The 72089-nt window shown below is 47.0% G+C and overlaps 2 non-coding genes across 2 annotated transcripts; both read left to right on the plus strand.

The window, feature by feature from the left end:
• Positions 1-8693: 8693 nt before the first annotated feature.
• On the plus strand, positions 8694-8812 carry LOC123117977 (U5 spliceosomal RNA). The gene has a single exon (XR_006457606.1). It is a non-coding gene; the product is annotated as a U5 spliceosomal RNA (small nuclear RNA).
• A 1606-nt stretch (positions 8813-10418) lies between these two features.
• On the plus strand, positions 10419-10536 carry LOC123117975 (U5 spliceosomal RNA). The gene has a single exon (XR_006457603.1). It is a non-coding gene; the product is annotated as a U5 spliceosomal RNA (small nuclear RNA).
• Positions 10537-72089: the final 61553 nt, after the last annotated feature.

The following is a 72089-nucleotide window of genomic DNA, read 5'->3' on the forward strand; positions in this document are numbered from 1 at the left end:
CCAAGATGTATATGACATAGAAGAGTAACCCATGAGCATAATTCCTTGTGCATTTGCAGTCCAAAGCAAATCTTAAACTATGCACAAATTTAGGGGGAGCTCTTGCTTATCACATACTTCTCAAAGCGACGATGTTTTTCAATCTTATTATCATTTGTCGAAGCTTTGATCTATATATTGTCATCAATTACCAAAAAGGGGAGATTGAAAGTGCAACTATCCCTAGGTGGTTTTGGTAATTCATAACAACATATAGCTCATTGAGCTAATGCTATTCCAAGACTATTATTTCAGAAAAGCTCAATGAATGGCATGGCATGGATGATGAAAGTGGATCCCTCAAAATACTAATGACAAAGGATTGGCTCAAGCTCAAAAGCTCAAGACTCTTCATTTTACATTTTAGCGATCCAAGATCACATTGAGTCTATAGAAGAGCCAATACTATCAAGGAGGGATGAGGTGTTGCTTAATGAGCCTCTTGCTTCACGTGCTTGGTGATATGCTCCAAAAACCCTCAACTACTTTCCCACATCCACAAATGACCTAAACCTAAAGCCAAAATCGGTCACACCGATTCTTCCTATCCGGCGCCACCGAGTTCTAATGTCATAGCTACTGCCACAAACCCTAGGCAAATCGGTCCTATCGATAGGGATCTCGGTCTCACCGAGATGGGATTGTAATCTCTCTGTTTCCCTTCGTAACGTTTCGGTCTAACCGAAGTGAGTGATCGGTCCCACCGAGATTGCAATGTAAACTCTCTGTTTCCCTTTTGTAACATTTCGGTCTCACCGAAAAGAGCAAATCGGTCCCACCGAGTTTACCTGACCAACTCTCTGGTTAGCTTTACCAAAATCGGTCTCACCGAGATTGTGTAATCGGTCTTACCGAGATTACGTTATGCCCTAACCCTAACCATATCGGTCTTACCGAGTTGCATTTCGGTCCCACCGAAAATCCTAACGGTCACTAGGTTTACTAAATCGGTCCGACCGAGTTTGATGATTCGGTCCCACCGAGTTTGGTAAATTGTGTGTAACGGTTAGATTTTGTGTGGAGGCTATATATACACCTCCACCTCCTCTTCATTCGTGGAGAGAGCCATCAGAACAAACCTACACTTCCAACTTGCCATTTCTGAGAGAGAACCACCTACTCATGTGTTGAGGCCAAGATATTCCATTCCTACCATATGAATCTTGATCACTAGCCTTCCCCAAGTTGCTTTCCACTCAAATCTTCTTTCCACCAGATCCAAAACCTATGAGAGAGAGTTGAGTGTTGGGGAGACTATCATTTGAAGCACAAGAGCAAGGAGTTCATCATCAACACACCATTTGTTACTTCTTGGAGAGTGGTGTCTCCTAGATTGGCTAGGTGTCACTTGGGAGCCTCCGACAAGATTGTGGAGTTGAACCAAGGAGTTTGTAAGGGCAAGGAGATCACCTACCTCGTGAAGATCTACCGCGAGTGAGGCAAGTCCTTCGTGGGCGACGGCCATGGTGGGATAGACAAGGTTGCTTCTTCGTGGACCCTTCGTGGGTGGAGCCCTCCGTGGACTCGCGTAACCGTTACCCTCCGGGGGTTGAAGTCTCCATCAACGTGGATGTACGATAGCACCACCTATCGAAACCACGCCAAAAACATCCGTGTCTCCAATTGCGTTTGAATCCTCCAAACCCTTCCCTTTACTTTCTTGCAAGTTGCATGCTTTAATTTCCGCTGCCTATATACTCTTTGCATGCTTGCTTGAATTGTGTCATGATTGCTTGACTTGTCCTAAGATAGCTAAAATCTGCCAAACTCTAAAATTGGGAAAAGGCTAAGTTTTTAATTGGTCAAGTAGTCTAATCACCCCCTATAATGATGGACCGTGTGTTCGCTAAGGAAGCGTGGTATCGGATTGGCATCGCTAGCTAAAGGCCAGGATTTGTGCCAAGAGATGGGGCGACCCTGGAGGAATGGTGCATACGGCAGGACATGCAAACTGAGCATTGAAGGACTATCCAGGCACTATGCGTGCTAAGGGTATGGGAGTTGTGGAAACATCAAAACGACATTGTTTTCAACAACGCGCAACTGACTACAGTTACCGTGTTATGTCGAGTGGATGAAAAAGGAAGGATCTAGAGAAAAGCTGGTATACTCAAAGGCGATCAAGATGGCTTCTTTGCGGTTTTAGCTGTGTGAGTAGTGCATGAGTAGTTAACCTAAGTGTCTAGGTTGAGGTGTGGACATGGGCGACAGTGCCCATGCAACTAATCATGTAACACCGCAGAGTTTGGGGCTCGCTTCTCCCTTCTGTAATGAACGATAGCACACTCATGCATATTCGAGAGAAAAACTACATGAACTTGCAAATACCAATACAAAAACCCGTTGTCAAGCCATCATTGATTCTTGACTCCAGGAATATGTATTTCGCGGTAGGCCACGCATCACCAAAGTGATTGTCGATACGGCTGCGCGCTAACGCATGGCAGATCGATGATGCAAGAGCATCCAACCGCAATCTCTCACGCGTCTTTGTATGATACAAAGAGCGAAAGCGGCAACAACCAACAATAGAAGGAAAACAAAAGCCCTTTATAGCCAGACTCGTGATCGTCACACATGGCGACCGGGCTCGCAACCGCATGCCATGCAAGGCCAGTACCAGACTAGCCAGAATGCCAGATTAGTTGATCGTCTCATAAGGGTATCTTCAACGCCCCACCGCAAATCGGACACACTATCCATGGACGAGTCCGGACGTGTCTGTAGACATTAATATGGGAATCAACCGTCCAACATTGTCCACCAAGCATTTCTATTTGTTTTTTTCTTGTATACCCCGAGCACTCAAAATGTAGCACTAGCACAATTCGTTCATAAATAACATCTTTTCGGACGAAGATGCCATCCCCAAGAGACATCATCAAGAGGATCACAGATTCCATAGAGATTTGGAGGCTAACTGGCGCTAAATGTATCGAGAACCCCTTCGGGGGTCCGCCATGAGAGATAGGGCATATACTGTGGAAGGTTGTCCGGATTGTGGCCAGCCTCCTGATTCTAGGATCCCCACCATCTTGTATTTTTTCGTTCCTTCTTGCTAATGATCAAGAAAGGCCTACCTCATCACCAAAAATAAGGTCCTTTGGTTTGAACCCTCGCCGCCGCCGCCACCTTCCCCGCCCGATCCCGGCCGGTTCCGGCGGGCCTCACTAGCACGCAAGCCAGATCCGGGTTCTTCTCCCCCCGCTCCTCCCTTCCCCCCTCTCGTCCCCCCCCCCCCGCGTCACCTCCCCGAGCGAGGCGACCGGGGGGCTCCTCTCGCCGCCCCCAGCGCCCCCCTCCCATAGTGCTCCTCCCGTCGCCGCTGGCCTGCGCCATTGGGCCCTGCCCGTGTGGTGTCGGCGGCGGCCTCGTCCTTCCCCGCGCGCGGTGCCCTCGCTCGGGTGGGGTTGACCCGCAGCGGTGCTCCTCGGTCTGCAGAGGTTCCGGTGGCGGTGGCTGCTCTGGCGGCGTGGCTTCGGGTGGCCAGGGGGCGACGACGCGGCCACTTGGCGGCGGGCTGGCGCGGTGGATGGTGGCGACGTCCTCCTGGCCCAGATATGCCCCCCTTTTGGGCCCCATCTGGGTCTGGGCGGGCCTGGCTCGATCTCGTCTGTGGCGGCTCCGGCGAGGGCAGAGGAGGTGCAGCTTGTGCGGGGGGTTGTGGAGACGGCGGTGCGCCTACTGCAGCGCGGCAACGGGCGCTTCACGAGCCCCTTTTGGGCTCTGCTCCTCTCGCCGTGTCCGGTCGATGATCGCCGACGGCGGTGGAGGTTGTCTCCTCCCGCGTGGTTGCTGTCGCTGTTGCTCCTTGTTCCCGGCTACTCCCTTTCGACCTCGTCGGTCTTGCTTTGTTGACCATGGTGAGGCGGCGGTGATGATGGCAAGACCGTGGTGGCGCATGTTGGTGGGCAGCATGAGTGGTGGAGCGCATCAGGCCATTCGGGGATGTGGGTGATTGGTGGAGGGGAGAAATCCCTGTCGGCTTGTCGGCACCGACGCGGTGACGCCCGTGGGCGCCACCGTTCCTTCCTGAAGGGCGTCGGGTATTCCCCTTCCCCACGCCCCTCTGTGTATCAGGGAAACCCTAGGACTTGTCCGGGCAGCAACGTCGTCGTCGTTTCCTTCCTGAAGGTGTTGCTTGGTATGCAGAGGTTCGAGATGCTAGGTGAGAGGTGGTAAATCTCCGGTGGGCGCAGCGGTTGCGGGTCATCATTGTTTTCATCGATCCGATGTTGTCGACATTTTTTCTCTCTTCTTTTTCTTTTGTTTTTTTTGGGCGTGCTTGTGTTGTTTGCCCCAACATTGGACTCTTTGTTGTATCGGGTGGTTGCTATATCTATATAGCGGGACGAAAACCTATTTCATGAATGATCAAGAAATGCCAGCAATTGCTGGATCTTAAAAAAAATGCGAACATTTTAGTACAACAATAGTTAAAATATAATAAATATTACATCCAAAATAAACGGATGTTCAGTACGTTTTTGGAATTCAATGTTACTCGAGTCCAACAGCGCATCAATATCCACAAATGTTGGTCATCCAGATGTTGTGTTTCTTGAGCTTCATCCAACAATTGATGAACTTGAATGGTGTGCCCTATGTTCTTTCGTACAGCAAGGCAGCATGTGTTGGCTATAGAACATAACAATTATCAAGTTGCATCATAGAGTGAATGAATAAATTAGCAAACATGTAGAGTAACAAGAAGCAAAACTTACGATTTTCATGATTGACACGACTGCAAAAACTCCCGGGTGGAGTTTGAGATGGTATACCACCGGCGGGTTAGCGGCTTCACATTATGATTATGGATCGTGTGTAAGTTGTAAGGCGGGAAACACTCTTGCTCATGGAACCAGAATGCACATTTAGCCAAAATACCCTTATGTCTACAAAGTCCGCACTTCTCGCCAAACATGCATCACACAACAACTCATACCCTCCTCCTCGTATACCCCACCATCGTGCTTGCTCCAAAGAAACTACAAAAACGTCAAAACAAGCTCAATAACATTTGGCCGAACACTTGTCGGACGTGATGTCTTGCATGTACCTGTCGAAAGGGGGCGTAAGATACCTGGTTGTGGGCGAATCCAAGGTGAGTGACGGCGTAGTCAAAGGTGGGCAGACGTCGAGGGCCGGTGGACAACCGACAAGGCCTTTGCGGTGGCCAACGAGGTACAATGACGTCTTCGGGCTAGAAGAGTGCGGATACAGAGTAAGGGGAAAGGGAAGAGACGGAGTGGGAGAAAAGTGACCCGGCAGAGAGGATTTGAGTGGGTTAAGGTTGTTGGAGTCCTACGTAGTGCAGGTCCGTATTGTTGCAAACCTTCCTGAATTTGTGGCCGACTTGCGGGAATTTGAAGATACTGACCCATTTGCGGATGTTTGCGACACGGTGTTGGATGGCAAATAATCGGCTGCGCACGCTCACAGAGTTGAAGGTCTTCAGTCCAACGACACAAATCCTCTGGCCGTCTACAAACGGCACTTGGATAAGATAATCTACGCGACTCTCATACTTCTAGATTAGCTACCAATGGTTAGTCCTTTTCGCTAAGCTGTTTGTTCATCTTTCGACTTTCTCCGTGGGCAGCGCGCGCGTGCACCGTGCTCACGCCGCCCTACGGTTCAGGCCGGATTGGACATCGTAGTTGTTAATCGATGGGGCTGCGCACCTACTCCGAATCCCAGAAGGAGACGGCTACTGACAACTGCATCCTGCAACCACCGCCGCTTTAAGAATCAACGGAATTCTCCCTTGCATTGGCAGTAGCTGAATGGCAGCCAGTCGGTGACTAGGATTAGGAGCAAGTCGTATCGATTCCCTTCTTTGTGGCATGCTTTTCCTTGAGCGGAAGGCGGTGGCGTCGTGCGTACCTGCTCCGCTTTACTGCATCAGTAGCCTGTTGGTTAATCGTTAATCCGCAGCTATATTTAGCTGTCAGTGAGGCCTACTCCCCTAACTAGCACTGTAGAACCACAACTTTCCGAGGCCTAAATTTTCTTCACCCACCCGTTCGTCGGTGGAGGCTGCTGGTTTCTAGTACTTGATCAACGACCTCATGATAGCTAGCCAATGTACTATTCGTTTGTGATGGTTTTCTTTCTTTGTGCGTGTGTGCACATTTGAGTTGTCTATTGCAGTTCGTCACCCAACTTGCGAAAAAAAGAAACAAGTCTCGAACTAATAGCACAACGAATTGTTAGGTAACACCATACTGGTTCCGCCGCAAAAAAGAAAAAGAAAGAAAGAAGCACCATACTGGTTCCTTTGCTCCCACTCTCACTCAAATAAAAAGCACGTACCGCGCAGTTTCAGCACGTCTCCGCCTACTATGTGTCAATGCACACACACGCCCATCTTCTCACGCTAAGGGCATCTCCAGCCGCGCCCTCAGGCAAGCCTCCCCTGGCGATTTTTTCACGCCGGCGCCGAAAAAACGGCCCAGTCGCGCCCCCAGGAGCCCGATTTTCGCCGGCTTGGGCAGAAAACAGCGCCGACGGACCCAGCCCGAACCCGGCGCGCTGGGGGGCGCCCGGGGGCGCCGGGGTGAGCTGTTTTGGCGTGAAAAAGACGCGGGCCAGCCGCGTCAGCGACTCGGCGCCTCGTCTTCCCCCAACGGCCTCGGTTTCCCGCGGGGAATCAATGGCAAGGCTGCCGCCGGTCAGCCTTGCCATTGATTCCTCACGGGCGGCGCTTCACGGGGCGGCGCGCCGACGCCTTCCTTCCCTCGCACGCGTACACACGGGGCGTACACACGGGCGCGGCCCGGCTATAAAAGACGGCGGCCTCCGCTCCCCTGTGCCCACACCAGCCCCCCCTCGCCGACGTCCAGCCCCTCCCTCTCCCTGCCTCTCCCGAGCGCCGCCGCCCAGCCCCTCCCTCTACCTCTCCCGAGCCCGCCCAGCCCCGCCGTCGTCATGGCAGAACGCTTCCCCGGAGACGAGGCGGCGGCCAACGGCTTCGGCCGCCGTTCGCTCCGCGAACAGGAGTCCTGGCTCCTGTTCCAGGCGAACATCCCGGCGCCGCCGGACATGCGCGCCGGGCCAACGGGGTGGAGGCTCAGCGCCGGGGGAGTGCCCATTCCCCCGTTGCCCGACGCCGTGGCGAAACCGAGGTACTTCGCCGAGGAGGTCGACATCGTGCGCGCGTCCCTCACCGACGCCCACCGCTCCCTCCCCCAGTACGCCGCCGACAACCACGCGGCCTGGGCGGCGTATTTCCAGCGCCGCCAGCAAGAGCTCTTGGCGTCCACCAACGGCGCTCCGGTGGTCGGCGGCCGGCAGAACAGCGAGGGGCGCCACCTCTGGTGGGGCGTCCCCGGCCGCACACTCGAGGGCGTGCTCACGTACCTCGAGGGCGGCAACGAATGGCGTACCCCCCGGCGAGGGTGGTCGCCCCGGCGCAGCACCGACGCGTCGGGCCATGGGCGCCGAGGAGGTTTGGCGCTTCTTCCCATTCCTCCTCATCGCGCTCTTCTTCCCATTCCTCCGGCTCTCCGACGCTGCTCGGCGTCAAGGCCGAGCCCGCGGCGGAGACGCCGCTCGGCCGGCGCACTCGCAGCGCCGGCATCGTCATCAACGGGGGCGGCCGGCGCGCCTCGTCCTCGTCGGCTCCTCCGCGCTTCGTCAAGCCAAAGACGAAGCCGGGGCTGGCGCCGGTTAAGACGGAGCCGGGGCTGGCGCCCGTGAAGACGGAGCCGGGGCTGGCGCCGGTGAACGCGGAGTTCGACGACGACGACGCGGCCCTCGAATGGGCGCGCCAGGACTCCATCGCGTTGGAGAAGGAGCGCCAGTGCGCCGCCCTACGCCGCTTTGAGGAGCGCCGGCGCGGTCGCGAGGAAGGCGGGGTCGTCGTCTTATGCACAGCGACGACGACGACGACGACGCGCCGCCGCCTGTTCGCCAAGGCGACGCCGGGCAGGGGTCCAGCAGGGGCACCCGCGTCAAGGAGGAGAAGGCCGCCGCCGACGATGGCGGCGACGACTTCATCCACTTTCTTTAACTTTAGATTAGGTTAATGTAATATTTGGACGAATTTCGCCGAAACTTGCCATGGTTGGCCGAAATATAACTAGTTTTTATCATAACTTCGCCGAACGGTTTTTTTTAAATACGCGCCTGGGGCGGCCTTGGGGGCCGACGGCTGGGGACCGACTCACTCCTAGGACCATTTTTTGCGCCGGCTCACCCCACGCGGCGCTTTTAGACGTCCCTTGGGGGCCAACGACTGAAGATGCCCTAACAAACTGAATATTTTGCTGTGGTTCAAAGGTCACTGCAATGCATTAGCGTCAGCACCCAGAACCAAATAGAGGAGCGACGACCACGGACAGTGGCCGGGCAGGAAGGGAAGAGGCAGCCTGCGACGCATGTACCGGTACGGCGATATGCACGTTTTGCGGTTCCCTCGTACTAGTTTTTTTTTCGTACTAGTACACAGCAGAGAGGCAGACACAAGCTGGAGAGGATTCGAGCGGGCCCTTAGGCCCACGAATGAAAGAGGCCCGCTACATCAATGCAAGCTCGAACAGCCGAACAAGGGAGCGCTGTCCCGTGCTAATAGTCCCACATCGCCGGGGCAAGGAAGGGACTACCGCTGACTGGCTATATAATGGAGCTGCGTACAGCCGAGCAAATCACGCAGCTGCGTCACGAGCGCAAAGCGAACTATTCTTTCGCCTTTTACTAAAGAATACCGTGTGCGCGTGACGTTAAGCAGCATACATTAATTTTTTAAGGGTGCCTACTCTCTGAGTGGGCCCCAACAATACAAATTAAATCTTGATTTTAGGCCTAAATTTTCTTCAGCCACCCATTCGACTGGTGACTGCTGGTTTGTAGTGCTTGATAAACAACCTCATGATTTTTTTAGAAAAGAAGAAAGACCCCAAGCCTGTAATTATTTTATTAATTATTAACACAACACCTTATAAAAGGCATACTTCATAAAAAAGAGTATTACATGAGACTACTATAAAGTCATACAACATAAGACTAAAGCTAAAGCCACCGCTGGCTTTGGCACCTAGCTAAGAGCGGGTTTTCACCCATCTGTTCGAAGACTAGACCAAGGGTCCCTCCGTCGCAGCCAGCACCAGGAGAAGACGACAGTCTCCCTGTACCGGAGCTAGCACGAACCGACTCAGATCGAGTCGGAGACGATGATGCCCCTAGATCTTTGGCAGACCAGCGAGCCGCCGGCCCCACCGCGTCCAGATCACCGGCCACGCCGGGCCGCCGCCACCCCCCGCACCGTCCGGGTCGGAGAGGGAGCCACCGATCGCGCACAGGGGCCACCGCCGCCTGCACACGCCGGAGCGCCGTCGCGAGCCCAGCACCCACCACCGCCTACCGAGGCCCGCCGCCGCGCACCCCACGCCTCGCCACCGCTCGCTGAGTTCTGCCACCTCACGCCCGACCGCGAGCGTCGCAGGACACCGCCGCATGCTGCCTAAATCCGCCGCCGGCGGAGGAAGGGGAGTCGGGAGAGGAAATCCCACCGCCGCCGCCATCTGCCACGCGGGTTTCACCCGACGACGACGCGAGGAGGGGAGGAGGAGAGGGCGGCGGCGGCGCCTAGGGTTGGAGGTCCCCTGAGTGGCCCAGGGCGGGGGGCGACGCGAGTGCGGCGACCCAGATTGTCTTTCCACCTCAACCATTTTACTATTCGTTTGTGATGGTTTTCTTCCTGCACAACGCTAGTCTGCAACAATTCGCGCAAAAAGGAAAACTAAACAAGTTTCAAACTAATTGCACAATGAATTGTTAGAATCTAGACAAACTACTTAACGAGATCGCGAACCAACCTGTGGTTGGATGGTTAGAGGGACCGTGATATCTCCAGTCCACTAGGATCCAATTTTTGGAGTTTGCATTTATTCATGGATTTATTTCAGAATTTTCGTCGATGCACATCCAGTGGGAGGAGACGTTCCCGTCGATGACGAGGTGCCTACGACGACTTCGTAAATTTCAAAATGATATGTCGGCTCAGTCTTTCGGAGGTGCTCATAGTGATAGGATGTGCGTTCATAAGGATGAGTGTATGCGTGTGTATATGAGCACTTATGTGATGTTAAAAAAAACTACTTAACTAGATCGGCAACCAAGCTTGCCCGTAGGTACCACAGCAGAAGGCAGACATCCCGCTCAAAAAAAAGTAGCTGCAGAAGGCAGGCGCAAGCTGGAGAGGATCCGGACGGGCCGTTAGGACCACTAATGAAAGAGGCCCGCTACAGAAATGCAAGCTCGAACAGCCGAACAAGGAAGCGCTGTACCATGATAATAGTCCCACATCGCCGGGCCAAGGAAGGGACTATCGCGAACCGGCTATAAAATGGAGCTGCGTACTGCCAAACAATTCACGCAGCTGCGTCATGAGCACAAAGCGAACTATTCTTTCGCCTTTTACTAAAGAATACCGTGTGCGCGTGACAATAAGCAGCATACACTAATTTTTGAAGGGCGCCTACTCTTTGAGTGGGTCCCAGCAATACAAATTAAATCTTATTGATCAATGTCATTTCCTAAAATTTCTACTCCTCAGCTGATGTTTATAGCCTCTTCAAATCAAAATGTTACTGCGGGAATTTATGAGTATTCATTCTTTAATATTTGTCCATTTCGGTTGTTTGATTGACATAATCTTGTCGGCTGATATGAGAGTGAACTATACAGGGAAACATTGTCCATCATATGTCAAAAAGCAAACGTCAAACTAATTGCTTGACGTTGGTCCACCCGATTAACACCTTGTCCAATCATGGCCCGTCTCCATCCCTATCCTGAACTCTTATTTTTTTCCTCGAATATGCACGAGTGTACATATTATATATTAAAAAAGAAGGGTAAAAGAATGCCTCCACCATAATTACAAGCGATTTAAGTCACTCTACTCCTCACGCCTAGTCCACCTCGCTACCCGACTAAAGAAGGGGTTTACATCCCTTTTAGTAGGCATGCCGACAACCACACTAAGCCCTCTAGCCCAATCTTACATAGCAACACCTCACACGAAGGTTGGGCGCCGTCAAAGACAATGGCATTCCCGTGCTTCCATAGTTCCCACATTGTTAGTCCTAGGATGGTACGTAGATCCTTCATGCTCTTGCTCAGTCCTTGTTTGCTGCATAACCAAGGTGCAAGGTTTTCCTGTTGTGCCGGCACCCAGTCCGGCCGCCCCAGGGCCTCGCATATCACAGTCTAGACCGTCCTGGCAAAGACACACATGAGTAGTAGATGGTTGACTGTTTCCTGCTACTGGTCACAAAAAATGGCACACGTCCTGGTGCGGCAGCCCTCGCCGTGCTAGGCGATCTGACGTCCAGCATCTATCTCGTAGAGCAAGCCAAGTGAAGAACTTGCATTGTGATGGCGCACGTGATTTCCATGTTAGATCTGCCGTGGGTGCCACCTCTCTCGCCTAGAACTTGGGCGCATATGCGAAGCGAACCGAGAACTGCCCGTTGGTCTCCGAGGACCATGAAATTTCATCATGCATGTTCTCTGTATCCTCCCAAGTGATCACTTTCAGTCAAAGCAACAGGAATTGTTGCAGTGCTTCCGGTCCCAGATTCGGACCCACATCCCGGGCCCATGCTCCATCCTCAATGGCCTGCCCGACCATCATGGTAGTTCTAGTCATTTGTGGTATCATGCTATAGATCAAGGGGGCAACCTCCTGTATCCTCTGCCAATGCAGCCAACGGTCCTCCCAAAAGAGTGTCGTGAGCCCATTGTGTGTAGTGCTCCTTGTGGCTACCTGAACGATGAGCATGGAGTCCTTTGGCACTTTGATGTTGAACTAATTCCAAGACCCGATCGTATATGTTCTTTTAAGCTAGGGCCATCTAGACTGCATGGCCACGTTCATCCAACGCAAGTTAGGCAAACCTAATCCACCTGCCCACTTAGGTGCATAAACTTTTTCCCATGCCACTGCATAGTTTCCACTGTTAGCTTCCGTCCTTCTGCACCACAGGAATCCTCTACATATCCTGTTCATAGCTGCGATCGTTTTCATGGGCAAGTCCAACGCCATCATCGCATGTATTAGCATGGCACATAGGACGGACTGCACCAACGTCAGCCTCCCACTCTTCGGCATTAGGGCGGCCCTCCACTTTGGCAATTTATTCGCCATTTGATCCACAAGATATTGTAATTGAGGCGCAGTCTGCTTTCGCAAAGACAATGGCAGACCAAGGTACTTAATAGGGAACGAACCCAAGGGGCATCCAAGTTGTGTGCATACCAAGTTGATTTCTTCTTCTGTATATCGGATCGGCAAGGCAGCCGATTTGTTCATGTTGATTCTAAGGCCCGACGCCTTCCCAAACAGCTAGAAGATGCACTGGCAAACTGCAAGATCCATCAGAATAGGCTTCACGAGCAATGCCACATCATCCGCAAAGATGGAAAATCTCCTCCTTAAGCCCACCTGCGCGGAGGGCGCAAGTACTCCTCTGCTCGTGGCAAACACAAATAATCACTGTAGTGGCTCCATAGTCAGAATGAACAACATTGGCGAGATGGGGTCTCCTTGGCGTAGTCCCTTACAGCTGAGGATTGTGTCATCGGGCTCACCATTGACCATAACCTTGGTAGACAAAGTCGCAAGTATACCACAAATCCATGATCTACACCGTGGCACGAAGCCCAAATGCTCCAGTATCTCCAGGAGGAAAGGCCATCTCACCGAGTAAAAAGCTTTCAAAATATCAAGCTTAAGTAAGACCGAAGGGTTCCTCATGGCGTTAAGGCGTCACATCGTGCATTGTACCAACATGAAGTTATCGTGCAGTGATCTACCATTCAAAAATGCACCCTCATGATTACCTACACGCCTAGGTAGGTCCACCACAAGCCTGCACGTGAGAACTTTCTCAAAGATTTTGATGGCCCTGTGCATAATATTTATATGGGTCGAAAGTCCCCCACATCTAGGGCCCCCCTCCTCCTTCAGCAGAATAGTAACAACAGACTTGTTGATGGCCGCCATAACCCTCATGTCACCATTGTAGAAGCAGCACATGGCTGCCATGAAATCATCCTTGATGATGTACCAACAGGTTGCATAAAACCTGCCCATGAATCCATCCGGTCCCGGAGCCTTATCCGAAGGCATGGATTTGATCACACTCTCCACTTCATCCACCGTGAATGGCTGCTCCAGGTGCGAGAAGTTGAGATTCGGCAGATCCAGGGCCGTTAAGTTGATGGTGTGCTCACGCGGTTCCACAGTACCAAAAGCCGCCGCATAGTAGGCGTCAACATCCCATGCCACCTCCTCCTGGCCCGAATAAAGTTGTCCATTATGTCGTACTGCCCTAATGATGTTCTTTCTCTGCCAGTGGCTCGCACGTTGGTGAAATAGTCCCGTGTTTCCATCGCCTTCCCGCAACTGCAAGAGCCAGGATCATTGCCTCGCAATTGTTCTTTCAAGGGAGCACAACCCTAGTGGCTTTTTCTTCAAACACCTCCTCAAGCCCCTTTCCTCATCAGAGAGTGTTAGGGAACGTAGTAATTTCAAAAGAATTCCTACGCACACGCAAGATCATGGTGATGCATAGCAACAAGAGGGGAGAGTAATGTCCACGTACCCTTGTAGACCGTAAGCGGAAGCGTTATGACAACGCGGTTGATGTAGTCATACGTCTTCACGATCCGACCGATCCAAGTACCAAACATACGGCACCTCCGAGTTCAGCACACGTTCATCTCGATGACGATCCCCGGACTCCGATCCGGCAAAGTGTCGGGGATGAGTTCCGTCAGCACGACGGCGTGGTGACGATGATGATGTTCTACCGGCGCAGGGCTTCGCCTAAACTCCGCGATGATATGACCGAGGTGGAATATGGTGGAGGGGGGCACCGCACACGGCTAAGGAACGATCACGTAGATCAACTTGTGTGTTCTAGGGTGCCCCCTGCCCCCGTATATAAAGGAGGGAGGGGGAGGTGCGGCCGGCCCCCAAGGGGTGCACCTAGAGGAGTCCTACTCCCACCAGGAGTAGGACTCCCCCCTCTTGCCTTTGTGGAGAAGGAAAGGGGGGAGGGGAAAGAGGAAAGGGGGGCGCCGCCCCCCCTCCTTGTCCTATTCGGACTAGAGGGGGAGGGGGCGCGCGGCCTGCCCTGGCCGGCCCTCCTCTTCTCCCTCATGGCCCATGTAGGCCCAATACCCCCCCAGGGCGGGGGGTTCCGGTAACCCCCCGGTACTCCGGAAAAAACCCGGTTTCTCCCGGAACGTTTCCGATATCCAAATATAGGCTTCCAGTATATCAATCTTTATATCTCGACCATTTGGAGACTCCTCGTCATGTCCTGGATCACATTCGGGACTCCGAACAACCTTCGGTACATCAAAATATATAAACTCATAATAAAACTGTCATCGTAACGTTAAGCGTGCGGACCCTACGGGTTCGAGAACTATGTAGACATGACCTAGAACTATTCTCGGTCAATAACCAATAGCGGAACCTGGATGCTCATATTGGCTCCTACATATTCTACGAAGATCTTTATCGGTCAAACCGCATAACAACATACGTTGTTCCCTTTGTCATCGGTATGTTACTTGCCCGAGATTCGATCGTCGGTATCTAATACCTAGTTTAATCTCGTTACCGGCAAGTCTCTTTACTCGTTACGTAATGCATCATTCCGTAACTAACTCATTAGCTATATTGCTTGCAAGGCTTATAGTGACGTGCATTACCGAGAGGGCCCAGAGATACCTCTTCGACAATCGGAGTGACAAAACTTAATCTCGAAATACGCCAACCAAACATGTACCTTTCGAGACACCTGTAGTACTCCTTTATAATCACCCAGTTGTGACGTTTGGTAGCACCCAAAGTGTTCCTCCGGTAAATGGGAGTTGCATAATCTCATAGTTACAGGAACATGCATAAGTCATGAAGAAAGCAATAGGAATATACTAAACGATCAAGTGCTAAGCTAACGGAATGGGTCAAGTCAATCACATCATTCTCCTAATGATGTGATCCCGTTAATCAAATGACAACTCTTTTGTCCATGGCTAGGAAACATAACCATCTTTGATTAATGAGCTAGTCAAGTAAAGGCATACTAGTGACACTCAGTTTGTCTATGTATTCACACATGTATCATGTTTTCGGTTGATACAATTCTAGCATGAATAATAAACATTTATCATGAAATAAGGAAATAAATAATAACTTTATTATTGCCTCTAGGGCATATTTCCTTCAGAGAGCTCCCTCAAGTCCATAGCAGTATCAAGTTGCTTGATCGTCTCCATAGCAATTGTAATTTGCAGTTTCACGTTACCAATCCAATGATCACTCCTCCTTTAGAGACTAACCGTCGTGGCTCTAAGTTTGTTGTGCAGGGTGAGGTATAGATTGGAGGCTGCCGACGTCGACGTCCATGCCATCTGGACAACGTCCATAAAACCACCCACTTTGCACCAAAATGCTTCAAACTTGAAGCATTTCCTCGTACTAATATACATATTTAAGTCAAGCATCAACGGGCAATGGCCCGAGACCGCGGTGCCAAGAGCCGAGAGGAAGCAAGAGGGGTATGCCTCAGCCCAGTCATTTGACACAAAGACATGATCAATCTTTTCCAGAGTCACATTCTGCCTTTCATTGGACCACGTGTATCACCTCCCATTGAGGTATAGCTCTTTCAACTCAAGGAGGTTCAATTTGGCCTGGAACCTCACTAACGTCCTCCTATTAACCAAGGCATTACTTTTGTCCTCCTGCATGGCGAGGAGGTTGAAGTCCCCCGCCACAAGCCATGGCCCAACGTGCAGGTCCCGAATGTCCACCAAATCCTGCATGAATTCCACTTTGTCACAATCGTCATGCGGTCCGTACACGCAGTTGAGCCACCATGGTTGTTCGTCCTCCGTGCACTTGACAAGCATCGTAACCGTATGATTGGTGAAATGTGGGTTTGATAATTGGGTGACGGTGGCATCCCAAGCTATCAAGATCCCCCCCACGTGTTCATATAGCCGGCAAGTAAAGAACTTTTCGAATTTATTTCCAAGGCACTGTCGTACAATGATATCCGAGAGACCTCCTACAGTTTAGTTTCCTGCAGACACACTATGGCCAGACTAGCCATGTTCACCACCTAGAAAACCGTGTTCCGCCTTGTGAGGGCATTGAGGCCACGTACATTCCACACTATCATCTTCAAGGGTTGTATATTCATCGTCATAGTCAAATCCCACCTAGGCCGCCAAACAGGCACCTACACCTCCATGTCATCCACCAATGTCTATCCCCAACTCTCTTATCTTGTATTCCTCTTTCCTACTCATGTCATCGGCGAGTGACCCATCTCGGCACATCACATTGTTCTACTTCGTTAGTGTCCGACCTCGGCACCGTCGAGCTCACCCTCCATGCCCTGCTTCTTATACAATGCACCATCGAGCTCAAAATCTTTCTCAGATCCATTTGGTCTCTCTGCCGAAGCTACCCAAGTTTGGATCCCCTGCCCCTGCACCACAATCCGATGCGTCCCCCCTATCGATGTTCTGGCGCACCCACGCCCGCCATCACCAAGGCGTTGCTTGCCTCATCTGGTTTCGTGGAGGATAACTAGGCGGCTGATAGTAAGAGTGGAGGCTAGGATTTGTCTCCAGTCATCTTCGCAACTTCGGAGTCCCGGTTCGGAAATAAAGTGAACACACTTGGACGGGATATCATGAATTTCCTCCAACGCGATATTCATTGGACCTAGGTTTTGATTCACCATGTCTTCGATGTTATGCATGTTGAATGTGCATCTTACCGTGCACTGCCTATTGGATAACTAAATTATCAACATGTTTATGTGAACTAGAGGATATCATGTGCATACCTGCAGGAATTGGTTGATATTGTGAGAACCAATATTAAATATACAAGTATATTTGATTTCTGTACAGTTATATGGTTGTAAAATATATATTGATAATAAGTAGAATAATTGAATGAAAAAAAAATCCATGGTTGAATGTTGTGGTGGCTCTTTTCCCATGCATGATTCAAATGGAACTTCCCCTATTCATGGTTGTATGGTGAGGTGACATGGTTGCATGTTGAGATAAGTCATCAGTGGGGATCGCTCTCTTAGCTATACATGATTCAACATGCACATCACACAAATATGCATCGCCATGTTGGCAATATTTAATTCTGTTCCATTTTCATATTCTCATGCTTCCAAGTGACACTAGTTATGTTTTACAGAGAACCATTTTCATGCTTCGTACTTTTTTTTACAAAATTATCTGATCTATTGATTCACCAGAAGTACAAAGCACCCCAAACATAATAAAATTACATCGAGGTTCATGGACAACCGAAAGACCATTGCCGCTGTCAGAACGAGGCGCCGACGCGCCGCTGTCGCCGCTCCCATACCAGAGCCGGTCCGACCTTGTCGATGACAGTCGAAAAGTCTTCGTCATGCTTCGTACTCACGTTGCTTCTTAATTGTAATATATGCTAATGTGGAATAGAAAGTTTGCTTTTATTGGGCCAGAAGAACATAGGTCAAATAGCTGGCTTCGCCCTTGTCGATGACAACCGGGAAATCTCCGAGCACGTGCCCTTAAGGAACAGCGCCCTGAAGCCACAGTCGTCAACATTGAATCCTTGAATAGACTTGAAATACTTGACACCAAATCTCGCTACACAACGAGAACCCCTAACATCACGTCCTAAGAAGATGACATGAATCTATGTCGGAGCTCTGTCAACTACGTCCAGATGGACGAACACGAGGAGGATCGGAGTCCGAAAGATAAACTCGAAGAAGAAGCACAGCCATCTGCCCGAGCACCGCACATACGAGGACTAAAAAACTCTAATGGGAGTGGAGGACCGGGAACCCCCTCCCCACCGCCGGCCGCCGAAGCGGCAGGGAGAGGGAAGGCGTATCCGCCGACTCGCCGACGAATCCTGAGGGGGGGATTTTCCCCCTAGCATCCAAGGGATGGGGAAGGAAAAGCTAAAGACGTGTACTACCAGTAAAGAATTTACTCTATAAGTATCTTGATGGCTTCTCATGCAAACCCAAACAAAATAATGGATTTTTATTTTCTCAATCGATTAAGAAATAACTATCTTTCCATCGCAAAAAAAAAACTATCTTTCAATCAACTCCTAAACCATTGGATGTGCGTAGTGATTCGTGTAGATTTCCTTTTTCTTCTTAAGATTTCAGAAAATAATAAAAACACAAAATGCCCTATGATGATGCGAACTGATTTCTCAATCGATTGAAACCTGGACACAAATATAAAATTTTGCAACCCCACAAAAAAAAACTTTGCAAGACAGCTTTCACTTGGCACACGCAAAGCCTATTTATATTTATAATTGGAAATAAATCAACACGTCCTGACCGTCAACACGAAAGCTCAAACCAAAGCACACGTGGGCAGCCCGTCACCGATCCTCGCCTCCCGGAATATACATTTCGCGGGAGGCCGACGCGGCACGAAAGCGATCGCCGGATACGGCCGCGCGCCAGCGCATCGCCGGCCGATGATCCAAGCGCATCCGGCCGCTTTCTCTGACGCGCCCGTGCACACGAAAGAGCGGAAGAGCGACAGCATTCCGCAGGAGAAAGAAAAACAGAAGCGCTTTACAGCCAGGCTCGCGGTCGTCACGCACGTCGGCCGCGTTCGCAACGGCACGCCACGTAACACGCAAGGCTAGCTACCAGGCGAGCCGGACCAGTTTGATCGCTGCATTGTCGATCAGCCGGCTGCTGCGCAGTGCGCACGCACACAGAGAAAAGCCATGCATGGAGCCAGGAAATGTTGCTCCGTACGCCCAACGACCCAAATCAAAAACCTCTGGCCTCTAGAAAAGGCACTTGGATTTGATCATCTATGCTTCTACTGTTTGTTTATCCGTGGGCTTTCTCCGTGGGCAGGGGCAGAGCGCGCGTGCACCGTGCTCACGTCGACCTAACGGTGCAGGATTGGATGCCGTGGCTGTTAACCGATCGGGCGGGCTAGCTGCACCTACTCCAAATCCCAGAAGGAGACGGGCGGCTACTTACAACTACGTCGTGCAACCACCGCCACTTTAAGAATCAGGGCGAATTATCTCCACTTTGTCATCATGTCCCATTCAATTCCTTCCATGTAGTGGCAGCAGCTGATGAACCTGAATGGCAACCAGCCCGTGACTAGGATCAGGATCAGCTCTAGTACCTACTGTTAGTTTACTAATCCAAAGTCCAATCGAATCCCTTTAGTGGAAGGCGGTGGCGTCGTACGCACCTGCTTCGCTTTCCTGCATCAGTATAGGGTTATAATCGTTAGTCCGCACCTATTAGCATTTTTTCAGCTACTCCTGCCTAGCAGCACTGTAGTGGAGCCAGTACTTTCCAAGCCCGAAATTTCATCAGCCACCCGTTGAACGGTGGAAGCTGGTTTGTACTTTTGTCACGCTCTAACGACCCCATGCTAGCCTAGTCAATATATGGCACCGCTAGTCCGCCGCACACATCTTACTATTTCATTTGACATTGTTCTCATTTCTGTCCTTCCTCGTGTGTGCGTGTGTGTGTGTGTGTGTGTGTGTGTGCCCAATTATGTGCATGCACATTCTGAGTTGCCTATCGCAGTTCGCTACGCAACTCGCCTCTTTTAGTTCTTCATTCACACGCACCCTATTACAAGGGAGTCGCAGGATCAAACAGCCCTAAACAAGTCTCCAACTAACCTACTACGTACAACAAATTGTTTTCTTTTTTGAGCTATACACAACAGATTGCTAGAATCAAGACAAACGACTTTTACGACATCAGCAAGCAAGCTTGCCTGTAGGTACCCATGTCGAGTACACCATACTGCTTCCTTTGCTTCCAATGTCATTCAAATGGACGCTCGTACGGCGGACTTTCGGCAGGCGGCCGGCGCACAAGTCTCCGTCGACCATGTGTCAGTGCACACACAACATCTCACGCTAACAAACTGAATTCTTTACTCAGTCAAAAGGTACTACACTCTGCTGTACTGTACGTATTAGCGTCAGGAGCGAGCACAACGACGAACACCGACACACTGGCCGGGCGGGCGGGCAGGCGGGCAGGAAGTGGCAGCCGACGCACGTTTTGCGGCTCTCATGCAATGCCTGGCTCGCGCGCGGCGATCCCGAGTGAGACGGGTTGATTTCCGGAGGTCAGGAGGTGACAGCGACCGGGTGAGTGAATTAACAAGACCAGCAGAGGCAAATGGCGGATGGGTCACAGATGGGCGTAAGTAACGTAACAGGGCGCGGCAATCGCGGCACTGTGCGGCGAGGGACAGGGTTAGGTCACCGTGATTGGGATGGCGTGCGTCGCGAGCGAGGCCGGTGAGGGTGCACCATCAGCCAGCCCGGCTGGCTGGCTGGCCAGCAACGGCAGCAGCAGCGTACATGGCGTGGGCGAGAGGTCGACGAGCAACCGAGCCGTGCCGTGTCCGCGGGCTCCGCGCTCCGGGGTCTGGACAAAGGCGATCGGTCGCTGGGCCTTGGAATATAGCAGCAGCTCTCGGTTGTTGCGGCCGCCTTTGCAACCACCGAGGACGAGCAGGATGGGACGGTGGCTGGCCGGCCGCCGGCCCCAGCCAGTGCTCCTCTGCCTTGCCTTGGCATGTGCGCCGAGCCGTGCCGTGCCGGCGGATCCTTACCCTCCCCATGCTCCCGTCCGTTGCCGTTGCCGCGTTCGCCGTAACGACAAGCTCTGCGGTGAAGCATTTTTCGCTGCCTTTTCTGGATCATGCGAGATGCTGCGCCGAAAGATCTGGGTAGTCCGTCCACCGGCCTTTCGGATAGGAATGGCGCGGGGCGGGAAAGCCACCGGACGAAAGGAAGGAAGGAAAGGCAGGGGATCTCTTTCTTCGAATGCGATGCTAGTAGTGCCGATCGATCCTCGCTTTTTTACGTGCCAAGGAAATTCCCTTGCCGACGTCTTCACCTTGCTACAGACTTCGATACCTTTGTGTCCGCACCAAGGGTGAAAAGGTCAACACAATGGCTCACCACCTCCCAACGCCTCGATGAATGAGTACGATCAGTTGCAATCAAGGCTGGTGTATGCATCCAATGTCGTACTACGTACTATGGTGTGCTTTGATCTCATATTCCCATGGACCGGCAGGTCGATCGGCATTGCCGTGGACCCGCGCCCGCACACCAATGGGGTGGCACTACATGCCACAGCAACGTTCCTTATGTTCATCGTGAAGGATCGGAGAACGTGCTAGTGCACGAGGTGTGTGTGGGCATGGCACGGTCCAGGCACGGGTGGACCAGGCTGCCCATCCGTGCAAACGGTGCAAAGAACCAAGTGGCTGACTGCCACCGCAGACTGTTCTCGACTTCTGTTTTTTCCCCCCAAAATGCTATCTTGGGAACGTCTGATTTTTTATGTTCCCAGCGAGCTACTTCACCCTTTTCGGTTTATAGGGATTAATTTAAAAATCTCACCATCGCAAAAAAGATGTTGAGTTGTGGAATAATTTTTGTGGTTTACAAAAGTTCTCAATTAATGTGCTTGTTTTTCGTAAAAAATTGTGTTTATCAATGCATTAATTGCAATGCATTCATGTGTGACCAATATAGATGACAAGAACTTTTACATGCATTTGTGAGTTTAATCTTTGCATCAACGATTTAGTGCACCTTAAAATCTGAACATGTGATTGTGGGGGGGGGGGGGGGCAGTAAAAATGAGCTTTATAAAATGAGAAACCCATTTTTTTTCGAGTTAAGGCCTACAGACTGGAAAGGAGGGAGTACCTTTTAATCATTCGATGAAAAACATGGATCCTAAAGCAGCCCTAGTGGTCATGTCAGAAAAACGAAAACGTTCATCGCGATCTTCCTTTGGCGATCCACACCATATAGGGGGGGGGGTCCATCTCCCTGCATCACGTGGAAATCGGTGAGGGTTTCCCACTCCTGACCTCCATGCCGTAGAGGCACCTAACGCTGATGGCGGCCGCAAACGATGACGTGCCCTTCTCGAGGCCGGGCCGGGGTTGAGGCGGCTTTCTGCGTTGTCTGCGGGTGGCTCCCGTGGTGAGGTCTGTGGCCGCCATGCCTCTGGAGCACGAAGACGAGGGCGCTGGTCAGGGAGGAGTAGGGCGACGCCGGCGAGGCGGTACTCGTCGCCGGTGAGCAACGACCCATGCCGGTGATGTTGGGAAACGCAGTAATTTCAAAAAATTCCTACGATTACGCAATATCTATCTAGGTGATGCAGCAACGAGAGGGGAGAGTGTTGCCTACGTGCCCTCGTAGACTGAAAGCGGAAGAGTTTAGTTAACGCGGTTGATGTAGTTGAACGCCTTCGCAATCCAACCGATCCAAGCATCGAACGTACGACACCTCCGCGTTCAGCACACATTCAGCTTGATGACGTCCCTCGTACTCTTGATCCAGTTGAGGCCGAGGGAGAGTTCCGTCAGCACAACGGCGTGGCGACGGTGATGATGATGTTACCGACGCAGGGCTTCGCCTAAGCACTACGACGATATGACCGATGTGTGTAACTGTGGAGGGGGGCACCACACACGGCTAAAAGATCAACTTGATCAACTTGTGTGTCTTTGGGGTGCCCCCTGCCCACGTATATAAAGGAGGAGGAAGAGGAGGCCGGCCCTAGAGGGGGCGCTCCAAAAGGGGGAGTCCTACTTGGACTCCCGGCCCAAGTAGGATTCGCCCCCCCCTTTTCCTATTCCAACTAGGAGAAGGAAGGGAAGGAGGAAGAGGGGAGAAGGGGGGTGCCGCCCCCTCCTAGTCCAATTCGGACCAGCCCTTGGGGGGGGGGGGGCGGCCGCCCTTGAGGCCCTTCTCTCCTTTCTCGTATGGCCCATTAAGGCCCATTACTTCCCCCGGCAAATTCCCGTAACTCTCCGGTACTCCAAAAAAAATACCCGAATCACTCGGAACCTTTCCGATGTCCGAATATAGCTTTCCAATATATCGATCTTTACGTCTCGACCATTTTGAGACTCCTCGTCACGTCCGTGATCTCATCCGGGACTCCAAACAAACTTCGGTCATCGAACGTTAAGCGTGCGGACCCTACCGGTTCGAGAACTATGTAGACATGACCGAGACACATCTCCGGTCAATAACCAATAGCGGAACCTGGATGCTCATATTGGCTCCTACATATTCTACGAAGATCTTTATCGGTCAAACCGCATAACAACATACGTTGTTCCCTTTGTCATCGGTATGTTACTTGCTTGAGATTCGATCGTCGGTATCATCATACCTAGTTCAATCTGGTTACCGACAAGTCTCTTTACTTGTTCCGTAATGCATCATCCCGCAACTAACTCATTAGTCACATTGCTTGCAACACTTATAATGATGTGCATTACCGAGAGGGCCCAGAGATACCTCTTCGATACACGGAGTGACAAATCCTAATCTTGATCTATGCCAACCCAACAAACACCTTTGGAGACACCTGTAGAGCATCTTTATAATCATCCATTTACGTTGTGACGTTTGATAGCCTCTGTTGGAAAAGGCAGTGCCTAGGAGGCGTTTAGGCACGCCTAGGCGGTAGGCAATAGCCAAGCGCCTCGCGTAGGGCATAAATGGAGGTCTAGGCAGGGCAAGCAAGGAATTGTCTACCCAAGCAAGAAAGCATGCCACATACTGCACAGATATGCCAAACATGTTATATTCCAATGGCAGTAGATGGTAATTAACTTATTTATATGCCCTAAACTAATATCAACACCCATATAATAATCATAAATACACTACGAGTAAAAACTATATTACCGCCTAGGTCGCGCCTAGGGCGCTTAGGCACCGCCTAGGCACAAGGCGAAGGCCAACCGCCTCGCTTACGCCTACCGATTTTTCCAACCTTGATAGAACACAAAGTGTTCCTCTGGTATTCGGGAGTTGCATAATCTCATAGTCCGAGGAACATGTATAAGTCATGAAGAGAGCAATATCAATGAAACTGTAACGATCATAATGCTAAGCTAACGGATGGGTCATGTCCATTACATCATTCTCCTAATGATGTGACCCCGTTTATCAAATGACAACACATGTCTATGGTTAGGAAACATAACCATCTTTGATTAACGAGCTAGTCTAGTAGAGGCATACTAGGGACAATATGTTTTGTCTATGTATTCACACATGTACTAAGTTTCCGGTTAATACAATTCTAGCATGAATAATAAACATTTATCATGATATAAGGAAATAAATAATAATGTTATTATTGCCTCTAGGGCATATTTCCTTCAGTCTCTCACTTGCACTAGAATCAATAATCTAGTTCACATCGCCATGTGATTTAACACCAATAGTCACATCTTTATGTGATTAACACCCAAAGGGTTTACTAGAATCAATAATCTAGTTCACATCGCTATGTGATTAACACCGAAAGAGTACTAAAGTGTGATCATGTTTTGCTCGGGAGAGAAGTTTAGTCAACGGGTCTGTCACATTCAGAGCCGTATGTATTTTGCAAATATTCTATGTCTACAATGCTCTGCATGGAGCTACTCTACCTAATTGCTCCCACTTTTAATATATATCCAGATTGAGACTTAGAGTCATCTGGATCGGTGTAAAATCTTGCATCGACGTAACTCTTTACAACAAACTCTTTATCACCTCCATAACCGAGAAATATTTCCTTAGTCCTCACTAAAGATAATTTTGACCGCTGTCCAGTGATCTACTCATAGATCACTATTGTACCCCCTTGCTAAACTCATGGAAAGGTGCACAATAGGTCTGGTACACAGCATAACATACTTTATAGAACCTATAACTGTGGCATAAGGAATGACTTTCATTCTCTTTCTATCTTCTGCCGTGGTCGGGCTTTGAGTCTTACTCAACTTTACACCTTGTAATACAGGCAAGAATTTCTTCTTTGACTGATCCATTTTTAACTCTTTCAAAAAACTTGTCAAGGTATGTATTCATTGAAAAATCTTATCAAGCGTCTTGATCTATCTCTATAGATCTTGATGCCCAATATATAAGCAACTTCACCAAGGTCTTTCTTTGAAAAAAAACCCTTTCAAACTCTCCTTTATGCTTTCCAGAAAATTCTACATAATTTCCGATTAACAATATATCATTCACATATACTTATCAGAAAGGTTTTAGTGCTTCCACTCACTTTCTTGTAAATATAGGCTTCACCGCAAGTCTATATAAAACTATATGCTTTGATCAACTCATCAAAGCGTATATTCCAACTCCGAGATGCTTGCAGCAGTCCATAGATGGATCGCTGGAGCTTGCACACCTTGTTAGTACCTTTAGGATTGACAAAACCTTCTGGTTGCATCATATACAACTCTTATTTAAGAAATATCCATTTAAGGAATGCAGTTTTGACATCCATTTGCCAGATTTCATAAAATATGGCAACTGCTAACATCATTCAGACGGATTTAAGCATCGCTACAGTTGAGAAAATCTCATTGTAGTCAACACCTTGAACTTGTTGAAAACCTTTTGGCAACAAGTCGAGCTTTGTAGATAGTAACACTACTACCAGTGTCTGTCTTCCTCTTGAAGATCCATTTATTTAATATGGCTTGCCGATCATCGGGCAAGTCCACCAAAGTCCACACTTTATTCTCATACATGGATCCCATCTCAGATTTCATGGCCCCAAGCCATTTCGCGGAATCTGGGCTCACCATCGCTTCCTCATAGTTCGTAGGTTCATCATGGTTTAGTAACATGACTTATAGAATAGGATTACCATACCACTCTGTTGCGGATCTTACTCTGGAAGACCTACGAGGTTCGATAGTAACTTAATCTGAAGTTTTATGATCATCATCATTAGCTTCCTCACTTATTGGTGTAGGAATCACTGGAACTGATTTATGTGATGAACTACTTTCCAATAAGGGAGAAGGTACAATTACCTCATCAAGTTCTACTTTCCTCCCACTAACTTCTTTCGAGAGAAACTTCTTCTCTAGAAAGGATCCATTCTTAGCAACAAATATATTGCCTTTGGATCTTGTGATAGAAGGTGTACCCAACAGTTTCCTTTGGGTATTCTATGAATACACACTTCTCCGATTTGGATTCGAACTTATCAGGTTGAAGCTTTTTCACATAAGCATCACAGCCCCAAACTCTAAGAAACGACAACTTTGGTTTCTTGCCAAACCATAGTTCATAAGGCGTCATCTCAACGGATTTCGATGGTGCCCTGTTTAAAGTGAATGCAGCTGTCTCTAATGCATAACCCCAAAACGATAGTGGTATAGCGGTAAGAGACATCATAGATCACACCATATCCAATAAAATGCGGTTATGACGTTCGGACACACCATTACGTTGTGGAGTTCCAGGTGGCATGAGCTGTGAAACTATCCCACATTGTTTTAAATGAAAGCCAAACTTGTAACTGAAATATTCTCCTCCACGATCAGATCGTAGAAACTTTATTTTCTTGGTACGATGATTCTCCACTTCACTATGAAATTCTTTGAACTTTTCAAATGTTTCAGACTTATGCTTCATTAAGTAGATATAACCATATCTGCTCAAATTATCTGTGAAGGTAAGAAAATAATGATACCCGCCACGAGCTTCAACACTCATTGGACCGCATACATCAATATGTATTATTTCCAATAAGTCATTAGCTCGTTCCATTGTTTCGGAGATCGGAGTTCTAGTCATCTTGCCCATAAGGCACGGTTCGCACATATCAAATGATTCATAATCAAGTGATTCCAAAAGTCCATCTTTATGGAGTTTCTTCATGCGCTTTACACCGATATGACCCAAACGGTAGTGCCACAAATAAGTTGCACTATCATTATCAACTTTGCATCTTTTGGCATCAATATTATAAATATGTGTATTACCACGATCGAGATTCAATAAACCATCAACATTGGGTGTATGACCATACAAGGTTTTTATTCATGTAAACAAAATAACAATTATTCTCTGTCTTAAATGAATAACCGTATTGCAATAAACATGATCTAATCATATTCATGCTCAACGCAAACACCAAATAACATTTATTTAGGTTCAACATTAATCCCGAAAGTATAGGGAGTGTGCGATGATGATCATATCAATCTTGGAAGCACTTCCAACACTCACCGTCACTCCATTCTCAACTAGTCTCTATTTATTCTACAACTCCTGTTTTGAGTTATTAATCTTAGCAACCGAACAAGTATCAATTACCCAGGTGTTACTACAAGCACTAGTAAGGTACACATCAATAACATGTATATCAAATATACTTTTCTTCACCTTCCCATCCTTCTTATCCGCCAAATAATCGGGACAGTTCCGCTTCCAATGACCATTTCCTTTGCAGTGGAAGCACTCAGTTTCAGACTTAGGTCCAGCTTTGGGCTTCTTCACGGGAGTGAAAACTTGCTTGCCATTCTATTTGAAGTTCCCTTTCTTTCCCTTTGCCCTTTTCTTGAAACTAGTGATCTTATTTAATCATCAACACTTGATGCTCTTTCTTGATTTCTACCTTCGTCGATTTCAGCATCACGAAGAGCTCGGGCATTTCTTTCATCATCCCTTGCATATTATAGTTCATCACGAAGGTCCAGTAACTTGGTGATGGTGACTAGAGAACTTTTTCAATCACTATCTTATCTGGAAGATTAACTCCCACTTGATTCAAGTGATTGTAGTACCCAGACAATCTGAGCACATGCTCACTGCTTGAGCTATTCTCCTCCATCTTTTAGCTTTAGAACTTGTTAGAGACTTCATATCTCTCAACTCGGGTATTTGCTTGAAATATTAACTTCAACTCCTGGAACATCTCATATATTCCACGACGTTCGAAATGTCTTTGAAGTCCCGATTCTAAGCCATAAAACATGGTGCACTAAACTATCAAGTAGTCATCATATTGAGCTAGCCAAACGTTCATCTGCTCCTGTAATAGGTCTGTCACCTAGCGGTGCATCAAGGACATAATTCTTCTGTGCAGCAATAAGGATAAACCTTAAATCACAGACCTAGTCCGCATCATTGCTACTATCATCTTACAATTTAGTTTTCTCTAGGAACATATAAAAACATAGGGAAGCTATAACATGAGCTATTGATCTATAACCTAAAAATCACGGACACGCCAGACTTAGTCGAACTGCCGTCCTGAGACGGCGGGATATGGGGATATGATGGGATACGACGGGATACACGAATTTTGGAGTATCCCCAAAATTCAAATTAAAAAAAGAAAAAAATACAGGGATACACCGGGACACGCCTGGGACACATTTGGGATACAGCCTAGCCCAAAAACACCCCCGGCCCAGCCACGGCCCAATATGTAACCCTATTTTGCAGGGTCTCCAATGTGCCCTAGACATAAGGACGAGCTACTCCCTGCCTCCCAGATCGAACAGAAGGAGTTGCCACCTTCTGCATCGAAGTTGCCACCACCTGGACTCGCCGCCCCAGCGCCGGTGACTCCTGGATTCGACGATGACTCCTCCATCCAGCATCAACAACAACAGTCTCTCCTTGGCTCCCCGCAGCTATAGGTAACCCAGCAGTTTCTCCATTCTTCAACCTCTTCCTCTTTTATTCTTTAGATTTAGATTTTGTTCCATTATTAAGGGATTAAGCTACTCAATCTGGATGCTTGCTAGCTTCTTGTTGTTGCTCCCTCTCTGCTTGTGTTGCTGCTGTTTGTTATGTTGTTGCTGCTTCATTTGTGTTGCTGCTCGCTTGTGCTGCTTGTGCTGCTATTGCTGCTAGCCTGCTACTGCCTACTGCTGAATTTGATAGCTTGTGCTGCTTCTCACTTGCTAGTATTCATTGTTTTTGTTGTTCAAGTGTTCATTGTCCTGCTAGTGCTAGTGCTCATTGTTGTGATGTGCTTGTACTTGTTGATAGGTAGCAACTAGCATGTGGCGTGGCTTCTGGGAGCGCCACAGCTGGTAGACAATCGTCCGTGGGTGAGAGCAGGCCCGAGCCTGAGGGTGTGCTGTGCGCTTGCACAGGGCCCCCTCGCTTCAGGGGCCTCCAAATTTATATGCAACACTATATATACTAAGCTAAAAAATCTAACCTTTTGGGCCTCTTGGCCTGGTGTCCAGTCCTGGACCTGGGAGCAGCCCCGACGTACGTACGTCTATACGCCTCATCCAACGAAAGGATCGATTCAGTGAAAAAGAAAAAAAATCAGCGATCGATCGTCATCGACACGAGCGAAGCGACGAGGTGTCTCTTCGTCTGTTCGTCTGGCACTGGCGGCAGGTTAGGGTTCATCCGGTCTGCTCCGATCCTTCCTTTCCTTCCTCACAAATCTCATGATTCCGTTCCAACTTCCAACGTTGTAGCCTGTATGTCCTTTTCAGGATTCAAGAGACAAGAGGACAGGAGCATCAGGAACGGCCGGACAACAGCCCTGAACTGAATCACCTGAAAGGCAAGGAAAAGTTCAGGCCAATCTCCTGATCTTCTTTTTTAAGTGTCGTCGCGTCAATACCTAGTAATCTTGTGATGTTGTTCAAGTGAAGAATGAAGACCATACAATCAATAATAGGTACAATTTTTATATTTCCAGTTGGTATCTAAGATATTATGAACTTTATATTATTATAGTTATGTTTATGTAGTGCTTTCCTTAATGAGATAAGGCCCATTTTAGAGTTTCGCACAGGGCCTCCGATTTTGCCGGCTCGGCCCTGGGTGAGAATGAAGGCCATCTTGGTCCTGGTGCTGTAGATCCAAGGTATCCTCTGTGGGCTTATGTGCAGAAGCTTGTACCAGAAGAAGCAAATGGTGATGGTGCAGTTGTTGCCTCTGGTAGCCGTGGAGGAAATGCCAAGTTCCGCTGCAATTTCTGCAAGAAAATTTACCCAGGCAGCTATTCAAGAGTGAAGCCTCATCTTCTTCAAATAACAAAGAAAGATGTAGCTACATGTGACAAAATACCACATGCTGCCTTTGAGCAACTTTGCAAGGAAGACAAAGCAGCTGCTCAACTCCTTTAAAATGGTCCAACCAGGCATACAATTCCTTTAACCCCCTATGATGCATCTGCTCCAACAAGAAAAAGAAAGCAAACAACTATTGCAGAGAGTTTTAATGCTGAAGTCCGGCAACAAGCTGATGCTCATATTGCTAGGATGTTTTACACTGCATGTGTGCATTTTTTTGTCTCACAATCTTTTCTTTTCTTGTCAAACATGGATAGATTTAAAATTTATGTGTTGCTGATTTGTTGAATGCTGAGTTGCTGCCTTGGTGGTTTGTGTATATTGTAGGGCTTCCATTCAATCTTGCAAGGAACCCTGACTTTAGGGCAGCCATCACCTTCATTGCAAACAACAGCATGGGTGGGTATGTGCCTCCAGGATATAATTCACCGAGGACAACTCTTCTTGATCAAGAGAAGAAGCATATTCAGAGGAGCCTAGAGCCTATTAAATCAACATGGCCTAACAAAGGAGTGACCGTTGCGACGGATGGCTGGTCTGATCCTCAAAGGCAGCCCATTTTAAACTTCATGGTTGTGATAGAAGGTGGTTCAATGTTCCTAAAGGCAATTGACATCGAGGGAGAGGTAAAATTTTTGTACCTACGTAATTTACTTTGTCTTTTGTTCCTTTTAGTTTCACATATTGCTTGCTGACTTTTCTTCATTGCTAGATAAAAACCAAGGAATACATCTTTGAGAAGCTAAAGGAAGTGATCGAGGAAGTTGGAGTTGAGTATGTGGTTCAAGTGGTGACCGACAATGCTGCAAACTACAAAGCTGTTGGGTTGATGATTGAAGCAAAGTACAAGAACATATTCTAGACTCCTTCCATAGTGCACACTCTCAATCTTGCATTGAAGAACATATGTGATCCGAAGAACAATGAGGGAGACAATTTCCATCTTTGGTTCATCAAAGAGGTGGCTGAGGAAGCTTCTTTAATCAAGAACTTTGTCATGACTCATAGCATGAGGTTGTCTATGTTCAATGAGTTTAGCAAGCTCAAATTTCTTCAAATTGCAGAAACTAGATTCACAAGTGTCGTGATCATGCTCAAGAGGCTTGTATTGATAACTGATGCACTTGTTCAAATGGTTGTTCATCCTAATAGGGCTGCTTATAGGGAGGATGATACAGCTAAAGCTCAAAGGGCTAAGGAGCTTGTTCTCAATGATATTTGGTTGGGACATAATTGAATACGTCGTTTCTTTCACCGAGCCTATTTATGCAATGATAAGGTTGTTTGACATGGGCAAGCCATGTCTCCATTTGATCTATGAAATGTGGGATTCCATGATATAGAAGGTAAATGATTAGTTGCTTCAAGCCTTCAAGCATCTTTCAACTCATTACTCATTAGCATGATGTTTTCATTTGTGGAGCATGCTGATTTTATTTGTTGCTTCTTTCATAGGTCAAAATACCCATCTATAGGTTTGAAGGAAAGGAGCAAGGTGAAGAGTGTATTTTGTATGACTTATTAAAGAGAGCCTTGTTTCTCGATGGACCAAGAGCAATACCCCTTTACATTGTCTTGCTCACTCACTAAACCCAAGGTATAATCTTCATTGTTTCTCATACAATTTTTTTAACTTGAACGTGCTTGCTGATTTTATTACTTCATATTATAGGTACTATAGTCCAGCTTGGATTAATGAAGTCCCTGGCCGTATCAGCCCCAATGATGACCATGAAGTTACAGAAATGAGAAACAAGTGCTTTCGGAAGTTCTATCCAGATCAAGAGGATTTCAAAACCATCAAGAAGGAATTTGCTGATTTTGCTCTTTTCATGAATGCCTTTGAAAATCCAGATTCTATTGAAGATAGAGCTGATTTGAACCTAAACAGTGGTGGGGCACTCATGGAGTCAGCACAAGGCTACTAAATTTTTTGGCATTGAAGGTACTTGGGCAGCCTGCATCTTCCTCTTGCTGTGAAAGGAATTGGAGCAGATATGGTTTCATCCATAGTTCTACAAGAAACAATCTAACACCTTCTAGAGCTTCCGATTTGGTGTACACACATAACAACCATCGCCTTCTTTCAAGGAATTCTCAAGCATATCAAACTGGGCCAAGCAGAATGTGGGATGTTGGGGGTGACGGAGTTGAGTCTTTTTCTGGTGTTGGCATGCTTGAAACTGTAGATCTTTCACTTGATGAACCAGAATTGGAGGAGGAAATCATTGATTCTCTCACTTGATTCTACTGCCATTCACTCCTTTAGCCATGAGAGAATGAGACTATCAGTCATTCTCTCCATTTATGTTTGTAGTTGTTATGTAATCGACTTATGAACTACCTATTTGTAGGGAAACATAGCAGAAATTCAAAATTTTCCTACGAGTCACCAAGATCTATCTATGGAGAGACTAGCAACTAGAGAGAGGGGACTGCATCTACATACCCTTGTAGATCGCTAAGCGGAAGCGTTCAAGAGAACGGGGTTGAAGGAGTCGTACTCGTCATGATCCAAATCACCGGAGATCCTAGTGCCGAACGGACGGCACCTCCGCGTTCAACACACGTACAGCCCGATGACGTCTCCCGTGCCTTGATCCAGCAAGGGGAGATGGAGAGGTTGGGGAAGACTCCGTCCAGCAGCAGCACGACGGCGTGGTGGTGGTGGAGCAGCGTGGTACTCCACCAGGGCTTCGCCAAGCACCGCAAGAGACGAGGAGGGAGAGGGGTAGGGCTGTGCCAAGAGGGAGAGGTTCTCATGTGTCTGGCAGCCCCAAACCCTCCACTATATATAGGGTCAAGGGGGGAGGCGCCCTAGGGTTTCCCCTAGGGGGTGGCGGCCAGGGCAGATGGGATCTCCACTTTGGGTGACTTGGCCCCCAAGCCAGGAGGTGGGAACCCTAGATGGGGCGCCCCAAACCCTCTGGTCACGTGGGAATAGGTGAGGGGGGCGCACAACCCCTTAGTGGGCTGGTTTTCCCCCTTCCCTTGGCCCATGAAGCCCCCCCAACACTTGCTGGGGCTCCCGAAACACCTTCGGCCATGCTGGTCATCACCCGGTACCTCCGGAACACTTCCGGACTCCTAAACCCTTCGTCCAATATATCAATCTTCACCTCCGGACCATTCTGGGACTCCTCATGATGTCCAGGATCTCATCCGGGACTCCAAACAACATTCTGTAACCACGTATATCTATTCCCTATAACCCTAGCGTCATCGAGCCTTAAGTGTGTAGACCCTACGGGTTCGGGAACCATGCAGACATGACCGAGACGACTCTCCGGTCAATAACCAACAGCGGGATCTGGATACCCATGTTGGCTCCCACATGTTCCACGATGATCTCATCGGATGAACCACGATGTCAAGGATTCAATCAATCCCGTATACAATTCCCTTTTTCTAGCGGTATTGTACTTGCCCGAGATTCGATCATCGGTATCCCGATACCTTGTTCAATCTCATTACCGGCAAGTCTCTTTACTCGTTCCGTAACACATCATCCCGTGATCAACCCCTTGGTCACATTGTGCACATTATGATGATGTCCTACCAAGTGGGCCCAGAGATACCTCTCCGTTACACGGAGTGACAAATCCCAGTCTCGATTCATGCCAACCCAACAGACACTTTCGGAGATACTCGTAGTGCACCTTTATAGCCACCCAGTTACGTTGTGACGTTTGGTACACCCAAAGCATTCCTACGGTATCCGGGAGTTGCACAATCTCATGGTCTAAGGAAATGATACTTGACATTAGAAAAGCTCTAGCATACGAACTACACGATCTTTGTGCTAGGCTTAGGATTGGGTCTTGTCCATCACATCATTCTCCTAATGATGTGATCCCGTTATCAACGACATCCAATGTCCATGGTCAGGAAACCGTAACCATCTATCGATCAACGAGCTAGTCAACTAGAGGCTTACTAGGGACATGGTGTTCTCTATGTACCCACACATGTATCTGAGTTTCCTATCAATACAATTATAGCATGGATAATAAACGATTATCATGAACAAGGAAATATAATAATAATAACTAATTTATTATTGCCTCTAGGGCATATTTCCAACAGTCTCTCACTTGCACTAGAGTCAATAATCTAGTTCACATCACCATGTGATTAACACTCACAGGTCACATCGCCATGTGACCAACATCCAAAGAGTTCACTAGTGTCACTAAACTAGTTCACATCATCATGTGATTAAGACTCAATGAGTTCTGGGGTTTGATCATGTTTTGCTTGTGAGAGAGGTTTTAGTCAACGGGTCTGCAACATTCAGATCCATATGTACTTCGCAAATCTCTAGGTCATATTGTAAATGCCGCTTCCACGCTCCACCTGGAGCTATTCCAAATGGTTGCTCCACTATACGTATTCGGTTTGCTACTCAGAGTCATTCGGATAGGTGTTAAAGCTTGCATCGATGTAACCCTTTACGCCGAACTCTTTATCACCTCCATAATCGAGAAACATGTCCTTATTTACTCCAAGGACAATTTTTGACCGTTGTCCAATGATCCATTCCTGGATCATTCTTGTACCCCTTGACTGACTCATGGCAAGGAACACTTCCGGTGCGGTACACAGCATAGCATACTATAGAGCCTACGTCTGAAGCATAGGGGACGACCTTCGTCCTTCCTTTCTCTTCTGCCGTGGTCGAGCTTTAAGTCTTAACTTCATACCTTACAAATCAGGCAAGAACTCCTTCTTTGACTGATCCATCTTGAACACCTTCAAGATCATGTCAAGGTATGTGCTCATTTGAAAGTACCATTTAGTGTCTTTTGATCTATCCTCATAGATCTTGATGCTCAATGTTCAAGCAGCTTAATCCAGGTTTTCTATTGAAAAACACTTTTCAAATAACCCTATATGCTTTCCAGAAATTCTACATCATTTCTGATCAACAATATGTCAACAACATATACTCATCAGAAATTCTTAGTGCTCCCACTCACTTCTTTGGAAATACAAGTTTCTCATAAACTTTGTATAAACCCAAAATCTTTGATCATCTCATCAAAGCGTACATTCCAACTCCGAGATGCTTACTCCAGTCCTTAGAAGGATTGCTGGAGCTTTGCATACTTGTTAGCGTCTTTCAGGATTGTCAAAACCTTTTGGTTGTATCACATACAACCTTTCCTCAAGAAAATTGTCGAGGAAACAATGTTTTGACATCCTATCTGCAAGATTTCATAAATAATGCAGTAACTGCTAATCCAATTCCAACAGACTCTTAGCATCGCTACGAGTGAGAAAGCCTCACCGTAGTCAACTCCTTGAACTTGTCAGAAAACATCTTAACAACAAGTCGAGCTTTCTTAATGGTGATACTTACCATCATTGTTCGTCTTTCTTTTAAATTCCATCTGTACCCAATAGCCTTACGACCATCAAGTAGTTCTGCCAAAGTCTACACTTTGTTTTCATACATTGATCCTCTCTCGGATTTTAAGGCCTCGAGCCATTTGTCGGAATCCGGGCCCACCATCGCTTCTCCATTGCTCGTAGGTTCATTGTTATCTAGCAACATGACCTCCAAGACAGGATTACGTACCACTCTGAAGCAGTACGCATCCTTGTCGACCTACGAGGTTTGGTAGTGACTTGATCCGAAGTTTCATGATCACTATCATAAGCTTCTACTTCAATTGGTGTAGGTGCCACATGAACAACTTCCTGTGCCCTGCTACACACTAGTTGAAGTGATGGTTCAACAACCTCATCAAGTATCCACCATCCTCCCACTCAATTCTTTCGAGAGAAACTTTTCCTCGAGAAAGGACCCATTTCTAGAAACAATCTTTTGCTTCCGGGTCTGAATTAGGAGGTATACCCAACTGTTTTTGGGTGTCCTATGAAGATGTATTTATACGCTTTGGGTTCGAGCTTATCAGGATGAAACTATTTTCATATAAGCGTCGCAGCCCCAAACTTTCAAGAAACGACAGCTTAGGTTTCTCTAAACCATAGTTCACATGGTGTCATATCAACGGAATTACGTGGTGCCCTATTTAAAGTGAATGCGGTTGTCTCTAATGCCTAACCCATGAACGATAGTGGTAATTCGATAAGAGACATCATGGTACGCACCATATCCAATAGGGTGCAACTATGATGTTCGGACACACCATCACACTATGGTGTTCCCGGTGGTATTAATTGTGAAACAATTTCCACAATGTCTTAATTGCGTGTCAAAGCTCGTAACTCAGATACTCATCTCAATGATCACATCATAGACATTTTATCCTCTTGTCACGATGATCTTCAACTTCACTCTGAAATTACTTGAACCATTCAATAATTCAGACCTATGTTTCATCAAGTAAATATACTTAGTATCTACTCAAATCATCCGTGAAGTAAGAACATAACGATATCCACTGCGTGCCTCAGCACTCATTGGACTGCACACATCAAAATGTATTACTTCCAACAAGTTGCTTTCTTGTTCCATTTTACTGAAAAATGAGGCTTTCAGTCATCTTGCCCATGTGGTATGATTTGCATGTCTCAAGTGATTCAAAATCAAGTGAGTCCAAACGGTCCATTTGCATGGAGTTTCTTCATGCATATACACTAATAGACATGGTTCGCATGTCTCAAACTTTTCAAAAACGAGTGAGTCCAAAGATCCATCAACATGGAGCTTCTTCATGTGTTTTATACCAATATAACTTACATGGCAGTGCCACAAGTAGGTGGTACTATCAATACTATTTTATATCTTTTGGCATGAACATGTGTATCACTACGATTGAGATTCAAAAAACCATTCATATTAGGTGCAAGACCATTGAAGGTATTATTCAAACAAACAGAGTAACCAATATTCTCCTTAAATGAATGACTGTATTGCGATAGACATAATCCAATCATGTCTATGCTCAACGCAAACACCAAATAACAATTATTTAGGTTTAACACCAATCTCGATGGTAGAGGGAGTGTGCGATGCTTGATCACATCAACCTTGGAAACACTTCCAACACATATCGTCAGCTCACCTTTAGCTAGTCTCCGTTTATTACATAGCTTTTATTTAGAGTTACTAACACTTAGCAACCGAACCAGTATCTAATACCCTGGTGCTACTAGGAGTACTAGTAAAGTACACATTAACATAATGTATATCCAATATACTTCTATCGACCTTGCCAGCCTTCTTATGTACCAAGTATCTAGGGTGGTTCTGTTGGGGAACATAGTAATTTCAAAAAAATTCCTACGCACACGCAAGATCATGGTGATGATATAGCAACGAGGGGAGAGTGTTGTCTACGTACTCTCGTAGACCGAAGCGGAAGCGTTGACGCAACATAGAGGAAGTAGTCGTACGTCCTCCGGTTCAACCGATCCAAGTACCGTTACTCCGGCACCTCCGAGTTCTTGACACGCGTACAGCTCGATGACGCACCCTCGATCTCCGATCCAGCAGAGGCACCGAGGGGGAGTTCCGTCAGCACGACGGCGTGGTGACGATCTTGATGTTCTCCTGTTGCAGGGCTTCGCCTAAGCACCGCTACAATATGACCGAGGTGTAATATCGTGGAGGGGGGCACCGCACACGGCTAAGGAACGATCAATGATCAACTTGTGTGTTCTAGGGTGCCCCTCTACCCCTGTATATAAAGGAGGGAGGGAGGAGGTGGCCGGCCCTAGGGGGGGCGCGCCATGAGGAGGGGGAAACCTACTCCAAGTAGGTTTCCCTCTCTTTTCCTTATCTTATTTGGAGGGGGAAGGAAAGAGTACTAGTATTAGGAAGTAGTACTAGTAGTAGTAATAGGAAGAGGGGGAAGGAGAAAGGAAAGGGGGGGCCGGCCCCCCTCCCCAATTCGGATTGGGCTTGGGGGGGCGCGCCCCCTTCCCTTGCTCCTTCTCTCTTCCTCCTACATGGGCCCAATAAGGCCCATATACCTCCCGGGGGGTTCCGGTAACCTCCCGGGGCTCCAAACTTCTCCGGAACCTTTCCGGTGTCCAAATATATCCGTCCAATATATCAATCTTTATGTCTCGACCATTTCGAGACTCCTCGTCATGTCCGTAATCATATCTGGGACTCCGAACAACCTTCGGTACATCAAAATACATAAACTCATAATATAACTGTCATCGAAACCTTAAGCGTGCGGACCCTACGGTTCGAGAACGATGTAGACATGACTGAGACACATCTCTGGTCCATAACCAATAGCGGGACCTGGATGCCCATATTGGTTCCTACATTTTCTACGAAGATCTTTATCGGTCAAACCGCATAACAACATACGTTGTTCCCTTTGTCATCGGTATGTTACTTGTCCGAGATTCGATCGTCGGTATCCAATACCTAGTTCAATCTCGTTATCGACAAGTCTCTTTACTCGTTCTGTAATACTTCATCTTATAACTAACTCATTAGTTACATGCTTGCAAGGCTTAGGTGATGAGCATTGCCGAGAGGGCCCAGAGATACCTCTCCGACAATCGGAGTGACAAAACCTAATCTCGAAATACGCCAACTCAACATGTACCTTCGGAGACACCTGTAGTACTCCTTTATAATCACCCAGTTACGTTGTGACGTTTGGTAGTACCCAAAGTGTTCCTCCGGTAAACGGGAGTTGCATAATCTCATAGTTACAGGAACATGTATAAGTCATGAAGAAAGCAATAGCAACATACTAAACGATCAAGTGCTAAGCTAACGGAATGGGTCAGGTCAATCACATCATTCTCCTAATGATGTGATCCCGTTAATCAAATGACAACTCTTTTGTCCATGGCTAGGAAACATAACCATCTCTGATAAACGAGCTAGTCAAGTAGAGGCATACTAGTGACACTATGTTTGTCTATGTATTCACACATGTATTATGTTTCCGGTCAATACAATTCTAGCATGAATAATAAACATTTATCATGAAATAAGGAAATAAATAATAACTTTATTATTGCCTCTAGGGCATATTTCCTTCAATCTCCCACTTGCACTAGAGTCAATAATCTAGTTCGCATCGCCATGTGATTTAACACCAATATTCATATCTGTATATGATTAACACCCATAGTTCACATCATCATGTGACCAACACCCAAAGGGTTTACTAGAGTCAATAATCTAGTTCACATTGCTATGTGATTAACACCCAAAGAGTACTAAGGTGTGATCATGTTTTGCTCGTGAGAGAAGCTTAGTCAACGGGTCTGTCACATTCAGAGCCGTATGTATTTTGCAAATATTCTATGTCTACAATGCTCTGCATGGAGCTACTCTAGCTAATCGCTCCCACTTTCAATATGTATCCAGATTGAGACTTAGAGTCATCTGGATCGGTGTGAAAACTTGTACCGAGATAACTTTTACGACGGGCTCTTTTATCACCTCCATAATCGAGAAATATTTCCTTAGTCCTCACTAAGGATATTCTTGACCAATGTCCAGTGATCTACTCCTAGATCACTATTGTACTCCCTTGTCAAATACAGAGCAAGGTATACAATAGGTCTGGTACATAGCATAGCATACTTTATAGAACCTATGACTGAGGCATAGGGAATGACTTTTCATTCTCTTTCTATTTTCTGTCGTGGTCGGGATTTGAGTCTTACTCAATTTCATACCTTTGCAACACAGGCAAGAACTCTTTCTTTGACTGTTCCATTTTGAACTACTTCAAAATCTTGTCAAGGTATGTACTCATTGAAAATCTTATCAAGCATCTTGATCTATCTCAATAGATCTTGATGCTCAATATGTAAGTAGCTTTACTGAGGTCTTTCTTCGAAAAACTCCTTTCAAATACTCCTTTATGCTTTGCAGAATAATTCTACATTACTTCCGATCAACAATATGTCATTCACATATACTTATCAGAAATGTTGTAGTGCTCCCACTCACTTTCTTGTAAATACAGGCTTCACCGCAAGTCTGTATAAAACTATATGCTTTGATCAACTTATCAAAGCGTATATTCCAACTCCGAGCTGCTTGCACTAGTCCATAGATGCACATTTTGTTAACACCTTTAGGATCGACAAAACCTCTTGGTTGCATTACATACAACTCTTCTTTAATAACTCCATTAAGGATTGCAGTTTTGTTTATCCATTTGCCAGATTTCATAAAATCAGGCAATTGCTAACATGATTCGGACAGACTTAGCATCGATACGAGTGAGAAAATCTCATCGTATTCAACCCCTTGAACTTGTTGAAAACCTTTTGCAACAAGTCGAGCTTTAGTGGATAGTAACGCTACTATTAGTGTCCGTCTTCCTCTTGAAGATCCATTTATTTAACATGGCTTGCTGATCATCGAGCAAGTCAATCAAAGTCCATACTTTGTTCTCATACATGGATCATATCTCAGATTTTATGGCCTCAAGCCATTTCGCGGAATCTGGGCTCATCATCGCTTCCTCATAGTTCGTAGGTTCATCATGGTCTAGTAACATGACTTCCAGAACAGCATTACCGTACTACTCTGGTGCGGACTGTACTTTGGAAGACCTACGAGGTTTTGTAGTAACTTGATCTGAAGTTTCATGATCATCATCATTAGCTTCCTCACTAATTGGTGCAGGAATCACTGGAACAGATTTCCGTGATTAATTACTTTCCAATTCGGGAGAAGGTACAAATTACCTTATCAAGCTCTACTTTCCTCCCACTCACTTCTTTCGAGAGAAACTCCTTCTCTAGAAAGGATCCATTTTTAGCAACGAATATCTTGCCTTCGGATCTGTGATAGAAGGTGTACCCAACAACTTCCTTTGGGTATTCTATGAAGACGCAGTTCTCCGATTTGGGTTCGAGCTTATCAGGATGAAACTTTTTCACATAAGCATCACAGCCCCAAACTTTAAGAAACGACAACTTGGGTTTCTTGCTAAACCACAGTTCATATGGTGTCGTCTCAACGGACTTAGATGGTGCCCTTTTTAAAAGTGAATACAGCTGTCTCTAATGCATAACCCCAAAACGATAGTGGTAAACCGATAAGAGACATCATAGATCGCACCATATCTAGTAAGGTACGATTATGATGTTCGGACACACCATTACATTGTGGTGTTCCAGGTGGCGTGAGTTTGTGAAACTATTCCACATTGTTTTAATTGAAGACCAAACTCGTAACTCAAATATTCGTCTCCGTAATCAGATCGCAGAAACTTTATTTTCTTGTTACGATGATTTTTCTACTTCACTCTGAAATTCTTTGAACCTTTCAACTATTTCAGACTTATGTTTCATCAAGTAGATATACCCATATCTGCTCAAATCATCTTGTGAAGGTCAGAAAATAACGATACTTGCCACGAGCCTTCATACTCATTGGTCTGCATACATCAGTATGTATTATTTCCAACAAGGCAGTAGCTCACTCCATTGTTCCGAAGAACAGAGTTTTAGTCATCTTTCCCAAAAGGCACGGTTCGCAAGCATCAAATGATTCATAACCAAGTGATTCCGAAAATCCATCTTTATGGAGTTTCTTCATGCGTTTTACACCAATATGACCCAAACGGCAGTGCCACAAATAAGTTGCACTATCATTATTAACTTTGCATCTTTTGGCATCAATATAATGAATATGTGTATCACTATGATCGAGATCCAACAAACTATTTTCATTGGGTGTATGACCATTGAAGGTTTTATTCATGTAAACAGAATAACAGTTTATTCTCTAACTTTAAATGAATAACCGTATCGCAATAAACATGATCAAATCATATTCATGCTCAACGCAAACGCCAAATAACATTTATTTAGGTTTAACACTAATCCCGAAAGTATAGGGAGTGTGCGATGATGATAATATCAATCTTGGAACTACTTCCAACACTCATCGTCACTTCCCCTTCAACTAGTCTCTGTTTATTCTGTAACTCCTATTTCGAGTTACTAATCTTAGCAACTGAACAAGTATCAAATACTCAGGGGCTACTATAAACACTAGCAAGGCACACACTAATAACCTGTATATCAAATATACCCTTGTTCACTTTGCCATCCTTCTTATCTACCAAATATTCAGGGCATTTCCGCTTCCAGTGACTATTTCCTTTGCAGTGTAAGCACTCAGTTTCAGGCTATGGTCCAGCTTTGGGCTTCTTCGCGGGAGTGACAACTTGCTTGTCTTTCCACTTGAAGTTCCCTTTCTTCCCTTTGCCCTTCTCTTGAAACTAGCGGTCTTGTCAATCATCAACACTTGATGCTGTTTCTTGATTTCTACCTTCGTCGATTTCAACATCACGAAGAGCTCGAGAATCGTTTTTGTCATCCCTTGCATACTATAGTTCATCACGAAGTTCTAGTAACTTAGTGATGGTGACTAGAGAATTCTGTCAATCACTATCTTATCTGGAAGATTAACTCCCACTTGATTCAAGCGATTGAAGTACCCAGACAATCTGAGCACATGCTCACTAGTTGAGCGATTCTCCTCCATCTTTTAGCTATAGAACTTGTTGGTGACTTCATATCTCTCAACTCGGGTATTTGCTTGAAATATTAACTTCAATACCTGGAACATCTTATATGGTCCATGACGTTCAAAATGTCTTTGAAGTCCCGATTCTAAGCCGTTAAGCATGGTGCACTAAACTATCAAGTAGTCATCATATTGAGCTAGCCAGACGTTCATAACGTCTGCATATGCTCCTGCAATAGGTCTGTCACCTAGCGGTGCATTAAGGACATAATTCTTCTGTGTAGCAATGAGGATAATTCTCAAATCACGGATCGAATCCGCATCATTGCTACTAACATTTTTCAACACAATTTTCTCTAGGAACATATCAAAATAAACATATGAAAGCAACAACGCGAGTTATTGATCTACAACATAATTTGCAAAATACTACCAGGACTAAGTTCATGATAAATTTAAGTTCAATTAATCATATTACTTAAGAACTCCCACTTAGACAGACATCTCTCTAGTCATCTAAGTGATCACGTGATCCAAATCAACTAAACCATGTCCGATCATCACGTGAGATGGAGTAGTTTCAATGGTGAACATCACTATGTTGATCATATCTACTATAAGATTCACGCTCGACCTTTCGGTCTCCGTGTTCCGAGGCCATATCTGTATATGCTAGGCTCTTCAAGTTTAACCTGAGTATTCCGTGTGTGCAACTGTTTTGCACCCGTTGTATTTGAACGTAGAGCCTATCACACCCGATCATCACGTGGTGTCTCAGCACGAAGAACTTTCGCAACGGTGCATACTCAGGGAGAACACTTCTTGATAATTAGTGAGAGATCATCTTAAAATGCTACCGTTAAACAAAGCAAGATAAGATGCATAAAGGATAAACATCACATGCAATCAATATAAGTGATATGATATGGCCATCATCATCTTGTGCTTGTGATATCCATCTTCGAAGCACCGTCGTGATCACCATCGTCACCGGCGCGACACCTTGATCTCCATCGTAGCATCGTTGTCGTTACGCCATCTATTGCTTCTACGACTATCGCTATCGCTTAGTGATAAAGTAAAGCAATTACATGGCGTTTGCATTTCATACAATAAAGCGACAACCATATGGCTCCTGCCAGTTGCCGATAACTTCGGTTACAAAACATGATCATCTCATACAATAAAATATAGCATCATGTCTTGGCCATATCACATCACAACATGCCCTGCAAAAACAAGTTAGACGTCCTCTACTTTGTTGTTGCAAATTTTACGTGGCTGCTACGGGCTTAAGCAAGAACCAATCTCACCTACGCATCAAAAACCACAACGATAGTTTGTCAAATAGACTCCGTTTTAACCTTCACAAGGACCGGGCATAGCCACACTCGGTTCAACTAAAGTGAGAGAGACAGACACCCGCCAGCCACCTTTAAGCACGAGTGCTCGTAACGGTGAAACCAGTCTCGCGTAAGCGTACGCGTAATGTCGGTCCGGGCCGCTTCATCTCACAATACCGCTGAACCAAAGTATGACATGCTGGTAGGCAGTATGACTTATATCGTCCACAACTCACTTGTGTTCTACTCGTGCATATAACATCAACGCATAAAACCTGGCTCTGATACCACTGTTGGGGAACGTAGTAATTTCAAAAAATTTCCTACGCACACGCAAGATCATGGTGATGATATAGCAACGAGGGGAGAGTGTTGTCTACGTACTCTCGTAGACCGAAGCGGAAGCGTTGACGCAACGTAGAGGAAGTAGTCGTACGTCCTCCGGTTCAACCGATCCAAGTACCGTTACTCCGGCACCTCCGAGTTCTTGACACGCGTACAGCTTGATGACGCACCCTCGATCTCCGATCCAGCAGAGGCACCGAGGGGGAGTTCCGTCAGCACGACGGCGTGGTGACGATCTTGATGTTCTCCTGTTGCAGGGCTTCGCCTAAGCACCGCTACAATATGACCGAGGTGTAATATTGTGGAGGGGGGCACCGCACACGGCTAAGGAACGATCAATGATCAACTTGTGTGTTCTAGGGTGCCCCTCTACCCCTGTATATAAAGGAGGGAGGGAGGAGGTGGCCGGCCCTAGGGGGGGCGCGCCATGAGGAGGGGGAAACCTACTCCAAGTAGGTTTCCCTCTCTTTTCCTTATCTTATTTGGAGGGGGGAAGGAAAGAGTACTAGTATTAGGAAGTAGTACTAGTAGTAGTAATAGGAAGAGGGGGAAGGAGAAAGGAAAGGGGGGCCGGCCCCCCTCCCCAATTCGGATTGGGCTTGGGGGGGCGCGCCCCCTTCCCTTGCTCCTTCTCTCTTCCTCCTACATGGGCCCAATAAGGCCCATATACCTCCCGGGGGGTTCCGGTAACCTCCCGGGGCTCCAAACTTCTCCGGAACCTTTCCGGTGTCCAAATATATCCGTCCAATATATCAATATTTATGTCTCGACCATTTCGAGACTCCTCGTCATGTCCGTAAACATATCCGGGACTCTGAACAACCTTCGGTACATCAAAATACATAAACTCATAATATAACTGTCATCGAAACCTTAAGCGTGCGGACCCTACGGTTCGAGAACGATGTAGACATGACTGAGACACATCTCTGGTCAATAACCAATAGCGGGACCTAGATGCCCATATTGGTTCCTACATTTTCTACGAAGATCTTTATCGGTCAAACCACATAACAACATACGTTGTTCCCTTTGTCATCGGTATGTTACTTGTCCGAGATTCGATCGTCGGTATCCAATACCTAGTTCAATCTCGTTATCGACAAGTCTCTTTACTCGTTCTGTAATACTTCATCTTATAACTAACTCATTAGTTACATGCTTGCAAGGCTTAGGTGATGAGCATTGCCGAGAGGGCCCAGAGATGCCTCTCCGACAATCGGAGTGACAAAACCTAATCTCGAAATACGCCAACTCAACATGTACCTTTGGAGACACCTGTAGTACTCCTTTATAATCACCCAGTTACGTTGTGACGTTTGGTAGTACCCAAAGTGTTCCTCCGGCAAACGGGAGTTGCATAATCTCATAGTTACAGGAACATGTATAAGTCATGAAGAAAGCAATAGCAACATACTAAACGATCAAGTGCTAAGCTAACGGAATGGGTCAGGTCAATCACATCATTCTCCTAATGATGTGATCCCGTTAATCAAATGACAACTCTTTTGTCCATGGCTAGGAAACATAACCATCTCTGATAAACGAGCTAGTCAAGTAGAGGCATACTAGTGACACTATGTTTGTCTATGTATTCACACATGTATTATGTTTCCGGTCAATACAATTCTAGCATGAATAATAAACATTTATCATGAAATAAGGAAATAAATAATAACTTTATTATTGCCTCTAGGGCATATTTCCTTCAGGTTCTTCTTTAGTGCCCGTTCCTCTCATTACAGAAGCACTTAGTCTCGGGTTTGGGTTCAACCTTGGGTTTTCACTAGAGCAGCAACTGTTTTGCCGTTTCATGAAGTATCCCTTCTTGCCCTTGCCCTTCTTGAAACTAGTGGTTTTACTAACCATCAACAATTGATGCTCCTACTTGACTTCTACTTTTGCGGTGTCAAACATCATGAATACTTCAAGGATCATCATATCTTTCCCTGATATGTTATAGTTCATCACAAAGCTCTAGTAGCTTGGTGGCAATGACTTTGGAGAAACATCACTATCTCATCTGGAAGATCAACTCCCACTCGATTCAAGTGATTGTTGTACTCAGACAATCTGAGCACATGCTCAACGATTGAGTTTTTCTCCCTTAGTTTGCAGGCTAAGAAAATCGTCGGAGGTCTTATACCTCTTGACATGGGCACGAGCCTGAAATCCCAATTTCTTCCCTCGAAACATCTCATATGTTTCGCGATGTTTCTAAATCGTCTTTGGTGCCTCAACTCTAAACCGTTTAACTGAACTATCACGTAGTTATCAAAACGTGTATGTCAAATGTTCGCAACATCCACAGACGACGTTCGAGGTTCAGCACGCCGAGCGGTGCATTAAGGACATAAGCCTTCTACGAAGCAACGAGGACAATCCTCAGTTTACGGACCCAGTCCGCATAATTGCTACTATCAACTTTCAACTAAATTTTCTCTAGGAACATATCTAAAACAGTAGAACTAAAGCGCGAGCTACGACATAATTTGCAAGAATCTTTTGACTATGTTCAGGATAATTAATTTCATCTTATGAACTCCCACTCAGATAGACATCCCTCTAGTCATCTAAGTGATTACATGATCCGAGTCAACTAGGCCGTGTCCGAGCATCACGTGAGACGGACTAGTCATCATCGGTGAACATCTTCATGTCGATCGTATCTACTATACTACTCATGCTCGACCTTTCGCTCTCTTGTGTTCCGAGGCCATGTGTGTACATGCTAGGCTCGTCAAGTCAACCTAAGTGTTTCGCATGTGTAAATCTGGCTTACACCCGTTGTATGTGAACGTTAGAATCTATCACACCCGATCATCACGTGGTGCTTCGAAACACTGAACTTTCGCAATGGTGCATAGTTAAGGGGAACACTTTCTTGAAATTTTAATGAGGGATCATCTTATTTACTACCGTCGTTCTAAGCAAATAAGATGCATAAACATGATAAACATCACATGCAATCAAAAAGTGACATGATATGGCCAATATCATTTTGCTCCTTTTTGATCTCCATCTTCGGGGCTCCATGATCATCATCGTCACCGACATGACACCATGATCTCCATCATCGTGTCTCCATGAAGTTGTCTCACCAACTATTACTTCTACTACCATGGCTAACGGTTTAGCAATAAAGTAAAGTAATTACATGGCGTTGTTCAATGACACGCAGGTCATACAATAAATTAAGACAACTCCTATGGCTCCTGCCGGTTGTCATACTCATCGACATGCAAGTCATGATTCCTATTACAAGAACATGATCAATCTCATACGTCACATATCATTCATCACATTCCTTTTTGGCCATATCACATCACATAGCATACCCTGCAAAAACAAGTTAGACGTCCTCTAATTGTTGTTTGCATGTTTTACGTGGCTGCTATGGGTTTCTAGCAAGAACGTTTCTTACCTACGCAAAAACCACAACGTGATATGTCAATTGCTATTTACCATTCAGAAGGACCCTTTTCATCGAATCCGATCCGACTAAAGTGGGAGAGACTGGCACCCGCTAGCCACCTTATGCAACAAGTGCATGTCAGTCGGTGGAACCTGTCTCACGTAAGAGTACGTGTAAAGTCGGTCCGGACCGCTTCATCCCACAATACCGTCGAAACAAGATTGGACTAGTAACGGTAAGCATATTGAACAAAATCAACGCCCACAACTACTTTGTGTTTTACTCGTGCATAGAATCTACGCAATAGACCTAGCTCATGATGCCACTGTAGGGAAACGTAGCAGAAATTCAAAATTTTCCTACGAGTCACCACGATCTATCTATGGAGAGACTAGCAACGAGAGATAGGGGAGTGCATCTACATACCCTTGTAGATCGCTAAGCGGAAGCGTTCAAGAGAACGGGGTTGAAGGAGTCGTACTCGTCGTGATCCAAATCATCGGAGATCCTAGTGCCGAACGGACGGCACCTCCGCGTTCAACACACGTACAGCCCGATGACGTCTCCCGTGCCTTGATCCAGCAAGGGGAGAGGGAGAGTTTGGGGAAGACTCCATCCAGCAGCAGCACGACGGCGTGGTGGTGGTGGAGGAGCGTAGTACTCCAGCAGGGCTTCACCAAGCACCGCAAGAGACGAGGAGGGAGAGGGGTAGGGCTGCGCCAAGAGGGAGAGGTTCTCATGTGTCTGGCAGCCCCAAACCCTCCACTATATATAGGGTCAAGGGGGAGGGGGAGGCGCCCTAGGGTTTCCCCTAGGGGGCGGCGGCCAGGGCAGATGGGATCTCCACTTTGGGTGACTTGGCCCCCAAGCCAGGAGGTGGGAACCCTAGATGGGGCGCCCCAAACCCTCTGGTCGCGTGGGAATAGGTGAGGGGGGCGCACAGCCCCTAAGTGGGCTGGTTTGCCCCTTCCCTTGGCCCATGAAGCCCCCCAACACTTGCCGGGGCTCCCGAAAGACCTTTCGGTCATGCTGGTCATCACCCGATACCTCCAGAACACTTCCGGACTCCAAAACCCTTCGTCCAATATATCAATCTTCACCTCCGAACCATTCCAGGACTCCTCGTGACGTCTGGGATCTCATCCGGGACTCCGAACAACATTCGGTAACCACGTATATCTATTCCCTATAACCCTAGCGTCGTCGAGCCTTAAGTGTGTAGACCCTACGGGTTCGAGAACCATGCAGACATGACCGAGACGACTCTCCGGTCAATAACCAACAACGGGATCTTGATACCCATGTTGGCTCCCACATGTTCCACGATGATCTCATCGGATGAACCACAATGTCGAGGATTCAATCAATCCCGTATACAATTCCCTTTGTCTAGCGGTATTGTACTTGCCCGAGATTCGATCATCGGTATCCCGATACCTTGTTCAATCTCGTTACCAGCAAGTCTCTTTACTCGTTCCGTAACACATCATCCCGTGATCAACCCCTTGGTCACATTGTGCACATTATGATGATGTCCTACCGAGTGGGCCCAGAGATACCTCTCCGTTACACGGAGTGACAAATCCCAGTCTCGATTCGTGCCAACCCAACAGACACTTTCAGAGATACCCGTAGTGCACCTTTATAGCCACCCAGTTATGTTGTGACGTTTGGTACACCCAAAGCATTCCTACGGTATCCGGGAGTTGCACAATCTCATGGTCTAAGGAAATGATACTTGACATTAGAAAAGTTCTAGCATACGAACTACATGATCTTTGTGCTAGGCTTAGGATTGGGTCTTGTCCATCACATCATTCTCCTAATGATGTGATCCCATTATCAACGACATCCAATGTCCATGGTCAGGAAACTGTAACCATCTATTGATCAACGAGCTAGTCAACTAGAGGCTTACTAGGGACATGGTGTTGTCTATGTACCCACACATGTATATGAGTTTCCTATCAATACAATTATAGCATGGATAATAAACCATTATCATGAACAAGGAAATATAATAATAATAAGGGTTAATTATCCTTTTGCCCTCAGTGGTGTCTCTGTGCTCAGTTTTTCCCTCAGATGCAAATTGTGCTCAGTTTTGCCCCTAGTCCATGCACAGCTACTATGACGAGGCCAAACGGCCATATTTAAGTCCATTCCGTCCGCCATCGTTAAGTTGTGGGTCCGAAGCTTACATGTGGGACCGCGTGGACGTGGGTCCGGAGCTGACATGTAGGCCCGTGCAACTAAATCCCCAAATCATTTGTAGCTCACTCTGCCCATCTGCTTCCCCGCCGGCCGGCTGATCTGCGCCGCCGCCGGCACTTGCGCCGCGGCCAGGACCTGCCCCGCCACCAGCTGCACGCCTACTCCACCGCTACCTTTCTGCGCCTATGCTCCATGGCTGCCTGGGACGCCCGCCACCTTCATGCGACGCCCGCCACCTTCCTGCGACGCCACAGGTGGGGCGCCCGCCACCTGCTCGACCCGCGGTGCGGCCTCCTTCCGTGCGCCCGGCCAGAGCGCTCAAAGGTGGGGGGCTGCTGGAGCTATCTAAACTAGGAGGAAGAACCCTAGGGCGAAATGGAGAGCAGCGGCGACCCTGTAGTATTTGGCGAGGCAGGCATCGGGCCGGAGATCCTCCGCGTCCACGACTGGGTTCCCGAGGGGTAAGTCTTGCCTCCTGTTTAGATTGAGCTTAGTTGTGCATTTGAACACTCGATTCGAGTAGGTTTGCCCAATTAGTGTGTTGATTGCGTCTCTGTTTTTCGCCGGTTAGGATGGAGTTGCGGTTTGCTTTCTTGATGCACATTAGAAGGGACCGGTACACGTTCGATGCAAAGGATCAGAAGAAATACCAAGGAGGTTTGGATTATCGGTTGCCAATGGCTAGTAATTGGAGTTTCAGACAATTTGGGGAGGTAATTTGTAGCCAATATCCTTGGGGTTTGCTTGATGAAGTGGTATACAAATACTATGATGGGGAAAAGAAATGGGTGACAGTTAGTAATGATGAAGAGCTAGCTACCGTGTTTGTTAGGCATAAAGAGAAAGATAATTTTCATGTGAGGCTGCAAGTTGATGTGCTTGAGCAGGCATTTGGACCTAGGATGACGGGTGCAACATCTCGGGGAGAACCAAGTCGTCGTAATGGCATCTCTAGCCAGAATAGTTCAGTTGGTGCACAATGACGTGGTGGCTCGACAAGTGTGGGCAACAGCAGTAGGGTCCCCCTTGAAGTGGAGCATGATGACTAAAATTCTGGGGTTGATGAAGAGAAGCTATATTCTGATGTTATTCAGAATTTACGACGGGCACCTCGGGCTGATAACCAAGATGAGGCTCACAATGCAGTCCGTGTGGATGATGACGCGGTGGGTGAGGACGAAGACCTTGCAGCTGTTGAATGGGACCCTTTGAACCCTAATTTGGAAGAAGGTACAGTTTTTGCATCCATGAATGAGTGTAGAAATGCAGTTGTGACATACTGCATCAAGGTAGAACATACTTTCAAAGTTGACAAGAGCGATCAAGTACGTTACAGAGTGCACTGTCCGACTGAGGGTTGTCCATGGAGGTTGCTTGCATCTAAAATGCGTAATAGCACTAATGTTCAGGTCAAAGTGAACCCTTTTAAGCACACATGCCAGGAATCAACCCTTAGGAAGGATACAATCAGTAGAGCCAAGTCAAGATGGGTGGCAGAAGAAGTAAAGAAGTGGGTGAAAGAAAACCAGCAAGTGGGTCCAAAGGAATTACAGAAGAACATCAAAGATAAATTCAAGATAGATTTACCATACATGAGGTTGTTCAACGGTAAACAACATGCTATGGATTCTATTTATGGTAACTGGCAGGAAAGTTTTCAATTGTTGTATTCATTCAAAGGTGAAGTGGAGAGGACAAGCCCAGGTAGTATTGTAGATATTGATCACCACACCGTGGAGTACACATTCAGGGGAGTGACAAAGACCAAGGAATGCTTTAGGAGGGTTTTTGTCTGCTTTGATGATCATGGTGATCCAAGTGAGGCTCCAAATGATGATCTTGGTGATCCAAGTGAGGCTCCAAATGATGATCATGATGATCCAAGTGAGGCTCTAAATGGTCACCAACCTTCTGTTGTTGTGAGTTCTGCTAGGTATGTAAATTTTGCAAGGGTCAAATACTACTGTACATTTATGGGTCACTTGACATGATCTCATTACCCTTTATGTTTTGCACAACTCTATGATAGGTTTGAAGAAGACGCACAAGGTACCGACAACCAAGAGGGGAAGAGAAGAAGCAATGAGCACAAGGTGCACGTGGAGCAAAGTGATGGCAAGAAGCTCAAGGAACAGACAGAAGCCCGAACGCTATATGTGAATAATTATGAAACATTACGAATAATGTTGTATTTCTGTTGGATGATGTTAGAACTATGTTTGACATGATGTTTAAATCTGTTGGATGATGTTTGAATGAGCACATGGTTTTTCCTTTTTTTGATTTTTTTGAATTTTGTTTTGCTCATTTGAATTCTGGTTAAACTTAAATTTGACCAAGATTTAAATAAGTGTAAAACATCAAAATGAAAACTAAGCCTGGATCCTTCTTAGTCAATCCAAAATGAAGCTGTGGCGAGGCTTTTGAAATTTTCATAAAAAATGTGCTAAAATGAGGGTCCAAAGGTAGGGTAAACGGCCTCATCTCTAAGCAAGGTTTTTTTCGACCTTCTCTAAATCAGCCAAATAACTTTCCTAAACATATATTCTATATATTCTATATATACGGACTATGTGCACTGGTTTTTCCATTTTTTGATTTTTTTTATTTTGTTTTGCTCATTTGAATTCTGGTCAAACTTAACTTTGACCAAGATTTAAATAAGTGTAAAACATCAAAATGAAAAACTAAGCCTGGATCCTTCTTAGTCACTCTAAAATGAAGTTGTGGTGAGTTTTTTGAAATTTTCATGTTTATTTCCCCAAAACACTTCTCCTCACTTCATACAAAAGAGTTTGAGATACTCGAGATATCATACAATACACATGAACTTATCGTTTAAATGTATGTAAACCTTGTTTATCAACTTAAATTGTTAGTATATGACATAAGAAGACTATGTGCGCAGGTTTTTTATTTTTCTGTTTTTTATTTAATTTATTATGCTCATTTGAAATCTGGTCAAACATAGCTTTGACTGCTCCAAACCCCTCCCAAACCCCGCTAACCCTAGCACTGAACCAGGACCGTTCATCTAACCCTAGCGCTGAACAAGGGCCGTCGATCTAACCCTTCTAGAAGGAATCTGTGGGGAGGAGGGGGGCGATCCGCGGGATGCAATCTGACTGGCTGGGAGATTCGTTTTTTTAAACAAATATCGGGCGCGCTGGATGGACCGTTGGGCCGTCTCATTGTCTGGGCCTGAGACCGCTGAGACCGCAGGAAATAGCTCGTCTTAGCCTTTCCAGGCCTTGCATGCATGCATGGGAGGCGGCGACGTGCATATGATGCGAGCGAGGGAGGCTGCGACGTGCACGCATGCGAGCGAGGCGAGCGAGGCATGCTAGGCGCACTAGGCTAGCGAGGCCAGCTAGGTGGTTGAACGAGTCAGATGCACTGTCCGGTCAAAGAGCCATGAAGTGATTCAAATGCACGCACGCGCCCCATGCATGCATTGTTTTTGTGCAAAAATTTAAGAGTGCAAAGCGTAACGGACACACACACGCGTTCGGATTCACACACGCACTGTTCTCACCCTTTCTCTCTTCCTCTCCCACCCACAGGCCTATAAATAGGGTGCCTATCTTCCTCTCCCACCCATAAGCCAGATCCGATCCATTCTCAAGCGAGACACCCAATCGACCGAGCCCTCCCCAAGCGAGACCATGCAGTTCAACGGGCCGACCTTCAGTTGTCCGCCTGTTGTGCCGGAGTGGCGCTACCCACCGGGCGTGCTCGTGGAGAGGGAGCTCCGCGTGTGGGCTTTTTCAAGGTGGAGGGGTTCCGTCGAACTCACACGCGCCTTCCTCAGAGCCGGCTATGCCCACCTCCCACGGGGCTCGGCGAGGATGTTCATCGTCAACGAGGTTCATGACCGCGGCGGCATCCTCCTACTGCTCACGGTCACCTTCACCAACCCGTTTGACGCGCGCGAGCTCCTCGGCCAAGTCTTTTGGTGCGGCTGAGAGGCCATCTTCTTCACCGTCTACAACATCTACACCAACTACGAGAACATCTTCCCCACTCCAGCCGGGATCCACTCCCTTCCCTACGACGACGAGGAGGAGGTGTGAAGATGAAGACGGTGTTGAAGGGGCGCGCGCGGCCAAAGTGGAAGGATGAGATCAAGATGAAGGCTATTTCATTTTTTATTTGTTGCTTTTCTATGTCATGTCGTGTCGTGCCATGTTTCGTCATGTGTCCGTGAACTTATTATTGTAATGGTACTTGTTGCATCTTATCTAAGTTATTTATTAGGGTTTATTATGTGTGTTAAAAAATGTCCGTGCCCAAGCATATAATTTCTTCCCTAAACCAAGTCATGACGCTCTAGAACTTGTGGTTGTCATTCAAAAGAGGGGATGAGAATCCCTCTGTTTTATTCAAAAAAAAGTCATGAACTAACATGCAAATTTATTCCGTTTAAATCCTAAACCAAGTGAGACTCTAACACTAAACCAAGTGCCACTCTAACCAAAACCACGTGGCAGTGCAAACATACGTTTTCAACCTTCCAACCCTCCAAAATTTCAGTGCAAAACAAAGGAAAACCACTCTCACGCGTGTGCAAACATTCACGGTCTCACATTTTTTTTGACAAATTTCACAGTCTCACTATGTATACATTCCTTCCCTTCCCATGTCAAACTCTTGCCATCTGTCCTAGCAGTTACCAACGCAGCCCGAAACACCACTAACCCACGCGGTCTTGGGTTCGAGTCCACAGCCGCACCAATTTTTTGTGCATTTTCCACCCTTCATTTTTTTGACAAATTTCACAGTCTCACTATGTATACATTGCTTCCCTACCCATGTCAAACTCTTGCCATCTGTCCTAACAGTTACCAGCGCAGCCCTAAACACCACTAACCCACGCGGTAATGGGTTCGAGTCCCCAGCTGCACCAATTTTTTGTGCATTTTCCACCCTTCATTTTTTAGACAAATTAGTTTCTACTCAATGTAATGCCCTTAAAAAATGTTCATTTATTTTGGCACTAGGTGTAAACATCTACCAGAGCTGAGGCACATTTTCCATGACATTTTGGTCTTTGATTTAAATGATGGTGTATTTGAATTGGATTACTTAAATTGCTATTAAATATTTAACAGCTCCAAATAATTTCTAACCTTAATTGTTTGGCTCTGGAATAATTCATTAACTGCATTTCATTGATCAAAAGTTTTTGAATTCCTCATTTCTTCTCCTTTTTTTCAACATGGTCAATTCTTCTCTTTTTTCAACATTTAAACAACTTTGACCAACATTTAAACTAGGTGAATTTCTCATACAATTTCAAGATTACAAATTCCTCCATAATTCATGCCTTTCCATACATTTTCAACATTACAACCAATGTGATTACCATACCTACAAATGCCCAAAAGTATTTGCAAATGGGTATTGGTAGTGCTTGATCTTCAAGCTTCCTAACCTTCTTATTCAACATCCTAAGCTCAACAGCTAGCTCTCTGTCAGTGCGTGCTTCCCCTCCATCTCTTCTTCCGGAGCTCGTGCTGCGGCCATTGCGGTTTGGGGCAGCATGCGCAACCATTTGTCATGCTCTTCTTGCAGTTCATTTATCATAGTCTTGGCTAGAGCATCGACCCAAAGAAAGAAGCATGCCACCTGTATGAACACGGAACAGATCAACCGATTGCTCAAAGATCCCGACCACGGAAATGGTGCAATTGCCCCGATTCTTACCCCATTCTCGCTGCACACGTAGAATGGACGATGGTGGTTCCTCGGTGTGTGAAACCCTCCGATCAACGCTCGCCCGGCACCGCGGACAGACGAAGATAGGAATCTCCACACACGCCTGGCTCTGCATCCGCGAGGTGGCGCAGGAGCTTGCGGAAGACATGGAGCTTGGAGCCGAACGTGATCTCAATGCCGCTGCGCCCTCCACAGCTAGCTTCCCACCACCGCGCCCTCCACAGCCAGCTTCCCACCGCCGTCGTGCTCTCGCTCTCTCGCCATGGTCAGCGACGTGCTCTCTGTCGCCATGGTCACCGCCGCTGTCGCCCGCTAATATAGCACACACCCGCAACGACTCTATGCTCAACGGCTCTCTTCTGGGTCCCGCAAGCCACGCGTGCAACGGTCTGAATAAAATTGGGCGCCTCTACCGCCTGGTCCCACCTGTAAGGGCCGAGTCAAAACGTTGACCTGACGGAGACGCCAAAGTTCATAGAATGAGTCGGTGCGCACGGACTAGGGGCAAAACTGAGCACAATTTGCATCTGAGGGCAAAACTGAGCAGATGGACACCACTAAGGGCAAAAGGATAATTAACCCTAATAATAACTAATTTATTATTGCCTCTAGGGCATATTTCCAACACTATTTGCCATTTAAACTATATGTGTATGAGACTATGTGGCCATTTGAGCCTTGCTATTTGTCATGTTCTTAGACTCTTAGTGGACTATGTGAGCTTCTCAATTTGCCATGGTTCAGTTTGTATTTAAAATATGGTGTTGAGATTGCCAAACCATTCTGCAATTGGGAGCCAAGTGGCATTGCAAATTGGGTAAGCAAAGCAAACATCTTTTTTTACTGTTTTCCATGTGTTCTTATTGTGGGACGGAATATATCTTCTACTCTTCTAATCTTCTTTACAATTTGTGTTTGATGTGTTTTGCAAGATGCAACTTGCAATGAGATGGGGGGACGAGGATCGATCAAGCACTTGATAAAAGAGACACCAAATGGGGCAGCACTCTAGTCTATTCTTTATTTTCATCTCTTTCGCTTTAATTTTCTGTCTTAACTCTATATTACATGGCATATTTTTATTTTATTTTATATATACTCGCCGTATTCCTGGATGGCTATTTTTGGAAAATGTCGTATCCTGTATCCCCGTCTTTCCGTCCCCTTGTCCGTGCTTTTTAGTCTATAACATAGCTTGCAAAATACTAGCAGGACTAAGTTCGGGATAAATTATAGTTCAATTAATCATATTACTTAAGAACTCCCACTTAGATAGACATCCCTCTAGTCATCTAAATGATCACGCGATCCAAATCAACTAAACCATGTCCGATCATCACGTGAGATGGAGTAGTTTTCAATGGTGTACATCACTGATCATATCTACTATATGGTTCACGCTCGACCTTTCGGTCTCAGTGTTTCGAGGCCATATTTGCATATGCTAGGCTCGTTAATTTTAACCCGAGTATTCTATGTGTGCAAAACTGGCTTGCACCCGTTGTATGTGAACATAGAGCCTATCACACCCGATCATCATGTGGTGTCTCAGCATGAAGAACTGTCGCAACGGTGCATACTCAGGGAGAACATTTATACCTTGAAATTTTAGTAAGGGATCATCTTATAATGCTACCGTCTGTAAGGGCATTCTTGTCCCTAAGTACTTTTGGTGATTGATGACAATGCCTTTGCGGACTAATCGTGTGTATTGAGCTTTTCAGATACATCACGACTAAACACAAGACGATTTGATGCCCCTCGAAGATTATTGAAGACGACGTTTCTCTACGGTTTGATTCGGTGGAGTTGAGTCGTAGGAAAGCCGTACTATTAAGAGGGGGTCCGCTTTGGAAAGGTTTGGGTGGAATCTCACGTACACATTCCCTTTTGCACCGCCTTTCCTCGAGCTCCTTGGAGTGTTCCTCCGTCTCACCTTGTCTCTGCGAAATGAAGGCCTCCGTCTTGCTCTTCTCAGGCCAGCGGTAGTATTGCTCTTTTGAGCGGTACTACCGCAGGAGCCAACGGTAGTACCGGGTTCCGGCACGGTAGTACCGTAGGCTCCCATGGTAGTACCGCTCCTCAGAGCGGTAGTACCGCGACCTCTGGTCTGGCACCACTGCTCAAGGGGTAGTAGGCGCGGATATAATTTTTTACATCCGTGCTCCACACGGTAGTACTGTGCTACGGCGCGGTAGTACCGTGGCGCCAGGCCAGGTTCAGTAGCAGGAGCGGAGGTAGGGGCGGATGTAATTTTTTACATCTGCACCCTTCACGGTAGTACCGCACCCTTGGTCACGGTAGATCCGTGTCGGATTTTTGCACGACAATTTCTCAGCGGAGGTAGTCACGGATGTAATCTTTTACATCTGTGCCTACCGGGCCTGGCCTGTGGCTGTCTTGTGGTAGTACCGCATGGGGCCATGTTAGTACCGCACCTGCGGATCTACCGTGCCCTGTCCGTGCTCCTTTATTCAGGTCTGGGCTCTGCCGCGCCCATGGTAGTACCACGGTCCACCGCGGAAGTACCGCAGGCCCGTGCGGTAGTACCGCGCTTGTGGTGCGATAGTTCTGTGGGTCGCAGGCTGAGTGGTGGGTAACGGTTGGAATTGTCCCCCCACTATAAAAGGGGGTCTTCTTCTCCAAGAAGACTCACCTCTTCCAACCCTAAACTCCATTGTTTCTCCAAGCTCCATTTTCGGCCGATCATTCTCGCTAGCCAATCAAACTTGTTGATTTGCTCGGGATTGGGTGACAAGGCCCCGATCTACACTTCCACCAAGAGATATTCGATTCCCCCACTAATCCCTAGCGTATCTTGTTACTCTTGGGTGTTTGAGCACCCTAGACGGTTGAGGTCACCTCAGAGCCATAGTCCATTGTGGTGAAGCTTCGTGGTGTCGTTGGGAGCCTCTAATTAAGTTGTGGAGATTGCCCCAACCTTGTTTGTAAAGGTTCGGTCGCTGCCTTCAAGGGCACCAATAGTGGAATCACGACATCTTGCATTGTTTGAGGGCGTGAGGAGAATACGATGGCCCTAGTGGCTTCTTGGGGAGCATTGTGCCTCCACACCGCTCTAACGGAGACGTACTTCCCCTTAAAAGGAAGGAACTTCGGTAACGCATCCTCGTCTCCACCGGCTCCACTCTTGGTTATCTCGTGCCTTTACTTTTGCAAGCTTACTTGTGTTGTATCCCTTGCTTGCCTTTGTGCTAGTTGTTATTGCATCATATAGGTTGCTCACATAGTTGCATATCTAGACTACCTATATTGTTGCAAAGTTTAAATTGGTAAAGAAAAGCTTAAAAATTGTTAGTTGCCTATTCACCCCCCCTCTAGTCAACTATATCGATCCTTTCACTTGTTATCAGAGGCTCGTCTCTTTATTAAGGACTTTACCGTCCGAAGAGTATGGTTGACACCACAGACGGTGTGGAGGAGCACTTTGGTGCGAATCCTACCTCGTCTACGGCCGATGGGGGAACCTCGGTCTCTCGTGAGGAATTCAATGTGGCTCTAGACACATTGAAAAACTCCATGACGACCAAGGTTGAAAGCATGTTTACTAAATTTCTAGAAGGACTTAAATTGTCTACCTCGCTGATGAAAGTGGGTGATCCCACTAACAAGGTGACGGATGCTACCTCCGAAAAGGGGGAAGCTAACAGTGAAAAGGGTCCTTCTACTAGTGGTAGAAATGGCACCGACATCTTTGCCCATGTGGAACCTCCAACTTATGGTGGACCGATTCCCTTACTCATTTAAATCATGCCGGTCCTCCTCCTAAGATTGTGAAAAATGAGGATTTTGATTCTTGGGTGTACCGTTTCAAGCGTCATTTAAAGCATGTGAATACTAGTCTTTGGAGAATCATTGAATAAGGTTTCTATCCACATGACCCAAGCAACTTCACCCCTCGAGAAGCCGTGGATAATCAATTCAATGAGAATGCTCTCTTCATTATCCAAGAGGTAATTCTCCCCGAAGATCTCGACGCGTGGCATTGCGTTGTGTCTCTCTATCGGGGAAGTGCGAGCATTCAACGCTCCAACTATGAAGTGGTGCAAGATGAAGCCGATGAGTTTGCTATGAAGGAAGATGAAGAACCTCGTGAGCTCTTTTGGAGAGTAACCAAACTTGTGGTCTTGCTCTGAGATCATGGGAGCAAGGACACGGATGACAATTGGATCAAACGCAAGTTCCTCAAGGCCATGATGCCCTACAACAAGGCCATGTCCTCCGTCATTCGTCAACAACCGGACTTCCACTCCATGACCTCAAGCGAAGTGTTGGATGAGTTCGTTGCAATGAGCATCTTGGACAAGACCGCCGATAACGTGGTGCTCCGGTCTCAAAGGGCAAAGAAGCCCAACCTTGCCTTGAAGGCCAAGGTTATTGTGGAAGAAGAGGAAGAAGAGGAAGATGAGGAGAGCAACCCCGAAGATACAAAATATGATTATCACGAGCACATGGCTCTCGCTTCAAGGCAATTTTGGAGCAAGAAGAACTCAAGACCCAATTTCAACAAGAACAACTCAAGTGGCTTCAAGAGCAAGCAACGAGTTAGAACTTGTTTCAACTGTGGCAATGTGAGCCATTTTGTTGTGGCTTGTCCTTACGAGAAGCGGGAAGACTATGGTGGCAAGCTCATCCAGAGAGACAAAGCCAAGTCTTTCCCCAACAAGAACAACTTCACCAAGAAGACTCCTACTCGAGGGCTGGTGGTTCAAGAGGAATACCGTGAGGATGACGATGATGATCAAGATAGTGAAGCAATGGCCATGGCATCCGTTGCCATTGCCACAACTCCCCGGATGTCTCTCTTCGATTCACCCAACGAGAACATCACCGCCAAGTGCCTCATGGCTAAAGCCACCAACAAGGTAACCCCCAACATCAAAACCACCATTATTCCTAATCCTTCTTTGATGGTTGGCATTGATGATGGTAAGGGGTCTAATGAGGAAGCAAATGAATTTGAGTCCTTTATGAGTAAGCTCAAGGGCAAATCCAAGAAGCACTTTGTTGCTCTCTTGGAACAACTTGGTGAAGCCAATGACATTATCGAGGCTCATGAAGAAACCATCTCTAAGATGGAAGGTCATAGTCGTGACTATGCTGATGAGATATCGAATCTCTCTAATGCTCTTGAGGAAGAGCGTGGGCATCGTTTGGCTCTTGGGGAGTCACAAAATGATGACCATGCCAAGTTAAAGAAAGATCTCGATCATGCTCTTGTTGTGTCTCATGTGCTAACTTCCGAGAAGGCTAAACTTGGGGTAGATCATGCTAGACTCAAGGAGGAGTTCGATGTACTTGACAAGGCCCACAAGGTTTTGAAGGGTGCTCATGCTAACCTCAAGGAGTCTCATGCTCAACTCCAAGTTAAGCTAACCAAGGAGAAGGCCACCTTTCCTCACATGATCTTAATTGATAACGCAAATGCTACTAACCCGTGTTTTTAGCATGTGCATCTTGTGGAGGAGAATGCCAAGTTGAAGGAACAACTCGAGAGAGGCCTTGTGTCATCCATACAAGGTGAGAAGAACCTAAATGACCTTTTGAGCAATCAAAAGGAAGTTGTGGCCAAGGAGGGAGTTGGGTTCTCCCCCAAGTCCAAGAATAAGAGGAAGAACGAGAAGAAGAATGACAAGACCAAATGACCTCCCCCGCTTAAGCAAACGTTTGTGAAGGAGGGAGAGGGTGCTCGTAAGGAGAAGAAGAACAATGCGAAGAGTGGTGATGTCAAAAAGGGCAAAGCCATCTCTTCCAACAAAGCCGGCGACTTTAACCCTTCTCATGTGTTGTGCCGTGCTAGTGATGGGCATGTTTATGCTAAATTTGTTGGTTCTTCTTATGAGTACATTGAATGGTCTATTTGGGTTCCTAAGACCCTTGTTACTAACATCAAAGGATCCATTACTAAATGGGTACCTAAAACCAAGCATTGATATCTTGTAGGTGTTTGCTTCCGGTGGGGGATCATGGTTGCTCGATAGTGGAGCAACAAATCATATGACCAGGAGCAAGGACTTGGTGGTGGACGTGCAAACGATCCCATCTATGCCCACCAATGTTGAGTGGGGTGATGCCTCACATTCTAAGGTATTTGGTCTTGGCAAGGTTGTCATTTCTCATGATCTAACGATCGAGAAAGTCATGCTTGTTGAGTCCCTTGCGTACAACTTACTTTCCGTTCATCAACTTGCACTCATGGGCTTTGCCACCTTCTTTGATATTGATACCGTGGCCCTCTTGTGGAGCAAGACTCTTAAAGTAGCCTTTGTTGGGCATGTCGAGAACGGTCTCTACGTGATTAACTTTTCGGAGCGATCCACTAAGACCGCGACATGCCTAATGGCTAAAGTTGACGTGGGATGGCTTTGGCATCGCCCTTTAGCCCACGTCAATATGAGATCTTTGCAAAGTCTTCTCAAGGGGGACCATGTCCGTGGACTAACAAATGTTAGTTTTGCCAAAGATCCTGCTTGCAGTGCTTGTATCAAAGGAAAGCTTCATGAGAAGGCTCACCCTCCCACGACTATCATCTATTCGAAGAGACCCTTGGAGCTCCTTCACATGGACCTCTTTGGGCCTCCATCCTTTGATAGTCTAGGGGGAAGAAAGTATTGCTTGGTGATTGTGGATGATTATTCAAGATACACGTGGGTATATTTCTTCAAGAAGAAGAGTGAAACTCAATAAACCGTCATCGACTTTGCAAATGAAGCTCAACGACAACGTGATGCAAAGATCTTGACAATAAGAAGTGACAACGGCACCGAGTTCAAGAACTACACCTTGGATGAGTTCCTTAGTGATGAGGGGATCAAGCACCAATACTCTGCTCCATACATCCCTCAACAAAATGGTGTTGCGGAGAGGAAGAACCGGACGTTGATGGATGCGGCATGGACCATGATGGCGGAGTTCAATTCTCCATACAACTTTTGGGCCGAAGCCATCAAAACCGCGTGTCATGCATCAAATCGGCTCTATCTTCGCAAAGGCTTGAATAAGACTCCTTATGAAATACTCACCGGTAACAAGCCCAACCTCAAGTACTTCCGGGTGTTCGGGTGTAAGTGTTTCATTCTCAAGAAAGGTGTTCGCTTGTCTAAATTTGAGGCTAGAGCTTATGAGGGCATATTTGTTGGTTATGCTACAAACTCTCATGCTTATCGTGTCCTCAACAAGTCAACCAGACTCATTGAGGAGACGTGTAACGTGGAGTTTGACGAAAATAACAGCTCCCAAGTGGAGCAAAGTGGTACTTGTGATATAGGTGATGACATTCCTCCCCAAGCCATAATAAGAATGGGTATTGGTCATATTCTACCCATTGAGGAACCCCTTGTGGCCGAAGGAGAAGGACAATGCTCCACTCAAGTGGAGCCATCACCTCCGCGAGACCCACACACTTCCGAAAAACAAAGTGAAGGCCCTCACCCTCATGAACAAGACCAAGGGCAAGATCAACCTCAAGATGGTGGTGAACCACCAAATGATGCCCAAGGTCAAGTTCTCCCCCTCGAGCAAGTTCAAGATCAAGAGCAAGCTCAAGATCTCGAACAAGCTCAAGACGGCGCTCAAGATAATCAAGTTGATCCTCCTCCTTCCACATCCGAGGAGGAATTAGAGCGTCGTGCCGCGAAGATTGCTTCCAAGCTCACCACCAAAGGCCATCTCATGGAGAATGTGGTTGGAAACCTAAGAAAGGGGGTAAGCACTCGTAGACAATTAGCAAACTATTGTGAACATCACGCGTTTGTCTCTTGTGTTAAACCTCAAAAGGTCTATGAGGCACTCGAAGATTCGGATTGGCTCAATACCATGCATGAAGAACTCAACAACTTCGAGTACAACAAGGTGTGGAGATTGGTGCCATGGCCGTTGGGGAACCATAACGTCATTGGAACCAAGTGGATTTTCAAGAACAAGCAAGACGCTCATGGGAACATCATTCGCAACAAGGCAAGATTGGTAGCACAAGGCTACTCCCAAGTCGAGGGTATCGACTACGGTGAAACCTTTGCTCCCGTTGCTCGCCTTGAATCCATTCGTTTGTTGATTTCTTATGCTTCCCATCACAACTTTAAGTTACAACAAATGGATGTGAAAAGTGCTTTTCTTAATGGTCCTATTAATGAGTTGGTTTATGTCAAGCAACCCCCCGGGTTCGAGGATCCTTACTTCCCGGATCATGTGTATCAACTCGATAAGGCACTCTATGGCCTTAAACAAGCCCCACGTGCGTGGTATGACCACCTTACCGAGTTGTTACAAGATTGTGGATTTGAAGTTGGGCAAATCGATCCCACTCTTTTTACTAAGAAGGTCAAAGGGGAGTTGTTTGTGTGCCAACTATATGTTGATGACATTATCTTTGGTTCCCCTAACAAAGCTTTCAATGAGGAATTTGCCGCCCTCATGACCTCTAAGTTCAAGATGTCTTCGATGGGAGAGTTGAAGTTCTTCCTTGGTTTTGATATCAAACAAAGAAGAGAAGGTACCTTCATCAACCAAGCCAAATACACTCAAGACATGCTAAAGAGATTCAAGCTAAGTGATGTCAAGCCGGCGTCTACTCCAATGCCTACCAAGTGCCAACTTGACATTGATCCCAATGGTAAAGCGGTGGATCAAAAGGTATATCGCTCTATGATTGGATCCTTGCTTTACCTTTGTGCATCTAGACCGGAATGTTGAGTGTGGAAATGTGTGCATGGTTTCAAGCCGCATCGAAGGAAAGCCACTATGTGGCGGTCAAACGAATCTTTCGATATTTGGCTCATACCCCAAACTTTGGCCTATGGTACCCAAGAGGAGCAAACTTCAAGCTTGAAGGATTTACGGATTCCGATTGGGCGGGAGACAAAGTGGATAGGAAGTCCACTTCCGGAGGGTGCCAATTTCTTGGTTGCTCTTTGGTGAGTTGGTCTTCCAAGAAGCAAAGTTGTGTGTCCCTCTTGTCCACCGAAGTGGAATATGTGGCGGCTGGTAGTTGTTGTGCACAACTCCTATGGATGAGGCAAACTTTAAAGGAATACGGTGTCATTTGTGACAAAGTGCCTCTTTGGTATGACAATGAAAGTGCCATCAAGATTTCTCTCAACCCGGTGCAACACTTCAAGACGAAGCACATTGTGATTCGGTATCACTTCATCCGGGATCATATTAGGCAAGGGGAGATCGAGCTCAAGTATGTCAACACTCATGATAACCTTGCAGATATTTTCACGAAGCCCTTGGATGAAGCAAGATTTCGCGAGTTAAGGCATGAGCTAAATATCATTGATTCAAGCAATGTGACTTGAGCCCGTGCACACCCCACCTCACTCAACTTGTTGTCTAGTTTAGGTGTAGGCATGGACATAGGGGGAGTGTTGTTCTCTCAATGAACTTTTCCTCCCCCCATTATGCATAAATTAATCATCTCTTTCACATTCTCCATTTTTGATGGTACTTGTGCTTCAAAGACGAGTTTTGGTCATGGACCCAAGGATGATTCTTCGCGGTGCCATACCAATTGACTCAAACATAGGTGGCTCCGGCCACCGCCCTTCCTTGGAGAAGTTGTGTCTCATAGTTGGTCTTCATTGTCGTGTGGCTTCCTCTTCTCCTTGGTGTGTTTGAGTCGGTGTTTGTGTTCGCCTCTTTGTTGCTTAGTGTTTCCCCAGAGGGTGTTTTGCCTTTTTCTCCTTTCTCTCTTGAGTTCTAGCACTTTCTTGGTTTACGGTACTACCGTGGTGCGCCACGGTACTACCGCAGGAGTTGGTGGGTCTCTGCCAAGTGCATGGCCCTCCAGGGGCACGGTACTACCGCTACTTCCGCTGCAGAAATTTTTTAGTGCCGCTGAACAAGCGGTACTACCGCCCAGCGTGCGGTACTTCCGCCCGGGCGGTACTACCGCAATGACCCACGGTACTTCCGCGCCCATGTGAGCGGGTGGGGGTTAAGAGCAGGACAGGGGGAGTTCTAACTCCCTCATAGCCATTCATCTCTATTCCCACCCCATCTCTCTCTCTCCTGACCAAGAACGGCGTAGGAGGCCTTCGCCGAATCTCCGTCTCTGGCTGCTCTCCTCGGATTCTGACCGGTGGGATCGTTCCCCACCTAGCCCTCTTGCCATGGACCCAGGTTTTCCCCAAGTGCCTCTCTTTTTTGTCCTTCCTTGTGCTTTTAGGTTTTGGGGAGATGCATGTGGTGTTCTTGAGATTTTTGGCTAAATCTGTGCAAGTGGGATTTGTTGTAGAGTGGTAGTGTAGTTGCATGCTCTTTGGATAGTCAAAATAATTCCATTTGATCAACGGTAGTACCGAAGTTGTCGTGCGGAGGTTCTAGATCCAGATCCGCGTCCTCTGTGGCGGTTTCCAATCCATGCGGTACTACCGCTCCTCCTGGAGCGGTACTACCGCTCCTCCTGGAGCGGTACTACCGCAGCCTTACCTGGATCTGACGCTCCGTGGTACTTCCGCACCTTGGTGTGGTACTACCGCTTGGCGTCCGGAAGTAAAAAATTACTTCCGCCCCACGTGCAGTACTACCGTGCTACCCCGACACGGTACTACCGCAGCTGGAGCGGATGTAATTTTTTACACCCGTAACCCTGCCCAGTACTACCGTAGATTCATCCTGCGCCCTTTTTTTTTGTCCAAATCGCATGTTTTTGTGTTTTTTCGGTTTGGTTTTGATCCTTTTTGTTCCCTTGCGTGTCTTTGTGTCTTTGTGTCTAGGTGGTGGCTCTGGTTTTGCTTGTCGCTCGAATCCCAGCCGTGACACAGGGTCAAAGTGTCTGCGCAACCCAGATGATGTTCCAAAGGGGTCCTCTGCTGCTCCCCAATGCAGGACCAAGCACACCGCCAGCAAACAGAAGGATCCCGTCATGGGCATGGATGAAATGCCCCAGGCCGAGTTTGTCATTCGAAGGAAGATCAATCCCTATGTGTCTCCTCAGGCTAGCACGCGAGGCAATGACCTCTTCTGGAACAAGCAGCAGAATCCGATCTATATGGATGTGATCAAGGCCAAGCAGAATCACTATGTTGAAGTTCACTAGATTGACATGATTCACATGAGGCAGGAGAAGCACCATGGGTACTTTGGAGAGGCCTTGGATCTTGTGGAATAGTTCGGCATTGAACACATTCTCACCTTCCACAAGGATTTTGATCCAGAGATCATAGCACAGTTCTTTGCTTCGGTCCACTTCGGCGTCAATGAAGAAAGGACCATGACTTGGATGACTAATGGTCAACGGTTGTCTGCTACCTGGAAGGAGTTCATGGAGTTGCTTCTCATTCCCGATGAAGGACTCGACAAGCCTGTTGGAGTTCGCCCTCACGCCAATTCTGAGTCTGCCAACAAGAATAAGCTCATGCCATACCTTGTTGAGAAGACGCTTCCAAACAAGAAGAAGGTGTGGGTGCTTAACCCCTTTCTTGACATCATGCATAGGCTCTTCCGGAACACGCTCTTCCCGCGCATTGGTGACATGGGACAGGTGCATGCTTACCTCATTGACATGATGCTCCTTTGTGAGGAGGCATGTCAGGCTCAGACTCAGCCACTTGATGTCTCACATATCATGTGGTGTGAGCTTCAGTTCGCCGTGTTCAACCGTAAGGTCCCCATCTATGGGCCTTACCTGTTTCACCTGATCTCCAAGACTTGGGAGAAGCTCCTTCCCAATGATGAGTTTGAAGCTCCAGGCTAGATTCGACATGAGCCCATCAAGCTCCGCATCAAGCCCCAATGGGATAACACCACCACTGCTGCTGAGGCCGCCAAGATGGCTGTGGATGAGGAAGAGATTGAGGAGGAGGACGCTGCTGAGGACCATTCTATGTTCACGCCTCCCTCTGCTGAGCCCTCTTGGGCAAAGAAGCTGAAGAACAAGATGAAAAGGATGTTCTGCATGCAGGTTCAGGGTCAGTACAAGGCCCTTGTTGCTCAGAAGGAGAGTCGTCGTCGCGACATCAGGATCTTGAGGGCCTGCAGGGAGGACATGGCCAGCGGCTCTAAGAAGCACATCACCCCAGAGACTGCCTGGATGGCGAAGCAGGGCTACAAGTGGACCGATTCAAATGAGAGTATGTTCCTGCTGCGGAGTCTGGCGACGACGAGTCGTTTTCCGCCTGAGCTACCACCTTTGTTGTAGGTGACCCCACTGCCTTTTTGGTGTCTCGATGCCAAAGGGGGAGAGAGTGTAGGATTTGCGTGTCGTGTGTCGTGTGTTTTGTCGTTTGCTTTGCTTTCCATCGTTGAACTTGTTTGCCTTGGTTTGGTTGTGCTCGTGAGACTAAGTTTATCATATGGTGTAAGACATATGCACTCTATGGTACCTTATTACCTTATTGAGCCTATGCTATATCATGCTTCATGTTCTGCTCCTATCTACTATCTTGTTTAGTGCTAACCTTACCATTGCAAGATATGCTTTGTTTCTAAAATATAGGGGGAGTGGTGATCCTAGTATTCGTGCTGTGCAGTCCAAAGAACTTTTCTCTCTAGCACGAATCTAGGGGGAGCTCATCTATATTTTAGAAATGTGGGGTTTGCTTGTGCTATATTCATCTCCTTTGTGCAAATCCCGTATTGTTTCCACCAAAAAGGGGGAGATTGTAAGGGCATTCTTGTCCCTAAGTAGTTTTGGTGATTGATGACAATGCCTTTGCGGACTAATCGTGTGTATTGAGCTTTTCAGATACATCACAACTAAACACAAGATGATTTGATGCCCCTCGAAGATTATTGAAGACGGCGTTTCTCTACGGTTCGGTTCAGTGGAGTTGAGTCGCAGGAAAGCCATACTATTAAGAGGGGGTCCGCTTTGGAAAGGTTTGGGTGGAATCTCACATACACATTCCCTTTTGCACCGCCATTCCTCGAGCTCCTTGGAGTGTTCCTCCGTCTCACCTTGTCTCTGAGAAATGAAGGCCTCCGTCTTGCTCTTCTCAGGCCAGCGGTAGTACTGCTCTTTTGAGCGGTACTACCGCAGGAGCCAGCGGTAGTACCAGGCTCCGACACGGTAGTACCATAGGCTCCCATGGTAGTACCGCTCCTCAGAGCGGTAGTACCACGACCTCTGGTCTGGCACCGCTGCTCAAGCGGTAGTAGGCGCGTATGTAATTTTTTACATCCGCGCTCCATGCGGTAGTACCGTGGCGCCAGGCCAGGTTCAGTAGCAGGAGCGGAGGTAGGGGCGGATGTAATTTTTTACATCCGCACCCTTCACGGTAGTACCGCACCCTTGGTCGCGGTAGTTCCGTGTCGGATTTTTGCATGGCAATTTCTCAGTAGAGGTAGTCACGGATGTAATTTTTTACATCTGTGCCTACCGGGCCTGGCCTGCGGCTGTCTTGCGGTAGTACCGCATGGGGCCGCGGTAGTACCACACCTGCGGATCTACCGTGCCCTGTCCGTGCTCCTTTATTCAGGTCTGGGCTCTACCGTGCCCACGGTAGTACCACGGTCCACCGCGGAAGTACCGCAGGCCCGTGCGGTAGTACCAGGCCTGTGGTGTGGTAGTTCCGTGGGTCGCGGGCTGAGTGGTGGGTAACGGTTGGAATTGTCCCCCCCACTATAAAAGGGGGTCTTCTTCTTCAAGAAGACTCACCTCTTCCAACCCTAAACTCCATTGTTGCTCCAAGCTCCATTTTCGGCCGATCTCTCTTCCTAGCCAATCAAACTTGTTGATTTGCTCGGGATTGGGTGACAAGGCCCCGATCTACACTTCCACCAAGAGATATTCGATTCCCCCCCACTAATCCCTAGCGGATCTTGTTACTCTTGGGTGTTTGAGCACCCTAGATGGTTGAGGTCACCTCGGAGCCATAGTCCATTGTGGTGAAGCTTCGTGGTGTCGTTGGGAGCCTCCAATTAAGTTGTGGAGATTGCCCCAACCTTGTTTGTAAAGGTTCGGTCGCCGCCTTCAAGGGCACCAATAGTGGAATCACGGCATCTCGCATTATGTGAGGGCGTGAGGAGAATACGGTGGCCCTAGTGGCTTCTTGGGGAGCATTGTGCCTCCACACCGCTCTAACAGAGACGTACTTCCCCTTAAAAGGAAGGAACTTTGGTAACACATCCTCGTCTCCACCAGCTCCACTCTTGGTTATCTCGTGCCTTTACTTTTGCAAGCTTACTTGTGTTGTATCCCTTGCTTGCCTTTGTCCTAGTTGTTATTGCATCATATAGGTTGCTCACATAGTTGCATATCTAGACTACCTATATTGTTGCAAAGTTTAAATTGGTAAAGAAAAGCTTAAAAATTGTTAGTTGCCTATTCACCCCCCCCCCCCTCTAGTCAACTATATCGATCCTTTCACCGTCGCACTAAGCAAAATAAGAAGCATAAAAGATAAACATCACATGCAATCAAAATATATGACATGATATGGCCATCATCATCTTGTGCCTTTGATCTCCATCTCCAAAGTACCATCATGATCTCTATTGTTACCGGCATGACACCATGATCTTTATCAACGTGTCATCACATGGTTGTCTGCCAACTATTGCTTTTGCAACTATTGCTATCGCATAGCGATAAAGTAAGGAAATTATATGGCGCTTGCATCTTATGCAATAAAGAGACAACCATAAGGCTCTTGCTAGTTGCCGATAACTTTAACAAAACATGATCATCTCATACAACAATTTATATATCATCACGTCTTGACCATATCATATCACAACATGCCCTGCAAAAACAAGTTAGATGTCCTCTACTTTGTTGTTGCAAGTTTTACATGGCTCCTACGGGTTTAGCAAGAACCGTTTTTACCTACGCATCAAAACCACAACAATTTTTCATCAAGTGTGTTGTTTTAACCTTCAACAAGGACCGGGCGTAACCACACTCGATTCAACTAAAGTTAGAGAAACAGACACTCACTAGCCACCTGTGTGCGAAGCACGTCGGTAGAACCAGTCTCGCGTAAGCGTACGCGTAATGTCGGTCTGAGCTGCTTCATCCAACAATACCGCCGAATCAAAGTATGACATGCTGCTAAGCAGTATGACTATTATAGCCCACAACTCTTTGTGTTCTACTCGTGCATATAACATCTACGCATAGACCTGGCTTGGATATCACTGTTAGGAAACACAGTAATTTCAAAAAAAAAATCCTACAATCACACAAGATCTATCTAGGTGATGCATAGCAACGAGAGGGGAGAGTGTTGTCTACGTACCCTCGTAGGCCGAAAGCGGAAGTGTTTAGTTAAAGCGGTTGATGTAGTCGAACGTCTTCGCGATCCAACCGATCCAAGCACCGAACGTACGTCACCTCTGCGTTCAGCACACGTTCAGCTCGATGATGTCCCTCGTACTCTTGATCCAGTTGAGGCCGAGGGAGAGTTCCGTCAGCACAATGGTGTGGCGACGGTGATGATGATGTTACCAACGCAGGGCTTCTCCTAAGCACTACGATGATATGATCGAGGTGTGTAACGTGAGGGGGGCACCGCACATGGCTAAAAGATCAACTTGATCAGCTTGTGTGTCTTTGGGGTGCCCCCTGCCCACATATATAAAGGAGGGAGGAAGAGGAGGCCGACCCTAGAGGGGGCGCGCCAAAAGGGGGGAGTCCTACTTGGACTCCCGGTCCAAGTAGGACCCCCCCCCCCCCTTTTCATATTCCAACTAGGAGAAGGAAGGGTAGGAGGAAGAGGGCAGAAGGAAGAGGGGCGTCGTCCCCTCCTAGTCCAATTCATACCAGCCCTTAGTGGGGTGCGTGGCCACCCCTTGAGGCCCTTCTCTCCTTTCCCGTATGGCCCATTAAGGCCCATTACTTCCCCCAGCGAATTCCCATAACTCTCCGGTACTCCAAAAAAATACCCGAATCACTCGGAACCTTTCCGATATATCGATCTTTACGTCTCGACCATTTCGAGACTCCTCGTCACATCCGTGATCTCATCCGGGACTTCAAACAAACTTCGGTCATAAAATCACATAACTCATAATACAAATCGTCATCGAATGTTAAGCGTGTGGACCCTACGGGTTTGAGAACTATGTGGACATGACCGAGACACATCTCCTGTCAATAACCACTAGCGGAACCTGGATGCTCATATTGGTTCCTACATATTCTACGAAAATCTTTATCGGTCAAACCGCATAACAACATACATGTTCCCTTTGTCATCGGTATGTTACTTGCTTGAGATTCGATCGTCGGTATCATCATACCTAGTTCAATATCGTTACTGACAAGTCTCTTTACTCGTTCCGTAATGCATCATCCCGCAACTAACTTATTAGTCACATTGCTTGCAAGGCTTATAGTGATGTGCATTACCGAGAGGGCCCAGAGATACCTCTCCGATACACAGAGTGACAAATCCTAATCTCGATCTATGCCAACCCAACAAACACCTTCGGAGACACCTGTAGAGCATCTTTATAATCACCCATTTACGTTGTGATGTTTGATAGCACACAAAGTGTTCCTCCGGTATTCGGGAGTTGCATAATCTCATAGTCCGAGGAACATGTATAAGTCATGAAGAGAGAAGTAGCAATGAAACTGTAACGATCATAATGCTAAGCTAACGGATGGGTCATGTCCATCACATCA

The sequence above is a fragment of the Triticum aestivum genome, chromosome 5B (genome assembly GCF_018294505.1).
Source record: "Triticum aestivum cultivar Chinese Spring chromosome 5B, IWGSC CS RefSeq v2.1, whole genome shotgun sequence".
Taxonomy (NCBI): domain Eukaryota; kingdom Viridiplantae; phylum Streptophyta; class Magnoliopsida; order Poales; family Poaceae; genus Triticum; species Triticum aestivum.